Source organism: Cimex lectularius, unplaced genomic scaffold (assembly GCF_000648675.2).
Source record: "Cimex lectularius strain Harlan isolate CLEC.00 unplaced genomic scaffold, Clec_2.1 scaffold13, whole genome shotgun sequence".
NCBI lineage: Eukaryota > Metazoa > Arthropoda > Insecta > Hemiptera > Cimicidae > Cimex > Cimex lectularius.
This window is the reverse complement of record NW_019392649.1, coordinates 1,559,357-1,631,445: the sequence shown is the minus strand read 5'-3', so window position 1 is coordinate 1,631,445 and position 72,089 is coordinate 1,559,357. Positions and strand designations below refer to the sequence as shown.

The window sequence follows — 72,089 nt, the reverse complement described above, 5'->3', positions numbered from 1 at the left end:
AAAAGAAATAATGTATTTACTAAAAAATACTACGCAGAATTTTTTTTTTCAAAAATTTGAAGAAAAGCATAATCACTATCAATTGAGCGCAACGGTTTAACTTATTTGAACTTCTTTTTTATTAATGTGAAATTCACCACTGTGGAATTAACTAAAGCAAGCATATACAATCTTAATAGAGAAATAGGATTGACTTGTTTCGTCTTGAGCGGAGAAGTCACTCGGTATCACTCAAGATAAGATCACGAGGTCATCGGCGTTGTGCACTGTCTGGAAGTGCGTCTGAGGAATGTTGGCTTACTAAGGTATCGCGATGATCAGTGAGTGAGGAGTGGAATTTGGTTTATCATGATTTGATGGCGTAGGATTCAAGAAGGATATGGGGGTCTCGGTGAAGGGTAGATTGGACACATAGAAAAAATATTGGCAATACAACGGAAGGACAGTAATGTCAGGCTGGAGGAAACGAACGTCAAAGACCGGATCATTGTGAGTGGACAGGATCGCAATGACATCTGCAAATGTGAAACGAGAAGTATCGGGGTGATTAGAGTCAGTAGTACACAAGGTGATCTACCACTCCTACGACAAAGGTCCGTCACTTGCAGAACACATTCAATGCAACAAAAAAGTTCCTATATACCATGTTCCGATTCTTAACCCTTTTGAAGGTATTCAACGTTTTATGTTTTAATTATTCAGAAATCGTGAGATGCGGTCTGGTTTCAGAAAAACATTTTCTTTATCGTGCCAACGTTTCGATCTTTATTGAGATCATCTTCAGGGCTCAATAAAGATCGAAACGTTGGCACGATAAAGAAAACGTTTTTCTGAAACCTACATCACACCAGACCGCATCTCACGATTTCTGAATAATTATCGATTAACGGTCACTAATCACCACACACACGTTTTATGGTTTTTTCAAGTAACTACGGTTTACGTCATAAATCTTCTCAACTAAAACGAATTCTGGCTGCAGCATGAAAGCTTCGCCTACATCTGAACTTCCGGTGGCACCGGGAAACCTACAGAAACGGGCAATACTCAGCGTCCGTAACCTTGAAAACAATTTTGAGCATAAATTGGACTGACATTTTTTTTTAAATAAGCAAAATGCCACAATTAAGAGGTTGAATTTTTCAATAAAGTGTTAAGTGAAATAAATTTTGCCCAGGACGAAAAGCTGAATTACTAATATAATCCCACATTCCCTTTTTTCACACCGTCATCACTAAACGAAATTAAATATAAAGCTACATCGCTATAAAGCCTATTAAAGAATAAGTTGTTATAAAATGGACCCATTGGTTAAGCTATTCGACTCGTATTTGCCACGCTAGCGGTTCTGGGTTCGATCCCCTGTCCAGCCCATGAATTTTTAATTGAGAATTGTATGAAAAAGTATCAAAAAAAGTATCAGGGAAAGCCTAGAAACAGACTATTAAACAAACAAAATAGTAAAGAAAAAATAAACCTCCCAAAACAGACATTAAATGAACCATTCACACACAAAGGAAAGGAGCAAAGAAACTAATAGTAACTACTTCACAACTAATAATAACTATTTATCAAAAAATAGGCTGAAAATCATTGAGACAAACACAGAAATGATAAAGTACGACATAAAATAACGCGAGAAAGCAGAGAAACATAAAACAGATATAAAGTAAAATAAAAAGGATAATCCAAAAAACTCGTCTTTTAAGGAGAATTATAGAAAATAAGGTAAGTTTAATATTATTAGTCTGTGCGGCCTGCCAGGTGATGAACCTGTTATTTGATCGATACCAATCATTTTTGGACTGCCTATACTCGCTGTTTTGGCCTGTCAGACATGTTTTGACTTCTCATAATTAATGCTGGGTTTGTATTATTTATTTTTTGGGGAAAATAAATCAACGAATTATAAGAGGTATGCTGTGAGATAACGTTTTTAAACTTTTTGCCGGATCTGTATCAGAGATTCATTCTGTATATATGGCTGTTTATTTATGTTGAGCCAATAAAACCAAAATCCTGCATGACAATGGCACAAAAGTACTGAAAGTGATTAAGGATTGTATTATTAAACAGATAAATGCCGAAAAAAACAATATAAACTAGTAAAAACGTCAAAAGTGCAAGACAATTCAAAATTCGCAATTTTATAAGAATAAAACCTCAAAACCCGAATCTCCTCCGCTTTCAATACTATTTTCAAGCACAGATGTCTATCTCTATGGGCCGAAATAAAAAGGGGCCGTAAATAACTCTTTTATTGCCGGGCAATAGTCAAATGGTACTGTTTACAATGGACGTGTTTACCTAATTGCTCTCCCACGACCACAAACGCTAACAATGCCTCCGAGACACTCCAGGCCATGGGAAACTTTCATGGTTCATTCGGTGTTGAGCTCTTTCTCGGTACCTCCTTCACATAGGCCCATATCTGATTGCTTCAAGTTAACTGGAAAAAAAAAATGCTTTCTCCGCATTTTTTTTTTGCTTTATTGAGAGGTAAAATGTAAGCAAAAACAATGTTTTACCTAAAAGAAATTTAGACATAATTGTCCAGTTTTTAAGAAAGAAAGACGTGAAATAAACAAATTCCTGCCTAGTCTGGAACGAGAGCAATGAAAGATCGGAATATTAGGGGCAGAATATACAGGGTGTCCCATGAACAGTCATAAATACTTCAGAAGATTATCCTACATGTCGATTTGAACTACAAGCTGCTTTTTGTCCGAAGTCTGAGTCTGAAAAGTATTCATGATATTTCACTTTTCTGGATATTTCACCTTCGCCATATCTCATAAAATACTTGAGTAATGCAAGCCAAGGAAGGTGGACATTTTGAACAATTAATTTAACTTTTTTCTGCCTTTCTATTTTTCTTATGTTCAATGTTGTACCAAACTTTGTTTTTTTCCCTTTGTATCAGGTACTTTCATTATTTTCTAATAGAAGTTTCGAAATCTTAATGATTAGGTTTTTATGAACTATTTGTAGAAAATTAGAATAAAATTTTTAGTAAGTAACGTTACTTTTACATTGGTGATAACGAGAGCCAGGAATTGTATATGTTTGTGTAATCCTAAAACACGTCTGTCAGACCAAACTACTAATCTAAAAGTTCATTACCACGCAGTCTGCAAGAGAAACCAATTAAATTTATGGTTTGGTCGTTTCTGGTCATTTTCGTTTACCCATCCTCTGTCCGACGCGTTTCGGCATTTTCCATTAACGGTTGTCAGGGTTATAAACAGGGCGAGGCACCACAAATCCAACCAAATCGACAAAACATTCCAGCATACTTGATTGGATTAGAGACTGAAACCATGCTAAAGTACATCGACCAGCTTGCGAAATTCATCCCCGCCTACTTGTCGCAAAGAAAAAGTTCAAATTTTATATTTGTAATTTGTTCTATCCAGCATAGGAGACGGCGAGAAGTCGAAACAGTCTAACAGGCCAAAACTCTAAGGTTGGCGGACCGAAATGATCATTGTTCATCCCGCAGTCTCCAAGAAGAAATAACAAATTTTAAATTTCTTGTATTTAATATTGTTTTTGTTTTATTCTTTTATACTTTCTATGATTTAATAGTAAATAAATTTTACTTTGATATATTTTTTAAATCTTTCCTTCCTTCCATTGATTTTTTTAAATGGAGTATTGTAACTATCCAAAATTGTGTAACAAACCACATTGAACAAGGTTGGAAAAAATAAAAACAATAAACAAAATAAAAAAGAACTTGAAGAAGAAACTTTTTCCTTATTAAATCTTATATCACAAAATTGATTCTGATGAAGCTGAAAAACAAAAATGTTTTTTGTATAAAAATTCACATAATAAAAACTTTGATCAAAGCTATAGGTTCGTCACCCCCCGAAGACCTTACGAAGAAATTTCACTAAGTCGGTACGTATTTTGGTCGTTTCAGACGCGACTCGGCTTGTCGCCATCGTGGGTTTTTGTCTGTGCCTCTCCCTGCTTATATTCCTGACAGCCAAGAACAATAGGCTGAAATGCGTTTGACAGACGGATAAAATTGGAAATTGGATGGATTGGAAACGACCAAACAACAGGTTGATGACTCGAAAACCATTGAAAGAAATCTCTCAAATTCAGTACGTAATTTGGTCGTTTCAGACGCGACTCGGATTGTCGCCATCAAGGTTTTGTGTCGATGCCTCTCCTCGCTTATATCCCTGAAAATCGCTAATGAGCGTTTTAGGCTGAAAAGCAGACGGTTACGATTTAAAACAACCATGTACGTCACCTTCAAAACCGCAAGGATAAATCTCTCAAAATAAGTATGAAGGAATTAATTAAGGTTTATAGTTGAGATAAAAAAGTCAATGGTACGAGCGGGATTCGAACCCACGATCTTCGGCTTGATACGCCGCTGCTCTACCACTTGAGCTATCGTGTCCTCGATCCACTCGGACACTAACTTCTCATCTCAAACCCACCTTTTGAATTTTCCCTCCTTTTTGCCATTTTTCCATTTGAGATGAGAAGTTAGTGTCCGAGTGGATCAAGGTCGCGATAGCTCAAATGGTAGAGCAGCGGCGTATCTAGCCGAAGATCGTGGGTTCGAACCCCGCTCGTGCCATTGACTTTTTTATCTCAACTATAAACCTTAATTAATTGTAATATATTAATTGGTCATGCGGACCACGAAATTGGTGAATAGAATAAGTATGAAGTTTGGTCTTTACAGACGCAACTAGGTTTGTCGTTATCGTGGGGTTTTGCCTGTACCTTACCCTGTTTATAACCCTGACAACCACTGTATAGCAATAGGCTGAAATGCTTTTACAGAAGGACGAATATGTCTGGTAATGCCCCGCTCATAACAAAATACAAAATTCAGCATGTATTTTGATCGATTTCAAACACGACCGGCTGGTCGCTATTCTGTTCCATGATAGGTTTTGAGCTACAAGGTTAAAATGGCCGAAAATAAAAGTAGTCAAGCAATAAATATTTTTTATCGTATCGAGAGGAATCGAGAGTCTCTGCCGAATCCTCATCAAGAAAAGGCCAGATCGGATCTTGGAATAAAAGATGGTCGGCCGTCATAGCGGGAGAGTAATGGAGGAAAGTGTGTAGCCCTTAGATAAAAGATAAATTATTAGTATTTCCATACCGCCCGAGTCATGCAATCCTCCATTAATAAGAAGCGGAGTCATCAATCAATTTTATTGTCCATGTTCGCTCACGCTGCCGGGTTGGATTTATAATACACTAACAGATCCGTCAGACGGGGTCAGGGTGTCACTTAGCAGATGAATAGGCGGACTGAGTGTACTTTTCACGACGTATCCGAGCAAAAATAAATACAGGCCTAATTGTACGTGTTTCATTAATCATGACGCTTGATATGGAATGGAAGGCAACAACCTGCTATTTGCCTTCGCTTATACGAGGAATAAATTGTGCCTGTTGTGTTTACAAACAGCTTTTTCTCTAAGCATCACATTTCTTCATGTTGTAATTAAATAATCTACCTTTGAAACAAATAAATTGATTTAAATTTAGGAATAATTATTTATTCTTTAGATAGATGGAATGCTGCTACATGAAACTCAAAACATAAATAAAACTATCAATACAGTACTCATTACTGTGCGGTAAATACTTCAAATTAACGAACAAAAAGTTTCGACATCCATAAAATTTAGAAACCCTCAAGTAAAGAACCAAATAAATAATTTAAAAAAACAACTAGAATACATCTTTTTCTAATTTTTTTTAAAATGAACCAAACCTTGGAGGACATCCTTTCCCACTTGAAATGAACGATGAAAAATTGACATCATTAAATTAAAAATATAGAAAGGCATCAACATTAAAATATAGTAACCTACTGGAAAGATCTCTGTAAAATAAAAGATAGAAAATATTAGAAAACTATGATAATAGACCGGTATTATACTGTGAGCTAGGCTTGTGTGTGATGAACCTGTAGCTTGGTGTTTCCAGATAATTCTGGCTAATATGCGCTGGTTTTGTTTATTGGACGTGTTTTGGCAGTTTCAGTAGTTATTAGGGACATAAACAGGTCGAAATGCATACTCTGAAAAATAGTAGAACACACATTTTTCTAGTTCTGCTTAAAATTATCCAAACTTTGGAGGACATTCTTTCACCAGTTGAAATCAACGATGAAAAATTTGGATATCAATAAATTAAAAATATAGAAAGGTATCGACATAAAATATAGTTTTTTATTAGATTTCGTGGTCCGCTTGACCAAATAAATTCTTTTCAATTAATTAAGATTTTGGGTAAGATAAAAAAGTCAGTGTCACAAGCGGGATTCGAACCCACGACCTTCGACTAAATACTCCGCTGCTCTACCACTTGAACTATCGTGACTTCGATCCCTCGGGCACCAACTTCCCATCAGAACCTATTGAATTTTCCCTCCTTTTTGCCATTTTTCAAATGTCGTGTAATCTTTTTGTCGCCGAGAATCAAATAGATTACACGACATTTGAAAAATGGCAAAAATGAGGAAAAATTCAAAAGGTGAGATTGAGATGGGAGATTGGTTTTCGGGCGAGTCGAAGTCACGATAATTTGAAACTACCAAGTTACACGATTATCACTCCGCAAGTGGTAGAGCAGCGGCGTATTTAGCGGAAGTTCGTGGGTTCGAAGCCCGCTGGTAACACTGACTTTTTTATCTCAACCAAAATCTTAATTAATTGAAAATAAAATATAGTAAACTTCCGGAAAGATCTCTGTAAAATAAAATATAGAAACTTCTAGAAAAGTACAATAATAGACCGATATTACATTGGGAGTTTTCTACTTAAGCTCTGCGGAGTGATAATCGTGTAACTTGGTAGTTTCAAATTATTGTGGCAAATACTAGCTGTTTTCGTCTGTTGTAGGCATTTTGGCACTTTGCTATTTTCAATCGTTGTTAGAGTTATAAACAGGTCTAAATGCCTACTCTGAAAAATAGTAGAACACTATTTTTCTAGTTTTGTTTAAATTGATCCAAACTTTGGAGGTCATACATTCACCAGTTGATATGAACGATGAAAAAATATAGAAAGGTATCGACAATAAAGCATAGTAACCCACTGGAGAGATCTCAGTAAAATAAAAGATAGAAAATAATAAAAAACTATGATCGTACACCGGTATGACATTGTGAACTGTCTTCTTAGTTTTGCGTCTGATAATCGTGTAACTTGGTGGTTTCAGATTATTCTGGCAAATACTAGCTGTTTTCGTCTGTTGTAGGCATCTTGGCAGGTTGCTATTTTCAGTAGTGTTAAGGACATAAACAGGCCTAAATACGTTTTCTGAAAAATACTATGACAATATTTTTCTAGCTCTGTTTAACGTGATCCAAACTTTGGCGGACAATCTCCTCCCAGCTGTAATATCTGATGAAGATCTAGAATTTTCATGTCTAGAAACCAAGAGTATCGATATATTACAATATCGAACCCCAATGGAAAGATATCAGTAAATAAAAATAAAAAAATACTAGAAACTATAATAATAGACCGATATTACATTTCGTGCTTTCTTCATAAGTTGTGTGGGGTGATGAACCAAAATTTGCTGTTTTGGTTTCTCGGTAGCATTTTGCAGTTTGCCATTTTCAGTAATTGTCAGGGTTTTAAGCAGGTCGAGGCGACACAAACGCACCATACAGAATGGCGAAATACGTCTGACCATTAACAAAAATGATCTTTTTATTACAGAGTCTTGATATTAGGATGGTCCTGATAATTTGGAGGTACCAATACTCTGAAAAAATTTTAGAACACATATTTTTCTGGGTTTTTTCCAAAAAACACAATCTTCCGCTCTACTTTGGCTTAGTAGCTTTAAATAGTTTGACAATTACTTTCGCAGGTATATCACTGCAGCATACAGGCCCATAAAACTGTAACTATTCCGATATAAAACTACGCTTATTGTAACAAATTGTAAAGTTTCTTCTTGAGGTCAACAGAGTGATGAATTTATTTCTCGCTGGTTCCTGGCAATTTTGGCTTGAATATTTTTGATGTTTTGATCTGTCAAACGCCTTTCGGTATTTCGCCATCTTTAGTCATTGTCAAGGTCATAAGCAGGGTGATGCACATCTGAAGGCTTTTTTCCACCAAGGAGGATTGCCCATTGTACTTGGTTCTAATGGAGTTTTCTTCGTAGGGCTGTGGAGTATTGAATTTGTATTTTTATTTTTGTCTTGAATTCTTCAGTCGTTGGCATGGATGGGGGAGTAAATTTAATTCTCAATAATCTTTTTTCTTTTTAATTTGGATAGTGTTGAATGAACAAATGAAATGATTGATATTGGACAATAAACAAACATTGGTCGTGGTGCGTAATATCCTTTTTAACATTAAACCTTACATACAACCTGATGTTAGAGGAAGACATGGTTTTATTATCTTACACGATCCACTAATGGCAGTTCATACCTTCCTGTTGTAATTCATAATTGCTACTAATTGCTACTGCCAGTTTTTGTTTTTTTACAGTCATAATACGTATTATTATTTTTGTTTTTTAAGGAACAAAGGTTCGAGTCGAGAAGAAAGGCATGGGCGGCACACTTTATAAATATGAAGTTCGTTAAGTGTGTTAAACTAGTCAAAACATGATAATAGGCTGTGCCTATGCTCAAAGGAGTTCCCGTTTTTCTTGTTCACTTAACGAAGTGTATTTTAACGGGCTTATTGTACCCGGAAAATTAGTAATATTTACCGGTACCCCTCGCATTTAGACGTTGTTGCTCAACCGGCCATTATAAAGTGAGCCTAAAGACCCATTTTGACAAATTTAAATTTCAAATAAGACGGATGTTAATGACGGGCGAAAAACAATAGTCAGGAGATACAAGGTACCCATTAATTTATGAATTCGAAACAAAAGGGTGGAGATGGTTATCTGGCCGAGGTGGGAAGAGGCGCCTGCTTCGGTCCACCTGTCAGGTCCGAGGGACAAGTCCAAACATATGTCCGGACCACACGCAACGCCCTTATCTAGAACAATTCGAATGGATAACACCCGAACCTATTAGTCCACGACCTTTTAGGTCGACGAATCAAAGGTCCGACCGCGAAGGGCCATCCTTCAGCCAAGACATGATCTTGACTTTAAAAGGGCCTTTAAAAGATTATTCCAGATCGCTCTTGGGCCGTTTAAGGCGATTTGCTCCCACTCACTTTGAAATCGGCCCTTAGAACCGAATGCTCTTGTCAACGTGGACCTACTTTTTTGTCCTTTGTCTGAACTGTCACATTAACGTTTCCGCTCTTAAATTAGGGAGGTGAAACTCTCTTTCTAAACACTTTCCGTCTAAATCGTGAACGGACAATCGACTCACAACATATCACAAATTGTAGTCAAGATCGCCTATTAACTCAAAAAAACATAATATCACTAATATTTCAGTTGGTGCAGTGAAAACTAAGTTAAGACATGAAATGTGAAAATGAAATTTAAGTACATGGAAAAATAAGAAAATCATTTCAGGAAGCTAAGCTTATGTTAAGATAATAAAAAACGATTATTTGGAGATCGGGAGATGCGTCTGGTGTGACGTAGGTTTTAGAAAAACATTGTCTTTATCAGGCCAATGGTTCGAACTTTATTGAGATCATCTTCAGGGCCTGGGATTTATAAACACTGTTTAAATTTGACAAATACATGTAGGATGTGAATAAATGTGATGTGTGTTCTTCATCCTACATGTATCTCTAAAACAATGGTTATAAATCCCAGGCCCTGAAGATGATCTCAATAAAGTTCGAAACGTTGGCATGATAAAGACAATGTTTTTCTAAAAGCTACGACACACCAGACCGCACTTCATGACCCCCAAATAATCATTGGCTCACGGTCACTAAACACCATACATAATAAAAAATATGGAAAATTTTATCCATGGGATTTTATGAGAAAAATGTAATCCTTTTCTATGAGAACAATCAGAAACGATTATCTTTTAAAGTTCAACGCTCCACAGGCCTTAGGAAATCTCTCGATTTTCCTTTTACAAACTTTTTATCTTTTTCTGAAATTTGGTCATTACCGATCATTTTGTTCAGAGTTTCAGCATTTCGCCATCTTCAGAATTTGGTTAAGATTAGATTTCTTGAGTTATTCCTCAATTTTCAAATGGTGCTTTTGCACCAGAGTTTTTTATAAATGCTACTTTTTATGCTGGCAAATGACATTTGTATTTTGTATGTTTTAAAGATTCCATTTTAATCATCAGAATACACATTTCTTTTAATTTGGGTTGAACACAAGGTGTTTTCTTGTCACTGTCAGTATGAACAACGTTCACAACAACCTTATATCCCTGCAAGAATAATTGGCAAAAATTTCTCTCTTTTATCTTTTTCAGAAATTTGAAAGAAGAAATCAGCGAAAAAATTCTCAAATCAATTTTAAGTAGGGCTTCAAAGGGTCAATAGATAACCATACGTACTAAAGGCGGAACAGGAATGGTTGGAAACCATATTTGCAGAAGTATTACAACGGCCTACCTTTCTGACAACATTGCACAAATACATAGAAATTTAGTGCAGAAATACATAGAAGACATCAAGGACCAGACATTACAGACAGCGAACTAACAGACTGGAACACTTTCTCTGCAAAAACTTAAAAATCCGTAACATTAACGATCACGAAAATTTACACTAAACGGTATGCTAAAATATATAAGAAGGAATATATAAACTATAAACAATTTAAAAAAATATGGTTTTGGACTTCTTTGCTTGTTTAGTCTGCCATACTCAGCCCTGATAATAGGCAGAACGGGTTAGTTACAGAGCATACACACTAAAATATGGATAAGAATAGGGCATACTTATTTTTTCCATATTCGCTGATGTATTGCTACAGAAGTTTGAAAAGTCATATCTTTCCGATATGATGGTAAAACACAATATACACAAAAACACAAAATGTAGATGAATCGCCAAAGAAGACATTAAATGATAAGAAGACTACGGACAGCATATTCAAAAAACATACAGACAGCACTTACGGCAAACAATGGACTATTCAACGAGAGTTGGAGCACGCTACAGGACAGAATAAACAAAAGAATATACAAAGTACAAACAATAAAAATAAAAATATCGTATACAACAACTGCTGCAATGTAGGCGTATTTAACGAGCTGTAATTTGATCTTTACCAATCAATTTGTGTCTGCCTATCCCAGTTGTTTTTCTGCAAACTCAAATTCAGAGGAGACAGAAAAATAAATAAACACCCAAAAGAAGGATTGGCAATGGGCATCCTTCCTACTATATTTGCAGAAGTATTGCAAAAAATGTTTGAAGAGTCATTGATTTCCAAAAGTGTGGAAAAACAAACACTGGAATGTGCCACAGAAGGCATCAACGACAGCGTACTAACAGACAGGATCAGGGTTAACCACAGAAACTGAACAATACAACGGTTTGATCCTCATTGACACAAGGGATTACAAATATTGACAATAAACGGATTTGGTGTTTCCTACATGACAGATAAATATAAGTACCGCTAAAGAAAAGTATATACACAATATAAACAATTAAAAAATAGCACACAAAATCTCCTACGATATGGTCGCAACTAATTTGTAGTTTTTGTCTTTACCAATCATTTTGGTCTGCCATCCTCAGTGTGGGTAACAACCAAATTTCAGTTTCATAATGGAGAAATCTTACAATTAAATGTCTTTTTGGCGTACATTTATGTATTTTTACTGGCCCTCCGCACTTATAACGGACTTTTGCGACCATCTGGCTAACACTTCAAACTCGTAAAGATCAAGAAAAAAAAATTAAAAGAAAGAAAGGACGAAAATTTATTTCCTACATTTAAAAATGTCTAGGTGGAACAACTAGTAATTAACGAAATTTGCATTTTTTGCATTGAGATATATTTATTTATTTTATTTATTAATAAGGGCTAAAATATGGAAATTTATTTATTTTTATTTTTTAATTAATTAATTTATTTATTTTTACAAGGGTTCGCAACAGCATAAATCATATAAACCCACCGGTGTTTTTGACAAAAAGCCCATTTGTAAGTATGTCGGGGGTGCATTCGGGTTCGAATGCAGGGACGCCGGATTCGAACCCGGGACCTTTACCTTACATGAACACCGTGTCAACGTCTAAACCGTTGCGGCCACTGACACCCCCATATATTTATTTATTATTCCTCTTGGAGTGAGAACAAGGAAGACGGAAAGTTTATAGGCATAAACTAAGCTCGTTTGCCGTAAATGCGAATAGGCAAGTCTCCAGAAGGTAATTAGATCCTTGTCTACTGTGTTAAGTAAGGGTAAAACCGGATTTCAAGATTCTTCGAGACTGCAAAGACCATGTACTACCATTTTGGTCTACCATTTTGTTTAAACAATAGCTGTGAACAAAGATGGAACGAGGCATCATTAATGACTCATTATACCTGTCGATTTGGAAAAGAAAACAGTTTTCGATTTGTAGCTTCTTTGTCGATCGTGTTAATAAATGGCATCGTTTTTTCGATCAGACATCACGGAAAACAATCCAACTGCCGAAGTCATTTCGGGATCAAATCGCCCACAGCGAATCTATTAACTTTCTGGATGATTAAGGAGTTTAACGTCGAAGTCCCGTTTGCGGAAATAATTTATTAATGGCTTTATCTCGCCGGGTTGTGATCACCCGGGGATGTTAACTCGTTATTAATGACGCGCCTCCACGAGTTACAATCCATAATTTTTAATAACAAAATCGTGTCAATATCCGAAAGGTCTCGTCGTGCCGAAGTTGAAAGTCCGATCTAGTGCCGGCAATCTAAGCCGGGAAGCTTTTATTAAATAAACGTGTTGTTTCTTAAAGCGAAAGGTCTCTAATTAAGTTATTGAATTAAAAACAAATCGGCCGTAAATCACGGACCGGTTCGATATTGATAAATGTATTTATCAAACGCCCTAAAACATGCCTGCTCAGTTTGGTGTTTTTGTTTTTTAAACTTCACATAACGCGTTAATTTGTTGAATATTTAAGTTCTTAGTGGGCTAAAGTCTCGTAACAGATGTTAGGCGCAGGATTTAGCTGGTAGAATACTAACACATGCCACAAAAACGAAGTATTCACTTTAGCGTAAACGTGACAAAAACTGCTAACCATCTCCAATTCATTATTTAAAACAAGCCATTAAGGTAAAAGAAAAGATGGTAGTACGAACATGAGAAATGGATACACACAAAATTCGAACATAAGAACGACAAAATAACAAAATAAAGGAGCGAGGAACTGGCGTAATATGAAAACCCAGTCTGAATGAATTTATAGGCGTGAATTTGTGGCATAGGAATCCACACGACCAATGAGTCTTTCAGACAGAAGGACAAAAAGAAAATGAAGGAACAATGGAATTCACTCATTGGACAGGCAATCAAAGAATCTCCTAACAAATTTCAGAAGATAAGAAATTACAGTATGTGTGAAAGGAAGCAGGAACAAACTGAGAATTCTTAACAGGACACTGCAAGCTGAAGATTGGAATAAACCAAGACGGCACATATAAATTCTGCAAAGAGGCAGAGGAGACACCAACATACCTACTGACAAACTGCACGCAGGAGGAAGTGCTTTGGGACGTACAATGTGACCATAGAAGAAATTCAACCATTGAAACCGGGCCTACTAATCAAGTTGCTTGATCAAATAAGACTAACAGGTGTGCTCTAGGCACAGAACGAGGTATACAATTGCTCTTAAAGTCTTAAAGGGCGCAGTACATTACACCCCAACTATTACATCTACATCTACATCTAGTAGTACTACATAGAGTACCCACAGACTTGTAGATTCAGTCAGTTCAATTACAGGAGGGGTTGAAGCACTGGGTATTATCAAAACCACGGTGGCACCGAAAATATTGATTTAAGATATGGTAGAAAGTTCCATCCCTTTAAGGCTATATTGATTGGGATGAATGAAGAGAGAAAGTCGAGGTAAGAATAATCTACTGTCCTGCCAATAGTAAATAATTTGGTATATAACTTTTATGTTAGTTTTAGGGGGGGTCCTAAGTGGTATTTCAGGTCATACTCACATTTTGTTATTGTTTGTAATAGGATGAATGTGTCTAATTATGTACGTACTAGCCACGTTAAATTCAGCAAGTATTATTATTATTACACTTCATTCTGTTCAATCTTGTAATAAATTCATCAAAGTTAGTGGTCCGAATAACGTGTTTTAATTAATTAATCTTTCTATAAGGTATTGGTTGAGATAAAATAGACAATGTCACGAGCGGGAATCGAACCCACGACCCTCAGTTAAATACGCCGCTGCTCTACCACTTGAGCTATCGTGAGTACGAACTAACTTCCTATCTCAATCCCACCTTTTGTATTTTCCCTCCTTTTTACCATTTTTTCGTATATAAAAATTAATTAATTGAAAAACGTTATTCGGTCAATCGGACCACCAACTCTGATAATTTAATAAATAAAATGAAGTATATCTTCACGAAACCTCTCCGTGTTGTCGCCGAGAATCGAATAGATCACACATTTGACAAAGTCTGTGTCACAAGCGGGATTCGAACCCACGACCTTCGCCACGAAAACCATGAACCCTTGAAAAATGGCAAAAAGGAGGGAAAATTCAAAAGGTGGGGATGAGATGGGAAGTTGGTGTCCGAGTGGATCGAAATCACGATAGCTCAAGTGGTAGAGCAGCGGCGTATTTAGCCGTGGGTCTTGGGTTCGAATCCCGCTCGTGACAATGACTTTTTTATCTCAACCAACACCTTATATAAAAATAATTACTTGTAATAAATATAATGATTCTTGCTATACCATTAATTTTGTTGATCAATTTGAATATTTGGGTGTGCATTTTGACAGAAATATCAAATTTAAAATTCGTATTGACAAACTCACTGTAAAGATTAGAAAATTGTTTTGTAGATTCAAAGTTCTTAGAGATATTTTGTGATCAACTTTGTTGAAAATAGTTTATTTTGCTCTTTGTCAATCGCTACTACAATATGGAATTATTGCTTGTGTGCCAGTAACATTGTTTTACAAAAACTTCGTACTGATCAAAACATTATCATCAAAATCGTAATGAACAAACATCCGCGGTACAATATAATCATTTTGCATGAGAAATTTAATATTCATAACACAAAACAATATTTATATTATCTTCCTGTATTCATGTGTATAAATTAAATCGTTATAATTGTAATTACCATGAACATAATACGCGTTATTTAAACAAAACTAATGTAAATTTACCAAAAATTAAAACTGAATTATATGCGAGACATTCTTATATTGTTGCTTTAAAATTTCCTATTACGCATCAAATTAACTTTAGTAATTTTTCTAATGTCAATATGGTTAACAAATTTTTATTAAATGTTATAAGTTAATTTGTTAATATCTTACAGTTGCTTTTTGATAAATGATTTAAAATAATGTACAGTAATAATAATAATTCTTTTCAATTAACTAAGGTATTGGTTGAGATAAAAAAGTCAGTGTCACGAGCGGGATTCGAACCCATGTCCTTCGGCTAAATACGCCGCTGCTCTACCACTTGAGCTTTCTTGACTTCGATCCACTCGGACACCAACTTCCCATCTCATCCCCACCTTTTGAATTTTCCCTCATTTTTGCCTTTTTTCAAGGGTTCGTGGTTTTCGTGGCGAAGGTCGTGGGTTCGAATTCCGCTTGTGACACTGACTTTTGATCTCAGCCAAAACTTTAATTAATTGAACCGAATTTATTTGGTTAAGTGGACCACGAAACCTAATAAAAAATAATAATAATATTTCTTCCATATTTATTTGTGATCTTCTTTAGACTATATCTCAAGCTCTGCTTGCTGTAGGCTGGCTTCATAACTATAAGATTTATTTGGGGTTTTTTAAAAAAAGATTAAATATTAGAGAGAGCGAAGAATTCAGCATGTCTCGTTCAGAAGTAAGCGCCAATCAGCGGATACTCATAACGTAAAAAACGCAAGATAAAAAACGTTTAAGAAGTCGGTAAAAACCCTAGCAGTCAATAGGCCAAAAAGAAAGAAAAAACAACTTTTAATAGACAAATATAAAGACAAAAAATTAAGATTGAGCATCCCTTCTACGATATGCAAATACGATATAAACATATTGAAACTCTTGAAATATACAAACTGAGCATATTGACTACCACAATATACATACCACAATGAAATTCATGAATGCACAAATCAACAACATTTGTACAATACAAAACAATTTAAAAAAGAAAAAGAAACCACAATGAAAAGAGATGGAATACCAGCCAGAGGAATTTTGCAGTTCACAAGCTTCAGTGGTTGTCAGGGTTGAAGCAACGATACAAACGCTACTGAAGATGGCGGAGCAGGATGTTCCGACACGACTAAACATGTTTTTTATTGACTAATACCAGTTGTAAATCAACAAAGTGAACTTAAACAAAAAAAAGGACAGGGTCTGATATATTCGAAAAATAAAAGAGGGTTTTATTTCCTCCCCGGTGTTTGCAAACTCAACTAATAAGATGGTTATTGATGGTGGAGTTGGAAAGATGGCCTGGGAGACAATAGAACGCTCTCGCATGTGCTGATAGATTTACAATGGGTTAGATGTTATCACCGACCGTATACATTATGTCATGTAGAATGGCCATGGTTATGGGCCATTAGAGCTGGAATAATCCTGCGCCTTACTCCCACGTCATTTCCACTCACGACTCAGGAGAGACGTTGAAAAAACACGCATTTCCGCGGGTTTCTTGTAAAGTTTATTCAATTTAATTAAAATTAAACGATGTTAAATCTTTCCACGACCACTTAATTGTGAAAGAAGACTAAGAAACTGTATGATAGAAAAAGGTGCGAGGAGTACCTTAGGGGAAAGTTTTCTCGAATCTCGAAATTCCCACAGGCGGCTGGATTCCCATGACAAATTGAAGACTCGTGCAAGGGGAGGCCAAGACGCCAGGGATTTGTTTAGACACAAACAAAAAAAATATCGGTGCCAAAAAGGGTCGAACCGCTGACCGCAAGAAAGTGCATTGTTGTGACTGGTGGGCAATTAAAGGACTGAATTGGGGTGGAATCACTTAGGAGTACCTAGTCGTCACAAGTCAACGTTTCAAAAATGCACATTCTTTAAGATATCAAGGATGCCTCTGGCAATATGATAATGTCTATAGCGTAGATTCTTCAAATTACACATTTATTGCATGTGTTAATTGATTTTATTATTTGTAATCATTGATATTTATTTGGGTTTGTATATTTTTAATGTATGCCCGCTAATTATTTTATTGTTTTAAACGTTGCCTTTTTGTCTTCATTTTTCTTTATTTTTTGGCGTTTATGATTTTCCTTCTTTTATAACCCTTTTCTGCTAAACTGTGGCAGGCTAAGAAAGAAGTCGGTCCCTGGTCCACGGAAAACGGTTCGAAAAGGGAAAAGGCCATATTGACAAGACTACGCATAGGTCATACAAGAATAACGCACGGGCACCTTCTGGCCGAAAAGCGACCGCGTAGGTGTCCGTTATGCAAGGATAGAATAACGGTCGAGCACTTTTTCAATTGTAGAAGGCTTGATGCATATAGACAATATTTTGGCATGTCATCGGACCTATACGTAGTCTTGGGGCACGGCACCTCAGGACTATAGGGATTTTTAAATGTATATAGTTTTTTTATGTGTGTTTGTGTTGGGTCTGTGTTGACTTTATGTTAATTTATTGGAATGAATGTAATTTATTAGCGTGAAAGGAAGGGGTTGCTTATAACCCTGCTCCGAGAAATATCGAGTACTCTTGGGTGAGTGTATGACGTCTGGAGAGTAAAAGTAATTTATTAGGGAGAAAGGAAGGGGTTGCTGATAACCCCGCCCCGAGGAATATCGAGTATTCTTGGGTGAGTGTATGACATCTGGAAAGTAAAAGTATTTATTAGCGTGAAAGGAAGGGTTGCTTATAACCCCGCCCCGAGGAATATCGAGTACACTTGAGTGAGTGTATGACGTCTGGAAAGTAAAAGTATTTATTAGCGAGAAAGGAAGCGGTTGCTTATAACCCCGCCCCGAGGAATATCGAGTACTCTGGAGGAGCGAATCTACATTTGTGGTGATATTATATATATANCATATATATTTACATATATATATATATATGTGCGTGTGTGTGTGTGTGTATGTGTGTGTTGTGTGTGTTGTATGTTTTGTTTCTATTCTGTATTTGACAACCTAAGGTACAAACGAGAGGCTAGCATTCTAGGATATCAATCAGAGAGTCAGTAACCAGATCGAGACACTCAAATAGCTGCAGTTTGAAACAAAATACGCGCGAAAGAAGAGGAAAAAAAGGAAACACGCAAAAGGCAGGCGATGATCTCAGCTGTTTGTCGACCCATAAACTTCCCACTTTATATATTTATAACCTTTTTTTTATAATTACAAACATGATGTAGCTTTAGTTCATCAGTCTGATCTTTTGGTCTTCTATCTTTATTAGTTTGTTCGATCAGATGCGTTTCTCATTTTGCACCATTTTCATTGGTACCAGTGCCGCGGCCTACTTTTAACCCTGATACACATTGATTATAGCGAGAAGCCGAAAAACGTACGACCGACCAAAACATCAAGGATCCAAAATGAACAGGAACCACCAAGATACAAACCTCAAAAAACAATCACAATTGTACGCAACTTGAGCTATATTTGGGACATTTTAAAACAAAATTGGGCCTATCCAGTCAAGATATTAAAGAGTGCCAATAATTTTCAAACCATCCGAAGGTACTAGAGCAAAATACTGTGGAAGATTATCCATACACCTCCGAACATACGCAACTGACTTCAGATGAGTTTATGTCGGTGCCACACCCTGCTTATAACCCTGACATCGCCGGCGAAAAGCCGAAATGCATTTGATAGACTAATAGATCAAAGATTTTCGAAAACAACCATAAACACTTGGGAATCACAAATATAAATTCCTCACATCGCAAACCTCAAGAAAAAACATCACAATTGTACAGCTTAAACTTTATATGAAAATGGTCACAATCAAGCATAGATAAACATATTTCTTAAGTTAAATTTCAGAACTTTTATTCGAAGAAATTTTTTCGTGAAGATAAAGTGAAAGGATAAATAACCATAAGAAATATTGTTTTTCTGTTAGAACAAGACATGCAAGTTAAACGTAAATGTTTGACGGCATGAAAACAGCACAGGTTGAAATAAAATTATTGTAATGAACCCCAGGGTTCCCAGGGTTATCTCGTGTCTAGGAGGTGTTACAATTTAAATACAAACGTGTGTTGTAAACAAGACCAAAGAAGTCAGTATGATTATATTCACGGCTCGATTGTTATCTGAGCAGTGGCAATTAACGAATTCATAAGCTTCCACGGGTCGATATCGCGTGCGGCGGATTTCTGCCGCGAGGGACGGACTGTACAGAGGATATCGCGGGGATTGAGAGATAGAATCCCACGATGACAGCCTAATGAGCAGTCTTCTATCTTTATGCCCTGAGCATTGTTTATTGATTCTTTCTCGGCCCACCTCTTTCTTTATTCAGACTTGGCCGGGTAGAATACGTTTCCTTCTCTTTATTACGGCTTTCCCACGCCCACGTTTACAATCAATGGCAATTGACTTGGATGAACTGTTTCGTTCAAATTTTAAATTCTGAAATACACCCAATGAAAAAAACCAGTGAATTTGACAATATTTTACGATATAAACCGTGATAAACTTTCCATTTATTTGTACATTCTTTTAACAAATTATCATGTTTAACGTGATAACATGCACGCTTTTTCTAGTATCGATTAATTTTATATTGCTAAGAAAAACCCAATTTTATTTTCAAGGTATGGTACTAATTTATGGTCAATTTTATGTTTCCTTTTTACCCAACTCCAAGTAGAATCCACTTTTGCTCAAATGACGCCGGTTTCTGTGTATAGCTTAATTAATATCCTGCCTAGGTGAAGAATCCTTGATTAATGGCCGGTGTAAGAACTCACAGCGAGGGTAATTTATTGTTTACATAAACGGATACGCGGGGGTGGCCATAGCGGCCTGACTGAGCCAAGTCGGAGGGCGGAGTTTATGCCGGGATTTATGCTGGACGGCTGAAGTAGGTGTGGTTCCATAATTCATGCTCCTAAAACAAAGAAGGCACCGTAGCGGCCATTGGCCCGGACGATTTTTTTTCAGGCGGTAACATCGATAAGGTGTAAAAATCCAACGAAATTCAGGTAAAGGAATTGGAAAATTTTGAATTATACCATCATTTACATTCCTCTTCTGTATCTATATACAGCATAAATATGTAATGTAAATATTTCCGTTTATCAAAATACAGAATCATACTTAATTATCATACCTTAATCCTCTGTAATTAATTTAATTACAGAGGATCACCCTTTCGACTTAATTACGTGCAATCTTAGTTCACATGATTATTTCACTATGATCTTACTATTAAGAGATACTCTCTTTAGGAAAAGAAGTATTCCGGGTACATGGCCTTTAATTTAAATTGAGATTCTTATTAGAGGTGATGAACCTGTAGGTCAGACGTTTTGGTCTGACAGAACGTTTCGGCATTTCACCTTCTTGAGTGGTTAGCAGGTTTGTAAGCAGAATGAGGTACCTCCATGACCCCACTGTTAAGGACTGCTTTTATACCAACGATTGTGCAGCAAATTACTCTCATTTGTACACCTCAATTTATACTATACAAGAGAAATAATGAATCATTGGTGGTCCCGTTTATGTGTGTTTTGCTATCCTTGATGTTTTGGTCGGTCAGACTCGATATCGACCCGTGGAATGAATTCGTTAATTGCTACTACTCAGATAACAAAAACTAATCATACTGACTTCTTTGATCTTGTTCACAACACACGTTTGTATTTAAATTGTAACACCTAGTTGTTGTTTTTCACGATGATGATAACACAAAAAATGATGAAAACACTTTTGTATCTTCATGAAAAAATCTCTTTGAGCTAATTTGCAAATTTAATTATATAACTTGCAAATTCAGTAAAATTACACGAATGATGAATATCTTTGTGTATGGTCGTTTTTAAAGATTTGGGTTTATCTGTTCGGGGTTTCGGAATTCCAACGTCTTCAGTGGTTATCAGGTGTAAAAGAATGGTGTTTTGGGGTTTTGGTCAGACAATCCTTGTTATTTTGGTCTAAATAATAATAATAATAATGCTTTATTAAACATTAAAAAAAATGAAAAAAGACAATTTAGATTTTAAAGCATTTAAGGCCATAGATCTTGGATCCGTCTGCCAGAGGTCGTTGATTAAACAATCAGAAACGAAAAAATACACAATCAAATAAAATAAAAGTTATTGCCTAAGCAATAAAAAGAAAAAACGGAGAAACAACAACTGCCAAAATGCGTAAGATTTTTTTTTATAAAGGACCTTTGCAGGCTAAAACCTGAACTAGCTCTCTTTGCTGATGATACGGCTTTTAAGAAGTATAAGAGCTGGAGTCCCCCAAGGGTCTATTCTTGGACCAACCTTATTTAACGTCTTTATAAACGACATTTGCAAGCTAAAAGCTGAACTGGCTCTTTGTTGATGATACGGCTTTTAAGAATATAAGAGATGTAATCCTCCAAGTGTTCGTTCTTGGACCAAACTAATGTCTTTATAAACGACATTTCCAAGCAAAAAGCTGAACTGGCTCTCTTTGCTGATGGTACGGCCTGTAAAAGCGTCAGTGCTGGGATCGCCCAAGGGTGTGTTCTTGGGCCAACCTTACTTAACTATAAATTACCTAATTATCTACCTGCGAAAGAGAACAGAAAAACAGGTTATACAATAGCAATCAAAAATTAAACTCATTAATTAATTCATATTTTATCGTTTTGGTCTAAACGACGCATTTCACCATCTTCACTCAATGTCACGGTTATAAGCGGGGTGAAAACCGACATAGCCCCACACAACTGAGGACGTTGGTTTGCACCTTCGGGAACCTTCCAATGGTTTGAAAATTGTTCTCAAAGGCACTCCTTATTATCTTGATGCTATAGGTTTATTCACCTGTAACCTGTTTCCTTGTAAAGCTTAAAGTGTACAATTGTGAAGTTTTCTTCTTGAGGTGCAGTGTGAAGAATCTATTTCTTGGTGTACCTTTTTGATATGACAATCTTTGATCTGTTCGTATGTCAAACGCGTTTCGGTGCCTCACCCTGCAAAACGCTTGACAGATCAAACGAGCATACATAGGCTGAAAACGACTTAATTAATAAATTAAAATTTTCTAATTTCTCTTGGTGCTGAGGAGTGATGTTCGTTTGATTTTTGGTCCGCCTATCCTCACATTTTTGGTCTATCACTCGCGTTTAGTCTTCTCGCCATCTCCAACGATGGACATACCAAAAAGTAATGTTAGACCAACTACTAACAGAAATTGAAGATTTCTTGTTATTGAACTGGCTGGTCGTTTTAGTCTGATTTTCCTCGCTTGTCTGTCGGCTTTTCCTTATCTTCAATTATGTATTTGTGTATTATGTTCTGTTTCGGTGAAAATAATGATCACAAAATTAAAACATCTCTAGGGCTGTGATGTGTTATGCGTCACAAGTATGGGGCTACCATCAGTATGAAGTGGTAGAAAAACCTCTATGTTTTTTTATGAAGAAGTTGTTTGGCGCTCCCTATTATAAACCAAGTTATTTTCTTTATTTGGAATTAGGCTTTAGACCTTTGTTTGTGTATACGTTAAGGAGTCATTTAAATTATATACAGCGAGTTTTGGGTCTGAAACAAGATCGTTTGCCCTACCTCCTTGCTCAGGAGATAATAAAAAAAAACATTTCTTGGTTTAAAGAATTGGAAGTGTTGTCTTCCGGACTGAACTGTAGTTCTCGTATAAATTTTACAGATGCGAAAGATTTCAAAATTTGGGCAGTACAATTATTGCAGGCAGTAGAAACTCATCATAAAGAAGAATGTTTAAGAAAAATGCGATGTTCTACATACCATTTAATATACAAGAAATTGAACTTCGATCTTGGAGACAACAATTACTTGTATAAGGAATACAACTGGAATTTGATCAAGGTTGTTTTTCCTGCGAGAGGTCAATTATTATATTTAAATTTTAAGCCTTGGCTGGAGGAAAGAGACCAAGCAAGCATATGTAAACTAAAAACGGTGGAAGATTTGTTTCATTTTTTGGCAGTTTGTCCAACTTTGGAGAACGTTAGGTTAATTTGGTTACACAGATGTCGTTTGACATTCCGTGAGTATATAGAACTTTTAAATGGGAAAGATTGGTTTAGTTTGAATAGATGCGCTGAATTGTAGAGATAATTTTATGTTAAGTTTATAATTTGTATGTTAATTTAAGTTTTATTTGAATGTAAATATGTAAGGGTCAACTGGCAGTCGACTATATCATGCCATTACAAGTATTATTTTGTAAAAAAAAATGTAATATTTTGTTTTCTTTTCTAAATATCCTTTTATAAATTAAAAAAAATTAAAACATCAGGTAGGCTGAAATGTCTTTTGGACCTTCTTACCTTCGCCCTGTTTATATCCCTGACAACCTCTTAAGATGGCAAAAGGCTAAACGTGTCTGAAGACATAAATAGCGAGGTTGGGCAAACTGATCGGAAACGACCAAACAACAAATTTTAATAGTGAAAATTTTTCTTAGGGTCCGCGTGGTGATGTATCTAAGGTTCATTTTTTCTACGTAGTCGTCTATATCCTTCCTGGTTTGGTCTGTCTGACGCATTTAAATTTGTCGACATTTCCAATGCTGTATAACACAAACAATTACGATAGATCAAATTACAAATAAATAAATTACAATCCGGAAAAGGAAAAAGCTTAAACCCGATAACAACAGCGCCCTGGTGTTAATTTCTTGTTACCAGACAAAACCCTCTTCATTAAGATCTTGTATGGATAAGCCTAGCAAGATTAAAAAATAAAAAAATGTTTAATCCCACCGCCCTCAAAATTACCTCCGGCTACTGAGAGTTGATAACAACAAAAGCTATAGATCAGTCCAATTAGGCCCAGGCCCTAAGTTTAATTGACTACGATGCTTGATTCAAGCCTTGAACTCCTGTTTTCCTTCCGAAAAAGAGTAACTAATAATGAATGGCTAAGCAGCGTTGCTGGCTTTTAATTTTTGCATCGGCTTGGAAGTTACTTACTTAAGAACTTTCTTTGCCGAGGGCCTTTCTTGGTTTTATGAATTAAAAAAAATATAATTCCGTTGTTATTTATTGGACAACTGTTTATTAGAAATTCACCTAGGGGATGGATTCCGTTTGGGTGTGGAATATCCGTATAACTGGGCGAGGGGCACTGGCCATTAGGCATTATACATTATTACTTCTCGGACACACCCTTGGCTGAGCATTAGCATAGCGCCATTACAGCTATATATTACTATCTCAACTAACATATATCTTTCCTCTCTCCGTGGCAAACACGCAACGTGCCATTAGGGGCGAGGTGTTTTTTTCCGCTTTTCCGAACAAATACATTTTTAATGAAGTCATCCTTGATAAATAGGTCGATTGATACGGGGTCTGGAAACATCATAATTAAAATATTAAAATTGCGAGGGATTTGGAAGTTCAGGTACTTTGGGTGATTTAAAAATATGTGAACTATGAAAACTAAGTTCTGTAAGTGAAGGCTTGTTTAAAATTCAAATTGACCTTTGTAAGCGATGTCGGAGCAGGTGCTAGCCGGTGGAATGTTGTCTGTCTTTCATCTCGGCTAATTAGGGGCACCTTCATTAAGACACCTCTTCATCACGCCCCTGGATAAAGGTCACTTCGGTTTGCCAAGACCGGCAAAGAAATAAACGAGGTATCGTATTCAAACTTTTGATTTTTATCTTTATGTAGATCGTGCATGCATGTATAGCTCGTTAGGGTTTTTTCTCCAATCGAAACAACCCCGGCCGAAGAAAAAGACCTCCGATTCGATTATAATATTAAAAGTTGCGAGTGGGAACCCAATATTAAATACTATGTGAGATTGTAATCATTCCATCGACAGAAATGGCTAAAAATACTCGCATATTCTCCCTTTCTCACATTTTAAGTAAATTTTTTCCTAAATACTGATTATCAGAAGAACCGCATATCAAAAAGTGTAAAGTGATTAACCGGCGTTAAATTTAAAATCATAAATTTTCAGTTTTATAAATTATATTTTAGCTCGGTTCGATATGCTTCTTCACGCGGCTGATTTATGTTGTCCTTTAAGTCTTGCATGTGTGAAAAATCTACTTGTGTTGACAAGCTGAAAGGGTAAATACTTGCCCTCCTCGGCGATTTATAAATCCTGATGCCCTTCTTTAGTTTCATAAATGTTGCTTTGTTCTTGATCTTACTTTTCTTTGCAATGTACATTCTTTTATAAAAATATTGTGACCGTTTTTGATCATTTTTATGTATTTACAACATACCACATAAAGGCTGATAAATAATTATACGCTTAGCAAATTATTGATACTCGTTTCCTATGATTTTGGTCGGACTGTCGCTTCTGTCTTATTGTGTCAGTCATTGACAGTTCGACGTTTTCAGGGGTTGTCAGGGTTATAAGCAAGGAGAGGCGGTGAAACATATCCACCTAGAAATATTGAGTTTAACCTTACCGTTTTGTTCTGTGGACAGATAAATCACATAAAATGACCAATGAAGATGGCGAATGCTATAAAGCACCTGTCAGACCGAAGCAGCGAAGATGGGCAGATTGAAATAATCGAAACGACCAGGCTACGCCCATGGCTTTTTTTGGTTATCATTGGTCTCCCCTTTTTGTTAACAACCGACACAAAGCAACCACTGAAATACATAAATGCACCTGTCGAAAAAGCGTGGATAAAACCGATAAAATTATCGGAAACGACCAAACTACAGATTCACCAATATTCAGGCCTCATCAAGTACCACAATTTACCGTAAAAAAAGTACCTGAGTCATAAGAAATCAATCATGATCGTGAGGAGGTCGGAAATCATCAAAAGCACCATCCAAAGGAGAAGTACTTTTGGAACTTCTAAGAAACAGGTTTTTTTTTAAACCAATCATGTATGAGAACATGTAATTATTGATTATTTTATTATTATTTATTTTATCTGGACCAATGTTTCCACAAACGGAGAAAACCAAGGTGAAATAGAGTGGGTCAAGATACAAAATAAATTTTAATAACAACTTAAATTCACTAGTTTTCATGGTCTGCTTGACCAATGAATAACTTTCAGTTAATTCAAGTTTTAGTTGAGATAAAAACGAGCGGGATTCGAACTCACGACCTTCGGCTAGATACGCCGCTACTCTACCACTTGAGCTATCGTGACTTCGATCCACTCGGCCACTAACCTCCCATCTCAACCCCATCTTTGAAAAATGGCAAAAAGGTGGGGTTGAGTTGGGAGGTTAGTGTCCGAGTGGATCGAAGTCACGATAGCTCAAGTGGTAGGGTAGCGGCGTATCTGGCCGATGTTCGTGGGTTCGAATCCCGCTCGTGACACTGATTTTTTATCTCAACTAAAAACCTTAATTAATTTAATAACAACCTACAGAACAGAATAAGAGTAACAATACGATCAGACAAGATAATATAGCTTTTATGTAATTATTGAATGGTAGCTTAGGGACTGCAAGGTCATAACCAAAAAAATAGCGAGAAGAATTTTTCAATGTTCAATCAATTTTCCACAGCTGTAAAAATATAGTTATAGCTACAAGTCAGGCAAGATCACTCAAAATTGCAAAACAAATTAGGATGATCGGAAATGACCCAGCAGACCTCAATAAGTAATTCCAAAATTTACTGTAAAACATTCCTAAACCTGGGAAGACGTCCTGGAAATACTTTTTTGCTATTCTTACTTTGCGATTGTTGGTTATTAAATATTTTTGTAGGAGATTTATTCTGGAATTAGACGACCATCTATGCAATGTTGTACAAATAGAATTTGGCAGATAGACAAAATTTTTGACATCTTTGATCGGAAACCTATACTCGACCATCTTCCAGGGTCATTTGCTCAACAGTTTTATAGTTTAGTTTTGGAAGAGCACACGTCCAATTTTTTTTTTTTGGTTGGAGGTTTTGACGCTATGTGGTTCCACTACTGGAGAGCTGTTTCCAGTTCACACTACATATCTTCAGGCTGCTCTATTGCAGAGTTACAGGAGTTTTAAATAAATGTTTAGTGATGAAACGGCTTATGTCCGTTCCATGGATACGTGCCCTTTTCCATTAAACTTAATATTGAAAATTGAAGTTTTTTATGACTGCGAAATCATACAGTACTGCAGCACTGAGGAATCTGGAAATCAAGCAGTATACATAGTTTCTTTTCTATAGGGTGATAGGGAGTTTGGTATGATTAAAAGGAAATTGAGAAGATCGATCGTATCTACACTCCGAAGCAGTATACAAATCTCATCAGTGCAAGTTTTGTAAGCATTATTACTTTGAGGTGAAGAAAGATGTTGAAGGCGTACACTACAATAAGATGGCTGGTGATGAGAACTTTCAAACTCACTGGAATGTTCATTGGAGCTTCTCGAATAGAAATGATGAATGATGGAGTGAGTGTTCAATCCTTTTTTAAAAGATAAGACTCACAGTAAGTTGTTTTGCAACGATCCGGATTTCGAGCTTTTAGCTCATCATCAGGTTGAAGGAGTTCTACAACCTCGTATCTCGACATGAATTGCAAAAGTGAACCCGCCGATACCACCGCCAACTCTTCCTACAAAAAGAGCTTTCCCTGCAATGAATGCTATTAATGCCTTAAAAATACAAGACATTAAAGTTCTTCGATATAATCCTGAAGATAAAAAAGGTTTTTACAACCGCTTGATATGATGACCAACAAAGTATGGAAGGATCTTGATGAGGAAGAGACTTGAGTAAAATTATGTTTTAATGTACCTTGCTTTATAAGCTTATTGTTTACTTTATTTTACTTGGTCTTTTAGTGACAATATTTATGAGAAAATACAAAATTTTGGAACACTTTTAGTTGAAGCTTTTTGAATATACATGAGTTTAGAGATCGAGAGGGTTCATGTCCACCTCAGAAAAGTCATCATAATTGCATTTTAATATTATTATTCATTGATAGATAAGACACGGGTTAACATAAAAGGGTTGTAATTGATTTGCAACATTTACCAGGGGAAAAGGAAATAAAAATTCATAACGGCTCGGAGATGGTAGCAGGGGTTAAAAGGACATTTAATCCCGTTTATTAATGCGATTTGTCAGGAGTGAGGAGTTAACGTCCTCGCCTGGAGGGGGATCGCATTCCGCCGGGGCCGTTCCAAACCGCCTTCAAAGGGTTTTAAAAGGAATTTTTAAAGGCAGCAAGTGTTGTGGTTGTTGGTAGCAATCCCCACCAGTCCTAGGGACGACTTGGGTGGTCTTCCAACCTCCAGACGATCACGCAACTTTCAATTAGTCCCGCTGCCCACTCCTAACCCTTTCTTTTTCAACCCCTCCCTCAATAATTTGAAGAAAAAAATATTGGTTTTAAGTTGATGTGATAGCAACATTTTCACCCGATGAAGAAATTGCGCCTAAAAATTCGAATCATTATCAGAAAGAGGAATTTGTTTGGAATGAGAAACGTTCAGGGCTGTTGGACCGAACTGTGCTAAATCACAAGGTCATGTCAGCAAAAAGCATCTGTTTGTCACAAAAACATAATTTAGCGACATTCTTGAAATACGATTTTATGTATTTTTGGCATGCCTTTTCTCTTGGTTGTGTACTTTACTTGGTTCACTTAAATAAAGACAAATGTATGGTGATTAGTGACCGTTAGTCGATGATTATTCGGAAATCGTGAGATGCGGTCTGGTGTGACGTAGGTTTCAGAAAAACATTTTCTTTATCGTGCTAACGTTTCAATCTTTAAATTCACTATTTTCGTGGTCCGCTTGACCAATTAATATATTGCAATTAATTAAGGTTTCTAGTTGAGATAAAAAAGTCAATGGCACGAGCGGGATTCGAACCCACGATCTTCGGCTAAAATGAAGTATACTTCACTAAAGCTCTCCGTGGCCATTTCATTTGTCGTCGAGAATCCAACCCGATTACACGACATTTGAAAAATGGCAAAAAGGAGGGAAAATTCAAAAGGTGCGGTTGAGATGGGAAGTTGGTGTCCGAGTGGATCGAGGTCACGATAGTTTAAGTGGTAGAGCAGCGGCGTATCAATCCGAAGATCGTGGGTTCGAATCCCACTCGCGCCATTAATTTTTAATCTCAACTAAAAACCTTAATTAATTATTTCAATCTTTATTGAAATCATCACACGCAAGAATGGCACAGTTACGCAGAAAACATACACTTCGAGCCCTGAAGATGATCTCAATAAATATCGAAACGTTGGCTCGATAAAGAAAATGTTTTTCTGAAACGATTTTACCCGTGCCATAAAATTATTATCATTATGATTTATTACACGTGACAGTTAAATCATCGTGAGTACAAAATAATTTCTTCTTTTTTATCGCCTTTTCCTCATTATCCATCATGGACAATCTATGTCGTAGCATTTTTACTGGCAAAACTGAATAAAATATTTGACACACCTTCCAGGTAAATATCCATAAAAATAGAAATAAGAAAAGGACAACAAAAAAAGGAAAAATAAAAAATGAAAGTGTGAAAAACAACATAAATAACATTTAACAGCAACAGATAATTTAGTAATGATTTGTTGTTTCGGCGACCGCTTTTTCCATCCATTTTAGAATAGATTTATGAGTCATGTAGAAGTTACACTAATGATTCTGTTTTAATCATGATTTAATTTATGCCTTCATTATCTAGATTCAATAAATGCAAATAAACAGTGATTCGATTTTGTCTATCCTCTTCTATTTTATCAGGGCAGATCGGACCCTCTGAAGAAATCTTACAACGTGAAATTTTAAAAGTTCAGAAATACCATAAAAAGCTGAGTAGGTGGCAGTCGAAGGTGAATTTTTTTTCATTTTTACATAATTGATTCCCTCGTCTTTGTATGTTGTGCATATTCCAGTAGTTAAATGTCAGACAAGAACACTCATGTTGACAAAACAAACATGCGACGGGTCAGGTAAGCGGTGTGACAGGGAGGTCGTTCTTACTCCGGAACGGATGGGATTATTCCGACTGAGCGAATAGCACGAGCCTGTTTGGTCCAAAGTGTAAACCTGTCAATCTGCTAGTGGGACAATTACAACTGGAACGGACACCCTTCGAACTCCACGGCAGTCAACAGGTACTGCTCGTTCCTGGATAAATTCTCCCCTTTTTTAGATCTTTTTAAAGGTCTTTTTTTCAGGAACGAGATAACATTCCGGCGTATTTATTGGCATGGATTTCCAAGACATCCTCCTTCTGATTGTTATACCATTTTGTAAATTTAAATAAAAATTGGGTAAACTTATAAAACTGGAAACTCTGGAAAAAAAGTTTAAAAACCCCATTAACAGAGAAAAAAGAAGGCTTACAATCAGACATTCAATTTCATGGGTTTGCTTCCTTTCTTTCTCTAAAATTAAAATCATAATTCTCTTATGTACCTAACAACTTTTCTAAAACACAAAAAAATCAATCGATATTTTAAAATATAAACAATGTAAATTGAAATATGTCCAATCGATATTTTAAAATATAAACAATGTAAATTGAAATATGTCCAATACATCCATTGGTGTCGAAGCGATGTAGCAAAGTAGATAAAAAAATAGGGAAAAATAAAGTTGATTTTTGCTTATGGAACCCCGAAAATCAGCTGAATATAAATTTTTGGTTATTCGGAGATCGTAAGATGCGGTGTGGTGTGGCGTAGGTTTTACAAAAATATATTCTTTTTCGTGCCAACGTTTCGATCTTTATTGAGATCATCTTCAGGGCTCAAAGTTTTTGTTTTCCATGTAGATATGTCATTCTTGGGCACTCTTAATACGACACACAAGAATGAAGATGATCTCAATGAAGATCGAAACATTATTAAGGTTTTCAGTTAAGATAAAAATGTCAGTGTCACGAACGGGATTCGAACCCACGACCTTCGGCTTGATACGCCGCTACTCTACCACTTGAGCTATCGTGACTTCGATCCCCTGGGGCACTAACTTCCCATTTCAATCCCACCTTTTTGAATTTTCCCTCCTTTTTGCCATTTTTCAAACATTAACAAAGATTATACGACTTTTGAAAAATGGCAAAAAGGAGGAAAAATTCAAAAAGGTGGGGTTGAGATGGGAAGTTAGTGCCCGAGGGGATCGAAATCACGATAGCTCAAGTGGTGAGTAGCGGCGTATCAAGCCGAAGGTCGTGTGTTCGAATCCCGTTCGTGACACTGACTTTTCTATCTCAACTTAAAACCTTCATTAATTGAATGTTATTAATTGGTCAAGCGGACCACGAAAAATAGTGAATTTAAAAGATCGAAACGTTGGCACGATAAAGAAAATGTTTTTCTAAAACCTACGTCACACGAGACCGCATCTCACGATCTCCGAATAATCATGGACTAACTGGACGGTCACTAAACACCACACATAAATTTTTGGGATAATAAAAAAAAGTTCAAATAAATTTTTTCGCGTTCCTATAATCTGTTAAATTTTTGCTTTCTTATAAAAATTGTTATAACTTTGAATCGACTTCACCGATCTACATGAAACTTTACAACAGGCTTAGAAGTTTATATGCCACACGTTATGCCACAAATTTGGCCTTGTTAAAAACATTAGAATCTGAGATAGCAATGAAATATTTTAAACACAACCATGATGTGACATAATGTTGAAACGTGTCTGATGAACCAAATCGTCGGTTTTCGACCATGTATGCTGTGGGATATCTTTGGTTGGACTTGGGTTCTTTTTGAGTATTTTTTCGAGTTTGTGTCGGTGCATACAGCCCTGATGTCGTACCAGTGAAGATGTCCAAACAATGAACAGCGTCTGATGAACCAAAAGGTTGGTTAGCTTTCAAGTACGCGTGTGATAACTTTTTGAAGTTTTGTTTGAGGGGAGGGTTGTCGGTGCCTAGCCTTACTTATAACCCTGATTACCCCTGAATATGACAAAATGTCAAACCACGTCCAATGAGCCAAATCGTTGATTAGATTTCAAGTACGCGTGTGATAACTTTTTGAAGTTTTGTTTGAGGGGAGGGTTGTCGGTGCCTAGCCTTACTTATAACCCTGATTACCCCTGAATATGACAAATTGTCAAACCCCGCCCAATGTACCAAATCGTTGGTAGATTTTAAGATTGTTCATGAGAGACTCTCACGCCGCGGTCGTGGGTTCGATTCCCACCGTCGCCTCTGGCCATTTTTTCACGATAACCCCCCCCCCATTTGAACACACATATAAGAATTGTCACATGGCTAATGTGCAAAGATCATAACGCCAAAATTTAAAAAAAAAATTGTTCAGCGATAACTTTATGAGATTTGTTTTGGGGGGTTGTGACTGTGCGTCGCCCTGCTTTTACTTCACGTATGTTTTTTTCGTTTTGTCGAGTTTGTGTAGGTGCCTTGCCTAGCATAAATCACACGGGCTATAGCAAAATGGAAATTCCTTTAATCCTAAATTATGTTTACTTTAATAAAATGAAAAGTGATATTAACCCTGTAGCGTATAAAATATACCCTAAAGTGAAATTTTATGCCTTTTCATTCTTGTCTGTAAGTTCATTCAGTATTTTTGCTAATAGCAAAACAAAAAGAAAAAAGTTAAGGCTGAAAGTGCAACTTTTGAAAAACCTGTCTGTCAAGCTATAGATGTACAATTTTGAATAGTTAAATTCAACTAAAACATCGTGAAAGTACAAAGCAAATAAACAATGTGTTGAAAATGAAAAGGAAGGTAGTGTATAAATCAGTAAGTACAAAATGATGAAAGACATTGAATTTTGATTTAAACTTTCATTCGTCATATTAAATGACTTTTCTATTCTCTTTATTAAATAACGTAAGTTAAATGGTATGTCTTTATGTAAAAAGATGGGCTGACCCTGATAATCCATTACGGCAAGAACTTTCCTGGGAAATCAGAAAGCAGGTGGGAAAATCGTGATGAGACCCTCCAGTCGGATTTTCCACCATATTTGAAACGGGCCACACACGATCGCGGGCAATTTATCACGATTGTCTTTGTGGAAAACGACCACCTTGTCGTCATAGTCTGTGCTCCTTTATAAAAATCACGTACTAAGCCTACCGCATGTTCCCATTGTTCGGCAAATCTGAGCGGACCACACATTTGGAATCTCACGACTTGACATTTGACAGAATTGGACAATTGGTTTGGTATAAAAAAAATTATAATGCACAAAGAGCGTTTGAAATGCCAATTTCATTAATCTTGTTAACTTTGTGGTGCCTGCTCGCATAAAAGCCAATAATCACATGAAATTTGCCAAATGGTTTATTCAATTTCTCATAGAATCCCTTGGCTCAGACAATCGATGATCACAGACTAAATAACCACAAGTTTGTTGTGAAATATCTTTTTCAGTTTTTTCGGGGATGTGTCAGTGCGTCGCCCTGCTTCTAAGCCTGATTACCACAAGTTATAGCAAAATGTTGAAACTCGTTATTCAAACCATGTAGTTGCTTTACAGCTTCAAGTATGTTATGTGATGTTTTTGATTTTTTGAGATTTTTTCACGTATGTGTGAGTGGCCCACCCTGCTTATACCCCTGATTACCTCAAGATATGGCAAAATGTTGAAACTCTTTTGATAATCTAAAACGTTAGTTAGATTTCAACTATGGTGGGATTTTTTAAAAGTTCTTTTCGGGTTTGTGTGCGTGGCTCACCCTGCTTATAACCCTGATTACCACAAGATATGGCAAAATGTTGAAACTCTTTTGATAATCGAAAACGTTAGTTAGATTTCAACTATGTTGTGGGATTTTTTAAAAAGTTTTTTTTTCGGTTTTGTGTGCGTGGCTCACCCTGCTTATAACCCTGATTACCTCAAGATATGGCAAAATGTTGAAACTCTTTTGATAATCTAAAACGTTAGTTAGATTTCAACTATGTTGTGGGATATTTTTTTGAAGTTTTTTTCGGGTTTTTATGAGTCGCTCACACTGCTTATAAGCCGGATTACCACATGGCAAAATGTGTGGTGTTTAGTGACCGTTAGTCAATGACTATTCGGAGATCATGAGATGGGGTCTGGTGTGACGTAGGTTTTAGAAAAACATTTTCTTTATCGTGCCAACGTTTCGATCTTTATTGAAGTCATCTTCAGGGCTCAAAGTGTTTTTGTCCGTATAGAACGTCATTCTTGTGAGTCGTGTTGAGAGTGCCACATCTACACGGAAAACAAACACTTTGAGCCCTGAAGATGATCTCAATAAAGATCGAAACGTTGGCACGATAAAGAAAATATTTTTCTAAAACCTATATGGCAAAATGTTGAAACTCTTTTGATAAACGAAATCATTAGTTAGATTTCAAGCATGTTTTGTATTAACACTAGAGATGGGAAAATACTCAAATTCGTCTGATGAACCATATATTAGCTTTCGACCTAGTATGCTGTTTAGCTGGATTTCCCGTATTTTTGAGATTTTTCAGTTTTTCTGGTTTAGATCTGTGCCTCGATCTGCTTATACCCTGATTACCACAAGATATGGTAAAATGTCGTCTTAACATTAAACATTTAAAATTATTGATTGGAATTCAAGTATGCTGTGAGATTTCGTTTCGAGGAGTTTTTCTGGTTTCAACGGTGACTAGCCAAGCTTATAACCCTGATTAGAAGTCAGGATGGCAAAACGTCGACACTCGTCTGATGAACCGTTGTTTTACGACTAAGAATGCTGAGGGATATCTTCCTTTAGATTTCATGTATATCCTTTTGATTTTTTTCAGGTTTGTGTTACTGCCTCCCCCTGCTTATAACCCTGATATCCAACGAAAATGACAGAATGCCGAACGCGTCCTATGAACCAAATCGTCAGTTAGAGTTCACTTGAGTTTTGGGATACATTTTTGAATTTTTGTATGCCTGTGTCCGTGCCATGCCCTGCTTATAACCCAGCATAATCAATGGAGATGGCCAATGCGTCTGACTGACCAAAAAAGCCTAAATAGGCGGAGGATGATTGAGAACGACCAAACCCCACGTTCAACACCAGAAATTCTTCAGAAATAAATCCGTCAACATAAGTAAAGTTGAAGCTTTATTATTAACTACATTTTTGGAAATGCGAAATTTAAAATGCTCTGTGTTCTCGTAGGCAGATATACGTGTACTTTGTCGCAGAGAATCCAATCCGATCACACGACATTTGAAAAATTGCAAAAAGGAGGGAAAATCAAAAGGTGGGGTTGAGATGGGAAGTTGGTGTCCGAGTGGATCGAGGTCACGATAGCTCAAGTGGTAGAGCAGCGGCGTATCTAGCCGAAGATCGTGGGTTCGAATCCCGCTCGTGCCATTGACTTGTTTATCTCAGCAAAAACCTTAATTAATTGTAATATATTAATTGGTCAAGCGGACCACGAAATTAGTGATGCTAAGTACAACTTTCTCCCAACGAATCGCCAATGATCTTATAATTTATGAAACCCCGCTGGAACCGGAAATTTGCCACAAGGTTTCTTGGCTGAAGATGTTTTCAAAACACCGCTATTAATCGGCCGTGGCGGCTTGTTCTGACATTCAGACTCGTGTCTTTCTGGTCCGTGTATTCTCGCTCTGTTGAGTTACCAGACTTGCTTTTTGGCATGTGCCGTATTTAAATTCTCTTAAACTATCCCACTGGAAGAAAATCAACAGTAAAAGTGGGTGTCAACCTTATTTATTACAAAGAAAAACATCATAAAAAAATTAAAAAACGTGTCCTTATCAATCTGGATATCAAGAAGAAATAAACTTCATTACGAAAAATAACTTTCTTTGTCTAGAAATACTAGTTGCTAGGACTAATTGAAGGTTTTTCATATCCATTATAAAAAAAATTTATATTTTCAATCATTGTTATTATCTATCATGTAGGATGAAAAGAGGTTTTGGGATAAATCCCGTCCTGGAACGTGTGTACTTACTCTTCGTGGCAGGTGGTTTACTTTATAAAACGTTATCCAATTTCGGCAGTCGGCCGGGTGAAAAGCCTTCGGCTTTCCTTGACAAGCTTTTCTAATAAATTATACTCGCGAGACGTTAAGGTGTCCCATCAAAACGCCGCCTTCAGAGAGTTCAATTAGTGGAACTAATCTCCCCGGGGGTGGCGTGCTTGAACCGAGGGGCAATTAACAAGAGGCAGTAAGACATGTCAAGACGTGTCTTTGGCCAAGTTAAATGAGCTAAGTTCCCCCGGGCTTCGTGCCGCCTCCATCGACCCTCACGGAGATTAATGGGCTCTAATGAGCCCGACGTCTCATCCTACCAACTTTGACCCGCGATAAATCGGTGACGTATTTGCAAATCTTTTCCCACACCAGCATCAAGAAAAAGTCTGTATTTATTAAATCGCAGAGTGATCGAAATTGCCGTTATCATGCTATCAATTGTTGTTTTATTATTTTTATTCTCTCTGAAGATAGCAAGTTAATCATCTATACTGGGAGTATTTAAATTTATCGGTTAGACATAAACAAAAACAAGTGAACAGAATCGAATTTATTTATTTTTTTAAATATTAATGAACTACATTGTTGTTGAATAATAGACAAATTGATAAATGCAACTATGGCCAGACAACAGCCGAAAAAAGCATGTACAAAATTTTAAATCAATTGTAATTAATACTATAAACTCAATTTTATACATATGTAAATTGAATTAAATTAACTTAAGTAGTAAAGTAGTAAGTAGTAAAGTTTATGCCAGTCCAACCCTAGGCCTATTACGTTAGGGAAATGGCTGGAAAAAAATGTTTTTGGCTTTCTACATTTCATAAAAATAATTCCAGAATAAATTAATGAGTGGCTAAAAAAATTTCTAACAAAAACGTATCACACAAATAATTTTACATAGTGTTTTCTACGTCAAATTAACATGTTTTTAAAACAACTTTTTCAATATGAAATTTACTTCTTCAACTTCAAAATAATTTTTTTTAATTTCAAAATCTCCTTAACTTTATATTAATCTTGTTCAACTTCAAATTTACATTTTTTTACTTTATATTTAACCTTTTTAACTTCATGTAACCTTTTGAAATGTCAAATTTACCCTTTTTAACTTTATATCAACTATTTTTAATATTAAATTTATCGTTTTAACTATACATTTACTCTTTTTAATTTAAATTTATTTTTTTAACTTTATATTAACCCTTTCTAACTTCAAATTTATCTTTTTTAACTGTTTATTAACCCCTTTTAACTTCAAATTTACCTTTTTTACTTTATATTTAACCTTTTTAACTTCATGTAACCTTTTTTAATGTGAAAATAACCCTTTTTAACTTTATATCAACTCTTTTTAATTTTTTTTTTAAACATTATATTAACCCTTTCTAACTTCAAATTTACCTTTTGTAACTTTATATTGACCCTTTTTAACTTCAAATTTTCATTTTTTTACTTTATATTTAACCTTTTTAACTTCATGTAACATTTTGAATGTCAACTTTACCCTTTTTATTTATATCAACTCTTTTTCATGTGTGGTGATTAGTGACCGTTAATCGATAATTATTCAGAAATCGTGAGATGCGGTCTGGTGTGATGTAGGTTTCAGAAAAACATTTTCTTTATCGTGCCAACGTTTCGATCTTTATTGAGATCATCTTCAGGGCTCAAAGTGTTTGTTTTCTGCGTAATTGTGCCATTCTTGCGTGTCGTGTTGAGAGTTTCAATAAAGATCGAAACGTTGGCACGATAAAGAAAATGTTTTTCTGAAACCTACATCACACCAGACCGCATCTCACGATTTCTGAATAACTCTTTTTAATATTTAATTAATTTTTTTAACTTTATATTAACCCTTTCTAACTTCAAATTTACCTTTTTTAACTTTGTATTAACCCTTTTAACTTCAAATTTTCATTTTTTTACTTTATAGTTAACCTTTTTAACTTCATGTAACCTTTTGAAATGTCAAATTTACCCTTTTTAACTTTATATCAACTCTTTTTAATTTTTTTTTAAACTTTATATTAACCCATTTTAACTTCAAATTTACATTTTTTACTTTATATTTTATCATTTTAACCTCATGTTACCTTTTGTAATGTCAAATTTACCCTTTTTAACTTTATATCAACTATTTTTAATATTAAATTTATCTCTTTTACTATACATTAACCCTTTTTAATCTCAAATTCACCTTTTTTAACTTTATATTAACCCTTTTTAATTTAAAATTTACTTTTTAAAACGTTATATTAACTCTTTTGTAACTTCCATTTAATCTTCCTTCATTTCAAATATATTTTATTTTAACATTATATAACCCTAAAGCATTGAAAAAAAATTGAAGAACTAGGAAAGATGGGATGAACTGTAACCATGTAACTTAACCATGTAAATTTTCAATGTTGTTTTAATACAAAATAAATGGGCGCTTAGAAATATTTTATGAATATTAATTACAATTAAAATGGAAAAATATGTAAAATTAAAACTAGAAATTATGTAAAAACACAAATAGAGGATAGGATATTCTTTTAATTTGGTTTTTTTAGACAGAAAATTGGATGTTAAGTAATATACCACATGAATATTAATTATAACTAATACTAAAAATGAAATATAAAAACTTTTAAAATATAAAATCATCAAACATAATAGATAGACCAAAATAGCGAGGATAGACGGACCAGAATAAACGGAAAAGATCAAATATTACATATTTTATTTGTATAATCTCTCTTCTTATTATTGAAGGAATAATCTCTGATGATAAAAACTATTGTAGACGGCAAAATTACTAAAATTATCTCTGAAGACCTGGGTGAGGAGAAAACCCAAGCTGCAGGTTCATCACCCGCAGATCTCAACATATAATTTCACGTTTCTACTGGTCCCTGCACATAACCAAGGCGCAATTGCAAAAGATGAACGTACGAATACAGCCGCTCGGATATTTCATGTTAATGTTCGGAATGTCTCAGAGAGGAAATGGCCAATTGGCTTCCTCGTTTGATCCGGTGCGGTCGGGTGTCCGTCCGCCTGAGGCCGAAGACACATGTCAGACAGGGTTCTTTCATATCACGCCCTCTTCTCGGAAACGGCCGGCTTCTTTTCTCCGGTGCCCCGGGCCCCAGATGACATGGGACACCGGTGTCCGTGTTTTCACCGTCGATAATCGACACAGTTACAAAAAGCAACAAAGGAAACAGTGGAAATCAATTCACCGGACGGACAAACGCGATGCGACCGTCCCCATATGGCGTGTTCGGATGTGGCCACGGTTATAAACGGCCACGGTCGAAAATTTATGGCGAGGAAGCGGTTATTTAATACAATCAAAATGGTCTATCATCTAAATCAATAAGAATTGATGCTACTTTGCCGAGAGCTTATACAGTACCATCATTACTACGCACCTCCAACTGGCAACATACTACTTTCGACTACACCATCAATTACAATCGTTGCTTTTAAATAGTCTTAGTTTATACTTCTTCTCTCTCAATTCTAACTGTTATTTGAATATACGATTTTTTTAATTTGAAAAATATCAGCTTGCTATCCACTGAGATAGCCCGTTTAAAATAATCGCCCATTTCATGCATGAAACTGCTAAACAAATGTTGGACGGCTTCATCAGATAATCATCTTGACCAAACCAACAGATATCAAAAATAATGGATCGGGCTAAATAATCACCCCCTTTTTCAGGTGATCCCCTGTACCGAAATAAAAAATTACAAGGACTGGCGGCCCCGCTAATGGCCTCCTTTGTCGGTATAAAAATAAAAAAACTGAATTATTTATTCACAGCCCCTGACTTCAATAAATTTTACTTCTCACAGCGATTGCAGGCGGTTAATTAAAATCGTTAAAGAATTTTTGTCAGTATTACTTTTACCTTCACCTCCAATTTGTTATTCCCTAAAAGCTTTTAATTTAAATAAACCAAATTGCCCAAAGCAATAAGTTATTTTTAATTCAAATCACATACACTATGCAATTGTAAACATTCAACAAAGTTATGTGGGCTTAATTTATCGAGCAATAACATCAACTGAAGTTTCTAACATCATCCAATCCCTAAAAAACAGCACCTGGGTTCTATTAGATCTTGACTCCATGCTTAAGAATTTTCCTCCAAGAAAAACTTTGGCTTCTTACCTATCTCATCAACGTCTTGCTTCTCCTAAACTATTTTCCTGAATGCTGGAAAGTTTTGAAATTTATTTATATTAGAAAAAACCGTAAGCCTCACAAAATTCTTAAAGTAATTAGTTTACTCAGCTCTCTGAGTAAGATATTTGAAAAAATAGTATTAAAAAGACTTGAATCCTACAAATCTATGCTACATCTGATAGTATAATTTGGTTTCCGCCCCGGGCACAGTATTGTAACTCATTTGGCTCGCATGGTACATAAGGTCACAGAATGTTTCCACCGCAAAGAACAACAGGTTTTGTCCTCCTAGTCCTGGAAAAGGCCTTCGTCACTTTGCAGCAAAACGGAATTAAGTTAAAGTTCCCAGTACATCTAGTCAATATTAAATAGTCAAAATTGAAAACTTATACCTCCAAAAAAGGTCTTCCTGATGCGCTGAAAACTCATTTTCGTCTCCCTTCATTACAGAAGTAGGTGTTCCTCAGGGCTCAACACTGGGCCCGACTTTGTTTTCAATTTTCAAAACGCTTTGCTGAAACCAAAGTTTTATTAACTGGCAAGCAAATTAAATTACTCAATATCCTCAAAACTAGCTTCACCCTCTTTACCATACAGAAACGGCAACGATAAAATGCTATTAAACGCTAAAGATAAAATAAATAATATTACGTATAAATTTTTGAGAAAGAAAATTCAGCAGCAGAATAAAGGAATATCAAACAGAAGTCAGAACTTACACAAAATAGACTTATAGATCTTTTGACATCCAAAGACTGTGAAATTGCCCTTTTTACATTTTAGCTCTGTTATTTAATAATTATATCTTGCATCATGATTTGAAGTGTTTTAGCTTCGGATTGGGATCATTTTGGGCGGCCTGTAATCGCTGTTTTAGACTGCCAAACGTTTTCTGGTTCAGCTTTCTTGAATGGTCCACAATCGTCTGATATCCTGTTATATCACTAAAAACCAAAGAAGATTCAGTACTTCCAGAACGAATACAATGGTCAAATTAGGGTAGGTAAATAGAAAATGATCGGAAACGACCAAAATATAAGTAAATCCTTAGAAACACTCTGACAAGGCTCAATCATTTAATTAATTTTTATTTAAATTTAACCCCCTGCAATAATTGCTTTCGTCTAAAGTTTTTCATTATTTTATTTTTCTGTTATTTTTATTTGTTCAAAATCCCCTGAGGGGTTAGTCTCAAAGAAAAATTATTATTTATTTACTTATTATTTTTAAGTGTGTGGTGATTAGTGACCGTTAATCGATAATTATTCAGAAATCGTGGGATGCGGGCTAGTGTGATGTAGATTTCAGAAAAACATTTTTTTTATCGTGCCAACGTTTCGATCTTTATTGAGATCATCTTCAGGGCCTGGGATTTACATTCAGCAAATACATTTAGGATGTGGAAAAGTGAATTTATACAATGCAAAATATATTTTTTAATAATAAAAAAATAAATATATTTTTTTCAACACGACACGCAAGAATGGCACAATTACACAGAAGACAAACACTTTGAGTGAGTAGAAATACTTCGATTGAATATAAAAAATATATTTTGCATTGTATAAATTCACTTTTCCACATCCTAAAATGTATTTGTTAAATGTAAACAATGTTTGTAAATCCCGGGCCCTGAAGATGATCTCAATAAAGATCGAAACGTTGTCACGATAAAGAAAATGTTTTTCTGAAACCTACATCACACCAGACCGCATCTCACGATTTCTGAATAATTATTTTTAAGAAGGTTATCTATTTATCTTTTATAGATGGAAGAATATAATTAATGTTTATAAATAAATAATTTCATTTCAACCAAGACCTTACATAAAAATATGAATTAATTGAAAGAAGTAATTTTGTCCATCAGACCACTAATTATAATGGATTTAATTTAAAAATAAAATTGTACCACAAAGTTTTATTTTTAACAAATATTTATAATACCTTCCAGTCCTTCTGTGAATACAATGCCTATATACTTTTTGTTTTCATTATTATTACACTTATTATTGTAAAATTTTCTTTTTATCTGTTTTTATTAAATTTAAAATTAATTTTTCAGGATAATTGTTATTTTTGAGTAATTCAACCATTTTTGTTAATTTTCTTTCAGATACATGATCACTTATTTTACGTATTTTTTTGGATCATATTTGTCATAATATTTAATTTTTGATGTATTGGATTTGATGAAAAAAAGTTTGATATTCTATCAGAACATTCAGGTTTTTTTATGAATATTAAATGTGTTATTATTTCTACAAACTATATCTAAAAAGGGTAAGATTCCATTTTCTAATTAAATAAAGACATAACGTTTACTGTGGAAAAAGAACCACTGTAAACCTTACATCTTTGTGTAATTTTATCAACTGAGTACCATCATCTTTAAGTATTGCAAGAATTGTATCATCAACTTATGTTTTCTTGAAGTCTATCCTCATTCCTGAACTTTTTATAATTTATTGAAAATTTCATTAATAAAAATGTTTGCCATAACAACAAAAATATTATCAATATATGATAAACTTCAATTGCACAGGATTAGAAAATCAAAAGACCGATAAAATCTATTTTGTGTGCGTTCTGACCTCTGTTATGTATTTCTATTCTTGTCCTGAATTTTCTTTGCCTCGTAAAATCCATGTGCATAAATTTTTTTATTTTATCTTTAGCGTTTGATTGAATTTTTCCCGTTGTCTTTATGTTTTCGCTTATATGCACATTTTCTAGTTTTTCTAGTTAAATGCAAATTATCGTCACTAAATGCCGCAACTTGTCAAAAATAACACACATATTTTGACTGCTAATTTTTTTGTCAAAACGTCTTAAAGTATATATGTATGATATATTTCATTCGAATTTTGGAGACTTTTTTCTTTTTTTAGGGATGAGAAGATACGAAAATGTTTGATTCTCTTATTATCATTTGGAATGGGATGACGCATAAAATGAGGTGGTCGGTGGCAAAATGAAAATTCGCGTCCAGCGTGAAAAAAAATACAAGAAGAGAAAAATTGAGATATTCGAAAGAGGAGGAAAAGGGGTTGTATTAGTGAAGAAATAATTAATAGGTAAGGAGGTAGGTCGGCATAAGTGTGTAATGATTCCATCAAGAGTTAATAAACATATAGAACCTTCAATCCTGTTACCAATATATGTAATCGAGTAGATTAAGTCCCCAGGGGGAATGGGCGTGCCCAATCTTCCCGGTAATAACTTGATCTCGGTTTTTCTCCGCCCGTGGGGGAGAAGAAAGAAGACTAGTTTCCATTATTATGTTTCCCTCTCTGTCAGTCGCACGGGGGTCCGTGTAGCTTCGTCTCTTTCACAATGCCGCCGGTGGGGCTGGGATCCAAGTCAGGATTGGACGAGGATGAGCGCTTGCGCCGAAAGGCGTTCCCTAAGTCCGTGGAGGGGACTTGGCCCGTGGGCGTGTTCTCGCCGGGACAGATTTCGAGTTTGAAATCTTAGTTTAAAGCTGTCACCCGGTGACAGAAGCTCTCAATCCGCCCGCCGGTCGACTTGACATGGTGTTGTGATGGCCCTGGAAAACGCCGTCGAAAAGCGGACCTCCGCCTTCCACAGGATCGACCTCCTGACGAGGCCGGAGAAGTTCCCGGGGGTCTTGCCCCGGCTCCCGGCATACTCGCCAGGCAAGGAGTCCATCTATCCGAGCAGCAAGGAATCGCCGCCCCCGGCACAGCCCGAGCCGGCTCCCACGCTCTCCTTCTCAGTGGACAACATCCTCAGCCCGGAATTCGGCAAAGTCGCAAGGAGGGTAGCAGCCTCTCTACCTCAGTCGGCCTGCCCCAGGAAAGGAGTAGAAGAAGTCCCGTCGCCTACGAAAATCGACCCCGTCATCCCGGACGATCCGAATGGACCCGTTTGGCCCGCCTGGGTCTATTGTACCAGATATTCTGACCGACCTTCTTCAGGTGAGAGGCATATAAATTAAAAACATTATATGATTTTACATTAAGACAACATCAACCTACAAAACACACGTGTGAACACAGTAAACAATGAGCCCCAAGCCAGTGCGCCAATAGTCCAAATCCTTGGAAATACCTGATCTCCAACAAATATCTTTCATAAACACTCAACCTTTCTGTTCTAACTACAAATCTCCACCTGGAATCTCGATCTCCAAAGACTCCCTCTATGTTTGTTAATTTATTTAATCGTCGCGTTTGTGATAACACTCAACTGCCATTTACAAGCTACTATCATATAAGAAACCTTTGATTTATAACAAATATTATTTAATTTTTCTTTGAAATTTGGTGCTCAAAACCTGACATGCTTATCTACATATATACCAAAAACAAATCTTACCTATCAAAATTTCTCATTTTATGAAGACCAGATTGATTATTAGGTTAATTAATTTTGACACTTAAAGAAAGAAACCAGCTTAATTTTCCTCTCAGAATTGCGGAAATCAATCAAAATTTTAATTGACCCGAAGATGCTAACAAACAAACCAACTTTTTTGATCATGATTTACAAATAAAAAACATTTGTAGGCCCAGGATTCGAACATAGAACCGCCAACGTGGAAAATATATCTTTGATAATTGGTCATGTCCAATCTTCTTGGTCAGTATAACCTTGCTGTTTTGGTCTGTCAGAGGCACTTTGACTATTTCACTATTTTTTTTAAATTGACACAGATTTTTTCTCCTAAGATTTATTTACAAGCATCTCCCCCCCAGGATTAAAATTTTGCATATCGATTACGATTTATATTTGTATTGAATTGTTCATATTTTTATTGTATTCCGTTAGTTATATAAAATATAAAAATATGTAGAACTTAATATTTAAAGTTGTATCTGAAGTGATTCTTTTCATTAAAAAGAGCTTAACATCCAAGTACACGTTAGATGTCGCGGACTAAGTCTAACCACTTTACAATTTTGTTCACGTTATTTGCAAATAGAAAGCATTGGGCTATGCCAGGATTCGAACCTAGAACCGCCAGCGTGGAAGTACGAGTCGAACGCTCACACGCACAAATAAACAACTTTGATAATTGGTGTCCAATCATCTTGGTCAGTGTAACCTTGCTGAATTGCCCTGTCAGAGGCACTTTGAGTGTCTGACATCTTTAGCTGTCGTCAGGGTTATAAGCAGGGAGATGCACCGGTACAAACCCGGCACTTAATGGCGAAATGGTCTGAGTCATTCGAAAATAGCGAGAAAAGGTAAAAAAAAAGACCGAAATGCAATTTTTACGTGTGGCCATAAAGAAAGATAGGTAATTAATGAAAAAACTGTCAATTTGCTCATAGAAAATATAAGGCTTAGTTAATTCTGATCATTTGGTTTACTGTTTAAGAAATCTTATTGGAATTATTTAATTTTTCTCTGAAAATGTCTCTAAAGCAAATTTTTAAATGGGATTCTTATATACAATATGCTAACAAACACACCTGACTTTTCAAAATTTTGCATTTGTGAAGTCAGATAATTTATTATATTACTTACTAATCAGCACCAATTGATTAAAAAAAACTTGTTTATTTGTTCCTTTCAAGTTTGCGGAAATCAATCAAAACTTTTAATTGACAACCACGCCTCCGAAGATGCTAAGAAAAAACCCAACTAGTTAAAAAAGAATCGCTTGAAACAACTGTCGACTATCGTTTACAAATTATTACCGTTTAAGAAACCTGATTGATTTATTATAATTATTATTTATTGTTTGTGTTGACATATAGATCTTTTTCAAAAGAAATTGTAAATTGACATTTCATACAAACAAACAAGACATGAAATAAACATGAAAGAAATCAAACCTGACCAAATGGTGACTGTCATTTTACAAATTATTATCACACCCTGATTGATTTTTGATTAAACATTGTTTAATATTCTCTATAGATCAAATATTAGATTATTTTCTTTTCAAATCGACCTGTATAGAGATATATCCGTCCGTTTCTAGCGTTTTTGAACCGTTTCTTTCAACTTTGAAAAGATACTCGTACTTTCGAAGATATTAACAAATAAAACCCAATTTCAATTTTTAAATTCTCTTATAAAAACAGTCAACAATCGTGTACCATACATGGAAAAACATTCTTGATTCATGGTGATAATTATTAACTGATTGGACTGTGGTATTTGAAAACATTTTTTTATTTACCAATATTTCCGAAATTTTTGTCCCTCATTATCAACGCGGCCCGAATGAATTTTTTAAATAATTTAATTATTTACATTACGTGGTATGTAAACTAGCAACAGCTCATCTAAACACCTGATAGTGCAACTTTAAATTAATAAAAATATAAATAAGTTTATGTGCCAAATTATACACACACACACACTCACTCACTCACTCACTCACACACTCACACACACACACACACACACACACACACACACACACACACACACACACACACACTACACAGCACAACACAACACACACACAAAATCTGTTAATTAATACAGTCACATAATTGACATTGAATAATTATTTAATTTAACGGACATTTAAAACTACGAATCTCTTGATTGTTGAAGTCCAGACATATTGAAATTTCAGACCTTTCATACTTGTCAAAATAGCTGTTTAAAAATTGTTACTATTTGAATTTATATTAATAATTATATAATTTTTTACTATAGTTATCAATTAATTGTCTATATAAAATGTATTTGTTCAACAATCCTGAAATTGGGGCTGCCCAAAGAAAAATCTATCTCCAAATATACTGAAAAAACACAACTGAAATTTAAACCATATAAAATATGGGCATTGTATGCGGTTTTCCATACACACCCGGATACAATGTACGTATGATCTGCTTTGTTATGCTGACTCCTTCCGGTGATGTTACCTCGGGTTTGTTGATGACTTCATACAGAATCGGGTTATTTTTCTGTTTTAATTTGACCTCAAATAACTCCCCTCATCTTGGTGTTGTCAAAAGGAAAACTATTTTCGGACGTTTTGTAATAAACAATTGCAATTGTTACGGAAAAAACAAATTGGAGTTAGTTTCATGTGATACGGCACTTGGCCATCTTCCTGTCCCTACAACCGAGGATAGGTGGACCGTGATCAGTAACGGCCCAGTCAGAAGAACATAAAATTCTAGATCATAATGTTTGGTTGTCGGATGCTTCAACTTGCACTCAATAAAATCTTATAATTCGTTGCCAAAATGCATATATACATACCGAGTAAAAGATGATATAAGTTATTTCTGAGAATTCATCTCGAGGTCAGCAGGGTGACTTGTAGCATGGTTGATTCTAATGATTTAATTTCTCTTTTAGCCATCTTCAATATCAGGTTTGTCTCTCTGCTTATACCTTGACGAACGCTAAAGATGTAAACTGTTAAAACGTGCCTGGCAGTCCAAAATACCACTATGATGGGAAACATCTAAGGTTTATAATGTCAGTGAGCTGTTTGTACTAATTACCTTTCTAACTGAATGGTCACCCGTTAAAATTGTATTTCGGGAATTTTTTATCATCGTTATTTTTGTTCTTTTTATTCCCGACCATTCGTCACAAGAGGTGGGTTTGTGCCAGTGCCTCTCCCTACTTATAGTTCTGACAACCACTAAAGATGTCTGATTCTCAAAGTGCCTCTGACGAGGTTAGAGTGGCCAAGATGCTTGGAAACGAACTATTATGAAAGTTATTTATTTGCGCGTTTAGGCGTCCGACTATTTACGTATTTACCACGCTGGCCGTTTAAAACGTTGTCCGCCTCCAAATCTCTCCAAAACCAATTCAACAAAGTAAATTTTGCGTATGCAATAGTTAAACCAAAACAAACAATAAAATTAATGAAAAGGGGAGATGACACCCAAAATATGGATCTTCAGATCACACAGAAAGATCAAAAGATTTATTTTAAAAAAAACCTGCTTGATCTCGATCCACGAGGGTCCTTCCTTTTCAAAGTTTCGTGCAGAAGAGAGTGCCGAGTCCTTCCAATTCTAGGGTCGAATCCTGGCATAGACATATGATTTTTATTTATAAATAACGGGGAAAGTGGTTTGACCACCTTGTCCGCGACACCTAAAGCTTTAAATATCAATCTCTATAAATTTTTATATTTTATATATCAGAATAAAATCAAAATATTAACATTTTAATACAATAAATTTTTTTAAACCCACTAGTCATATAGAAAAAAAAAACGATATTATTACTATAAATCTTAGACTTGGAGGTGATAAGGTGGTTATAAATAAGTCTTAGATGGGAGAAATTTGCATCAATTTATTAAAGTTTCTGTCATTTTCGGTCATTTCGATCTGCCTGTACTTTTGGCCTGTCAATGGCCACCAGAGCGAGGTACTAACAAACTAAAATCACGCCTCAGACCTCAATAAGAAATTTCACAATTGAAAAAACTCCTTTACATTGTCTTTGAAATCAAATAACGCATATTAATTTCAAGTAATAATCAAACTTCTCCATTAAATTATGTATTTGAAGAAAAAGTTCTAACCGTAATACTATGATTCTTGTTTAATACGCAATCCACACTCTGCTTATACATGATAGCAATCTATAACAATGATGACGACGGGTACTTAAAGCGAAATCAGGAAAAGATCGCATTCCGATAAGGATTTACGTGGGGGACATTTAATGACAATCTGTCGGCACGCTAACCAGAAAGTGATACCAGTAATTCCGAACAATATGGACTATAATAAGACTTGATAACTATTAATTAATATTATTATTAATTCATTTTTTCCGGTAAGGCCTTCTTTTATTCAAGCCTGCAAGGAAGGATTAAGTTAATGTTCTTACAAAGAACACTAAAACATTAATTGTTTTCTATTCAATTTTGACGGTGGTTCAAAACATTTTACATAATAAAATTTTCAAATATTCAAACAAGCCAAACCTTTTGATTTTAAACTAGGTACCAGAAAGAGTCTCGTCCCCCGGTGAACCGACGAAAGGCACTCTTCATAACATAAATAATGTAGTTGGAGGAGAGGGCAATATATCCAACGTCAGAGCGTGCATGTCCCGAAGAAGTTTCCGGAGACAAGCGATAGGAAAAAGAGGCAAATGAATTATACATATGTCCCGGTCGGGTCAATTTCTGTCTCTCAGATAGCCGGCGGGGGCCTGAGTGCCAAGCATTAATACAAAGATAGTCCCAGGTAGTCCCCAGGAGCATAGGACACATGAGGCTTTGAGACCGAACAAAAACAACCCTTTAAAATCCTACAAACTACTTAAGAAGAAAGGAAATTTCCTTGAAAAAAAAACTCATTCGTAGAGATAAACTCCTTTATCTTATATTCATATTATCTCATAAGATTTATTTTTGATTGTGATGAAAGGTCTGGGTTCGAATCATTTTAGAATTTCCTTTATACATTTCAATTTAAGTACATATTTACTATAAATCCTGGTTTGCCTAACGATGCATTATTGGTTTGGCAGTTTGTTTGGCTGTCAGTTTCAGCCATGATCGGGGTTATAAGCAGGGAGAGGCACCGATACAAACCCAGCATCTAATAGCGTCGCCCAGTTGAATACAGCGAGAATAAAAATATAAGGATAATCAAAGATGACCGAACTATAATTTTATTTATTTATGAAGGGATTATGAAATGTTAACCTTATTTAATCGCAACATAGTAAGCTATATAAATAACAATTATAGAGTTTAGTCTTATTCCATGATTTTGCTCTGCATATTTTTGCTGTTTTGATCTGTCAGACGTGCGTTAACAATTCGACATCTTCATCCGTTGTTAAGGAAATAAGCAGGGAGTGGCACGGACACAGACCATGAAAAAACAACAAAAAGTTGAAAACAGCGGGAAATAAATAGCGAATGAAAATGACTAAATTATAAATTTATTTATTTGGGGGTTATGATATGTTAATCACAATATAAAATCACTCATCATCAATCAATAGGAAGATAGATAACTATAAGCTATAGAAAAAACACTGATAATAAAGAGCTAGGTGGTTTTCAATTATTTTCGGCTGCCTAATCATGCACTTTGGTCTGTCAGACGAGTTTTGGCAGTTCGGTAAATTCAGTGCTTGTCAGGGATATAAGCAGGGAATGGCCCCGTCACATACCCACCACAGAATTTTGTTCGCAACCAATCAGTTTGATCTGGATCTTCGATTTTTTGACCTACTTGTTCGGGCAGTTTGTCAATTTCAGCCTTCGTCAGGGTTATAAGCAGGGAATGCCACCAGCACAAACCCACCACAGAATTATGTTCGCAACCAATCAGTTTGATCTGTATCTTCGATTTTTTGACCTACGTCTTCTAGCAGTTTGTCAATTTCAGCCTTTGTCAGGGTTATAAGCAGGGAGGCACTATCACAAATTCACAAAAGAAGGTGGGTGGCATTATTATTACTATTAAAGATAGAAATAAGTTTTACGTGAAATAAGTTTTAAAAAATAGTTGGAGGGTTGACGTTACCTTCTAAACAAGTGGTAAAATATTAATATGTGTGTCATAAAAATTCCACGATAAAACTTCAAAAACCGACCGTATTGGTTTTAAAATAACCACTTTAATTTGACCAGTTATTATTGTAGCTTTATATAATAGACTTATTTTTTTTTTAATGTTCAATGCCTGTCAAAGTTATAAGTAGGGCGACACAGACTCACTGGAGAGGTTAAATATCTAAATCAGAAACACTGAACTACAACTGTATAATATTAGAGTAAAATAAACGTATGTTTATTCACCATTTCTTCCATTAACATTTTAGGTCTAATATTTGAAAATAGTGCAATGACTATGGCAATGAATGTACCACCCACCTTTAAATTCGTTTTTATTCTAATACTTTCTATCTGTATACTTGTAAACAGGTAGTTATATATTACTTTTAGCTCCTCACCAAAGCAGGCATTTGAATGCTTTTGATATGTGGCAACATCGGCGATTCACAGGTAATCGTATCAGTTTAAAGACAATTTTTGAAGAATCGATAAAGCCGGCACACATGTCAGGTTAATTGGGCTAGCCGTGTCAGACGAAAAACGAAACGACAGAAAACAAATCACTCCGTACTGTTTTATATCATTATATACAATTCGCATGTGGAAAAAGTTAGTCACGTCAGTGTTTCCGACGAGGATTTTATGCTTTGTCGGAACGGGTTCCATAATTTGACGAAAAAAGACATTATTTAAAAAAAAAACGAAGAGGTATCCTATTCACGCGATCGTTTGTGCTAATTGGGCTACAAGGCTCGCGACAAGAATGAACATGAAATTTATGAGAAAACAAATTGTTCTCCAAAAAAAAAAAATAAATAATTAAATGAAAAAATATGATAATATGGAAATATTCAACAGCTCTCTTCTACTTGGTATAAAAGTACTTAATAATCAACTATTTTATTCCGAAAAAAAGTCACATAATTTGTAAATATTTCTGACATTTCCTATATGTTAAAATCCTGTTCATAACGTAGAATTTTATTAATGAAAATGGAATTTTGTGATATCTTCTTGACTGTCTGAGCGCAGGTGCCTCACCTTGCTTACATCCCTGACAACCAATGAACATGTCAAACTGCCAAAACACGACTTACAGGCCAAAATGAAACGAGGAACTACAAACATCTTAATGAGTGTGATAAGTTTATGGAGTTTTCAACTTATCACTATTGTCTTGGCATATTTGTAATAAATGGCTCAAAATAAGATTTGATATAGTCAATTAAAAAATTATACTTTATACCTTTTGTGTAAGGTATTGGTTGAATTGAAAAAATAGTGTCACGAGCGAGATTCGAACCCACGACCTTCGGCTAAATACGCCGCTGCTCGAACCACTTGAGCTGTCGGACTTCGAATTACTTTAATAATAGATACCTTTCCAATTTGCCCTTCTTTTTGCCATTTTTCAATCCCGGGTTCGAAACCCGCTCGTGACACAAATTTTTTCATTTCAACCAATACCTTACATAAAAATTAATTAATTAAAATAAGTTATTTGGTCCATCGGATCACGAAATATAATGGACCATCGACCATCAAATAGAAGGTATAGATAATATTATTAAGGATTGTAATCAGGCTTGGTTCATTCTCGAGGTAAGAGGGTAGAAAGTGTCCAAGAGGAAAATCGGAATAATTTTTATCAAATTTTTAGGCAGTAATTTTAATTTAATACCCTTGAAATTGAATGTGTAATTTATCTGTGATTTCACGTAATTTAACTTTTAGTGTCGATTGTAGCAATCATGGTCGAAATAGCACGTTTTATAAAACGTGCATTCCAATAATTGCGGTGCCTTACAACAGAGTCGAGATTAAAGCTTGAACTGATATTTTGTCTTCTCAATTTCTAATGTCAAATATAAATTATATTATTATATAGTTAATGAATAAACAGTTTTATTTGCATAAGAAAAATAAGACAAAAATCCGTAACAATGTATAAAAGCAATGGCTTTACAGGTTGTTGTCCAATTTATTATTTACATTTTTCCAATTGAAAATTTTTAATAAATTAATCTTTTTATGCAAGGTTTTTGGTTGAAATGAAAAAGCTAGTGTAACGAGCGGGATTCGAACCCACGACCTGCTCTAACCACTTGAGCTATCGTGACTTCAATCCACTCGGTTACCAACTCCTCAAATCAACCTACAACCTTTCGAATTTTCGCTCCTGTTTGCCAACTTTTAATCAAATTAATTCCACATTTTTTAAATTAAATTGTTACGACTTGCTTAGAAGGTATCAACATTCGCACGACTGTGAGATTTTTATTCTGGTTGGAAGTGACATGATTGTGTAGTTTTGGTCTTTCTTGCCTCTCTGTTTTCTCCGCAGGCAGATAAATTACTAAAAACTTCAAGTGAAGACGGCTAAAAAGCCAAAGCAGACCAAAATAATCGGAAACAACTAACAATAAACTTCAGGATCATAACCAGACCTCAAGAACAGATTAACGTTATTTATGTTCGTGATTTCTTTTTAGTCAGATGGTTCCAGTTTGTGCAGTGACTCACCCTGCTTTTTTCCTTTACCGACGACTGATATGGTACAAATTCTAATTGTAGAATTTCACTGTTGAATAAATATTGTGGGATTTCTTCTTGGGATCCGTCAGTTGATGAACCTGTAGCTTGGTCATTTTCCATCATTTTAGTGATCTTTTCTTCACCGTTTTGGTCTGTAGGCAGAAAAATCACACAAAACTACTGCTGTAGACGGTGAAAAGAAAAAAAAAACATGTATGGTATCTTTTGTTTTTGTGAAAATAACACATCATCTGGCCGACTATTGAACGGCCGGTTTGAGTCATTGACTCACCCTGCTTATATCCTACTCCGACGAATATCAAATTTAGTCCAAAATCGAAAAGAAGAACATCACTATTTCACCAACTTGGTAGTTTCTGTATCATTTTGGACTGTCTTAACTTAATATCCCACTCCGTGGTTTGGTCTATAAGCAGATAAATCACTAAAGAAAGACCCAGCTGAAGATGTCGAAAACCAATAATACACTTGTTCATATCGACTTCAAGAAAATATATAACTATTTGTGTTCTAAGTGGCTTCGTTTTATTTTTCTTCTTCTTTTTATTCCCAATGTATCTATTATTGTAGGCTTCTATCCAGATTTTGTGACGCCAGGTGATTTTTGGCGTATTTATTTTTTCATTTAGTATATTTTAGTTATTTACAGTATCCTTAGGTGATTAGATTCATTGTGGATCATCCGTGGTGGATTGTTTTCTATATATTTTATTGTGATATATTTTGTTCGGCTTTTTTAGTATAACTATTTTAGTTGTATAGTTATGTCAGACACGTTCCGGATTTTCTCTATCTTTCATTGTTGGATATAAGCAGGGTGAGGCACTAACACGAATCAACCGTTGAAATACCGAAACGTGTCTTTTGGATTCAGAACAGCGCGGGTAAGCTAGCCAAAATCATCGAAAAATTTAGAAAGATTTATAAATCATAACTGTGCGTACCCAACAAGAATTTACTGTAATAGAAATACCTTGGCCATAGGAAATCGTTCGTGATTGTGTGGAGGTCCGAAACCTTCGAAAGAACCATTCAAGCCACACGTGCCTTTAGAAATGTGAAAAATAAACGGGTTTTCTTTCAATAAATCAAGTATGATTACATGTAATTTTGAATATCAGCTCAGAATTTTACGATATTTAATAATGTTTCTACGGCTGTAAAAATATATTTGTTGTTATATGTTTGACAGGAACAATCAAATTGGTAAAACAAACCAGTATGATAAAAAACGACCGAACCACAAGTTCTGTACACTCCAGATTCCAACAAGATATCTTACAATTTATTGAAAATGATTCCTGAACCTGGGTGGAAGTCCTGGAAATACATTTTCTGTTATTCTTACTTTGGGGTTGTTAGGTATTAGAGTTTTATTTATTAAGAGGTTTATCCTGGAACAATACAACCATCCGAGTTATGTTGCAGAAATACATTGCATATATGGCGGAATGTCATTCGAAGTTTTTGATATATGCTCTTTCGATTGAAAGCTATGGTCGACCATCTTCCAGGATCATTTCCTGTACATTTTCTAAGATCTATATTTAGCTGTTGTTAGTATTTAATCTTTTTTTGATGGATTTATTTTAGATTAAGACAAACATCCTTGTTATTCTGTTGTACAAACTCATATAGGCAAATAGTCATTCAAACTTTTTACTTTTAAATACTCGTTGGATTGTACAGCTACAGTCTACCATTTCCCCATATAATTAAACAAGACAAAATGTACAGTTTCTGACATCTTCGGACTTTTCAAGGATGTAAGCAAGTTGAAACGCCAACACAAAACTGAAGCAGTTTCGAACTTTTTCATAATTTACTGTCTTATATAAATGCATGGCGTGTGACTCCCCATTCGACCCACATACGTACTACTCCATCCCGATAAAACGAAAATATCATTACAATTATTACTAACTTCACATTTTTCGATTAATTAATATTTATGAAAGGTATTGGTCGAGATAAAAAAAGTCAGTGTAACGAGCGGGATTCGAACCCACGACCTTCGGCTAAATATGCCGCTACTGTACCACTCGAGCTATCGTGACTTCGATCCGCTCCGACACTAACTTCCCATCTCAAATTCCAGAGGTGAGGTTGAGATGGGAAGTTAGTGTCCGAGCGGATCGGAGTCACGATAGCTCGAGTGGTAGAGCAGGGCGTATTTAGCCGAAGATCGTGGGTTCGAATCTCGCTCGTGACTCTGACTTTTTTATCTTGACCAATACCTTTCATACATATTAATTAATTGAAAATTGTGACTAATTATTTAATTATTTTTATCAACTTATTCTTAATTATATAATTACTCAATTAATTATACACAATTTTTTCGATATGAAAAATCTTTGTCACAGGGGGGATTAGAACCCACGACTTTCGGCTAAATACGCCGCTTTGAGCTATATGAAGCCGCGATTTGCTTACAAATTGGAATAAAATGGAGAGTCGAAATGGGAATTTTGTGGCATGGGCGATTGAAGTCACCGTAGCTCAAGTGGTCGAGCAGCGGCGTATTTAGCCGAAAGTCGTGGGTTCGAGTCCCGCCAGTCACACAGATTTTTCACTTCGAAAAAAAAATTTTAATTAATAGCGTCATTATAATTATTATTACACAAAACTGGGGGATTAAACTAGTTGGCTGAAAATTGAAAAATAATAAGGCTTAAGTTTGATTTGTAAAGTTGGTTGACTCAGCGGATTTCCCGATAAATTTCGCATTAGTCGATATATAATTTATTGAATTGTGTTATATATCTAAAAATTAATTTAATATTCGTTTAGGGTTAGTAGAAAAATATTAGCTAATAAAATAAAAATATAGCTCCAATTTTCAGAATTATTCCTCTCTCAGAAATTATGATTTTTATAATTATCCTTTATTGATTGCTCGATCCTTTTTAAAACATATTTATACTATTAATGTACTATTTTTGTGATTAGTCTACATACTATTAGTGAGTCTTGAGTTACCCCTTATTAAAATTATTTAATTAATTGTATTCGATACCGTCAAAACTTAAAGTGTGAAGAGATTGTAACGATTTATAAACGCTGGAACATTTGCATTTTCATTCCGTCCATAATAAATTTGTCGGTGACAAATCGTAGGGGCCGAACAATGGCCACGTCGATATTGTGTCCTTTCCGCGCGGGTTTTGAATGGTTCGGGGCCTATCTGTGAGAAATAGGAACGGCAGCAACCTAATCGACCGGCTGGTACAACAGTGTTTGTTCCCGGCTGATTTATCGCCGGCGGATGAGAAAGCGCTGTGGAGGTCGACGGTTTTCACGAAGGACCGAAAAACTGACATAATGTGAAATAAGGGAATCTACCGGCGACGGGGTGCCACGGACGGATCAGGCTTGCATGACGCCAGGAAAACAATTTGGCCCCCCTCGGCATAACATATTCACTTAACATGTTTTTGTATACTTAGTTGTCATATCGGACAAATATGAGAAGGCTTTTTACATTTTTCCAATAATCTCGGCCAAATTTACACTGATTTGATTTTAATAAGATTATAAAATTCGGGAGGTGTAATTACTACTCATTTTTATCTCCAGGACGATTTCTTTCCCCTCTTTTTCAGAAACTCTTCTAAATGACTTTCTATTTCCTGCTGGATAGGAGATGTATTGTTTCCAGACTACTTGTCTTACCTGAATCTTTCCCTTTAAATGACTGACATTTGTCAGACGTCCCTGAAAGTGAATCAGAGACGCCCGGACCGTTACCAGAAAGGCAGAGGTGGCTCAAAACTTACCATTTCTCTTTTGAAATCGTAATTTTCGCTTTTCAACTCAATTTCAAGCTTTAAACGCCAAGAGATGTAGAATGAAGTATAACACAAACAAATGATAATTATGTAAGTTTTGATCATTGTCAAGTCGCCTTGGATACATCTCTGCCAAAGAACTTATTGACTTGTAAAGTAAGACGTAAATCATTGGGTCCCGGGGCCGTATGTAAAACGTAAGATTGACACATCCTTTCAACATAAAACATCCACCATTAACTCCGACGAAATTGTCCTCTATATAAACAAAGCCCCCCCGTTTTTCCGTGTGATTTCAGAAGTCACCGAGGCCGGCACGACACCAGTAATTGCGTGTTGTGACAAAGGGAAGAATCCACGCCGCAAGCCGCACAAAATATTCAACCCCAGGCACGACAACGGTTAACAACCGACGACTGCGACCGTTCGATTGTTTCCCTTAATCAAAGCAACAACAAACAGTCACTTAAGCATCCCGGCGATTGTCACATTATCGTGTCTTTGCCTTGCCCTTCTGCGGGAGGCCTTTTGATATCATTATGCTCCGATTACGGTAGACGGGACTTCACTTCATGCACGGCTATATTCCGTGACTTTTCAATAATTCCGTTTTGTCGATCCTAATAGTTAAACGGTCTTTTACAATCTTTTGACAATATCCTGTTATCGTGAACAAAACATGAAAATAACAATGAACCCGTAAACAACATCGCTTATTTCATACTATTTCATCACCCAATTTAATTTTAGAGCCAACCATTCCTGCGTTCAACAACTATATCGGATAGTCGACACCATCATGGACACGTATGAGGAATGCTCAGTATATCACGGATTGTTCCTAGATGTTGAAAAGGTTTTCGACAGAGTTTAGCATCATGGCTTTTTTTTCAAAGATAAAAAACTAAATCCCAGATATGTACTATCGATTGATCCTCTCGTAAAACAATTTAAAAAAAAATTATGCTGGAGTACCACAAAGAAGTGGATGGGTTCCATTACTCAACATTCGGTATACTTACTAAATCTATTATATTTCGTGGTCCGATAGACCAAATAACTTTATCAATTAATTAATTTTTATGTAAGGTATTGGTTAAAATGAAAAAAGCTAATGTCACGAGCGGGATTCGAACCCACGACCTTCGGCTCGACACGCCGTTGCTCTACCACTTGAGCTTTCGTGACTTCGATCCACTCAGACACCAACCTCCCATCTCAACACACCCTTTCGAATTTTCTCTCTGTTTTGCCATTTTTGAAATATCGTGTAACCAGGATTCGATTCTCAGTTACATGAAGTGGCCACGGAGAGCATTAGTGAAGATATACTTCATTGTACTTATTAAATCCATTATATTTCGTGGTCCGAATGACCAAATAACTTCTTTCAATTAATTAATTTTTTTGTAAGGTATTGGTTAAAATGGAAAAGCTAGAGTCACGAGCAGGATTTGAACCCACGACCTTCGGCTCAACACGCCGCTGCTCTACCACTTGAGCTATCGTGACTTCGATCCACTCAGACACCAACCTCCCTTCTCAACACACCTTTTCAACTTTTCTCTCCGTTTTGCCATTTTTGAAATATTGTGTAACCAGGATTCGATTCTCAGTGACATGAAGTGGCCACGGAGAGCTTTAGTAAAAATATACTTCATTGTACTTATTAAATCCATTATATCATGGTCCGATTTCAATGTATGTAATTCTGTATACTGCAGATTACCCCCAATCTCCTGTGTTAAAGTTGGCGCATTTTTCTGATGATATTGCGGCTTTGGCGGCCGGTGACTCAGATTTAGCTTTCCAGAGACTACACTCCTCCGTTCAACAAATAAGTGACTGGTGTGAAAAGTTGAATGTGAAGCTTAACTAAAATATTGCAACTAGTATTTTTCAAGTACAAAAGAAGAGTAGAAACGTCATTAATCTCCAAGGGGAAGCCATCCAACTGTAAACCTCAGTTAAATACCTCGGGTTACACTTTGACTAAAAACTTATATTTGACAATATTGTCCAGATCGTACAACTCAGAAATGAGGCAGTTGTACTTTCTTCTCAACAAAAAGTCTAAACACCTCTCGACTTGAAACGTTGTGTATACTTTTTGGTGATAAGATCAATATCTATGACTGTGAGATCATCAGCGAGCAAGTGCCAAGTGAAACGGGTTCAGACAGTTCAAAATCGAGTTCTGAGGTAAATAACAGGTGCCCCATGTGAGGAACACTTCATACTGACCTAAAAATAACGATCGTAGCGACATTGCCACCAACGCCTACATAAGACTGAAAAGATGACCCTCATGCACCACCACCTCGAAACAACTGACGTCTGAAAAGGAAAAGTTTGGTGACTAGTGACTTTTGAAAAATCGAATAACTGTAAATAATGTAAATGCACCCCTTTTGTTAAACTATAAACATTCATTTCTCCATTGTACTTAATACTTCTAAATTAATATGTGCATGCCCATATACTGTGTAAAAAAGGTGGGTCACATAATCCCCCATCATGTCACACGTGAATTAGGGCCTTAAAAACTAGGATGTAATTTTGTTTAATAAAGTATAACAAAAAAATCTTTTTTTTTTATCATTCTTATTTGCGAATCTCGTATCACGAGAAACCAGCTGAATAACGATAACTAATTCGCCAATGATTTATATTTTGACAACAGACAAACCTAATTTTTTCTTGCTGGAATGGGGTGTCAAACGAGTCCAGGACGGTACAATACAATATTTATACTCATGTATGCAGAGAGGAAGAAAATATAACCATCAGAGCAGTAAACTCGATCACTCAGAGCAATCTCGACACCAAAAGTAGGAATAAGGAAATACCCCATGATCAGGAGGGTATAATCTGTTGGTATACCAAATCTACGCAAGGTCAGGAGTCTCAAAATCATGCAAATCTGGGACCTTGGTCGATATATTTCAAGCCTTCCAGACAATCGACAAATGTACTCAATTCAATAAAATAATCAACCGACAAATATCATGCACTAATAGAACTTCATCAGCTGAATGGCAAGACCATTGAATAGGATACTTCAGTAGTATAGATGGTATACTATAGTAGTGTTGCAGTATACTAGTGTAATATAGTGACCTAGTGGGTATATACTATGGGTTCATGTCAAAGAACTTTTTAGAAGAGAACATAAGTGATAGTAATGATGAGTATAGATAGGACAGCAACAAGTGATGAAAACGAAGAAACCCATACTACAAACTTGCCAGACGCTACAGAAGTTTCCCTGCTGACAAGAACTGAATCTTTCTGCAAACTGAAGATCATAAAATATCTGATATCTGTCTGAGTGTGAAAGAAATTATAACGTATCAGTGGACGAAGAAAGACAAAATACTAACAGGTTGATGTTGAGAAAAACAGGGGTTTACCAAGGTGCTGCACTTCTGCAGGAGAAAGTGTTTTGGGCGTTACAACTCTTTCAACCGGTTCATGTAATCAAATTCCTCGACAAAGTGTGCCTCCACACCACTGGTACAAATCAGGGGATGTAGTAACTCATAAAAGAAAAAAAGTATGAAATAGCATCTGAAATCTTCATCGACAATGAATCATCAATCAATTCACCTTCATATCCCAGGTTATATCACATCAAATACGGGTTTTCGCGCGACAACCAAAAGCGTCTTTAAAAAAAAGGATACAATGTCTCCTCTTAAACAGCATTATTCCATCAGTATAAATCGTCGGAATGTAAGTTCAAAAGTTATATCCTCTGCGGCCGACTTTGCAATCTTGATGACGCCGCGGTGATTACCCGACTTAACAGCCAACCGTGAAATATTTTCTTTTTTTCACAAATGAAAAATTTTGTTATCTGTGATACTCGAGTTTGTCAGAATACAATAATTTTTACGTCATTAGACGATATTATGGGCTAGAGTACAACTAGTCAGGTGAAATATTTTCGGTAAGGTGTCTGAACCCAATGCAAAAAGGCCAGTCTGATCCTGCAAAATATTTTATTAAAAGCTTTCGTCTATTTTCTTACACAAGGTAACGCAGGAAAAATGCTAATACGTTTATTTATAGTGTACCAGGTTATTTCCAATCAAGTACTAAGAAAAAGTTTATCAACTAAGTCACTGGAACAAATTGGTGGCCTCCCCCTATAATTTGTTTGATTATAATCACACCGAAAAATACGTTAGGGTCGAAATATGTTATTAGAGCTTTATTCATTCATAAAAGGCATTAATTACGGTGCAAATTCATTTTGGAAAAAGTTCGTTTCGATCGGGGAGCTAAGGAGCAAACAACAGGAGCTTCTCATTTCCAGTAATTGCCGTCTACCGGATCACATTGTCTATTCAGGTCTATTTATTTATTCATTCACGCCTCAAATGACGAGTTGCCTTTTTTAATTGTCGGCCGATTCACGACGAGATGTCTATTTTAACAACGAATTATTCAATGGAGACAAATCGAACGAAATTCTATTTTATTACTATTTTTTCAAGAACTTTTCATTTTGTACTGGTTTGATTAAAAATTATCTCTCGTATCATTCTTTAATTGAGTAATAACAGTTCAACAACACATTTTTTTCAGTCTAAAGAGAATTGCTTGAATATTTAATTGATTTATTTTGTATTTATTTATCTATGAGATTTTTCCTTGAGGAATGAGAGTTGACGAAAACGTAATTGTCTGCCTATCGCTGATTTAGCTTCTGATTTTTAATTGTTGTCAGGGTTTTAAGCTGGGAGAGGCACCGATACACACACGTCTATTATGTCGATAGGCGAACCATGTCATATAGTCAAAAACATCTAGATTAAAATACTATGATGATCAAAAATAAATTATTTATTTATTTTAATGTTATGGATTTATTAACAACATAATATCCCAGAGTGTGCAGATATATAGTTAGGTATAAGCTACAAAGTAGCGATAACAGTGATAATTAAAACTTGGTGCTTTTTTAATAATTTGGTCAGCCTATCATTGATGTTTTGATCTATCTTCAACTGTTGTCAGGGATATAAGCAGGGACTGGAACCAATACAAACGCAGCACCTAACGTAATGAAATGACAAACCCGGCGAACAGTTGGAAACATAAAAGTAAAAATATTAGGATGATCAAAAGTGATACCTTATATACCTTATAATATAGATCATGGTAGTTTTCAATTATTTAATTTGCCTATCCTTACTGATCCGCTTGTCAGGCAAGTTTTGGCAGTTAGAATCTTCAGTCGTGGTCAGGTCCATAAGCAGGTCAAGGCATCGATACGAACCCACCATGAAATTTGACGAAATGATGAACTACGTCGCACAATCTAAAAGTTTGAGGATAAAAACACTAGGATGATTAAACACCGCACTATAAATTTATTGATTTATTTGTGAGTTGTGAACTGTAAATTTTAAGCATTCACAATCAATCACGTAGTATTTATCAAGTAGGTAATTATATAGTTATAAACTATATAAAACGCTGATAATCTTGATCTGGTTTTTTTTCCATAATTTTAGACTCCCTATTGTTTAAAATAATGTAATGTTCCAACCGTCAGACGAGTTTTTGCAGTCAGAATCTTCAGCGCTTGCCAGGGTTATAAACAGGGCGAGGTACCGACACCCAAGCAAAATGGCTATTTGGTTGTTTTCAACGATGTTTGTCTGTCTATTCTTACGGCTTTAGTCTGTTAGACGCACTTTGACGGTTGTCAGGGTTATAAACAGGGAGAGGCACCGACACAAACCTCACTACCGCACAGCATATTTTTTAATTTTAAAAAGTTCACCTCCAGAAAGTAAGAAATGTTTTAAATAGAAACAACAAAAAATTAACGCACTGACAATATAAACCTTAGTTTTCCTATCGTTTGTTTATCTGGCGCTTTTTTGGCAGTTTACCATCTATCATGGATGTCAGGATTATAAGCAGGGAAACAAACCCGATTTAAAGATGGGTAAAAGTTAAAAGATTAAATTATTAGAAATGACCACATAATGAAATCTCAAAATCCATTGCTAATAATTATCATCATTTTCTTGACTATTCAATTTTTTGTCTGAAACCAGACATTTTTTGTGATTTATTATTAAACAAATTACGTGCAAAATTAAGCAAATGGACTTTAACTATCACAAAATATCAGAAGTTGCAACGTGAGTGATCCAAATTTTTCTGATGCTACTTTTCCTCCAAGCTATTATAGCGTTATTTTATTGCTGTATTTTTAATCTAGATGTTTCAACATATAGGATTTTTTTTAAATATCTTAACAAACTTTTAAAAAACACATCTCATAAGGGTGGTTTATTGATAAAAACCCGTTTTACTGATCCGAAGGGGCCGATAATCAGAAAAGTCCATCTTGGATTAAATCGGTCGGAAAAACAGTGTCAATGGATCATACCAGGAGTTAGTTTTCCGGTTGAGTCATTTAGAAATGCCTAAGGAGGATTAGCCCGGAAAGGGGACGGCAGCTGGGGGACGACAATGACTTCGATTCGAGACAGGACGCATCCTTTTGTCCTTTAACGGATCCGACGATCCCACCTCGATCCCAACCCTTCACTGAGATAGCTTTTGATTAACAATTTTCGTCAAACGGTTCAATGGTAATTCTTTTTTAAAGTAAACAAATGGAGGAAAGGGCAAAAATTACCAATCAGAATGTATGAAATGCCAATCCTTCTGGAATTATTCAATGTGCTATAGAACTTGACATGACTATAGTTTTTAGGTTTAAACTCTTAAAACTAATTAGAAAACAGGTTGCTTTGTTTTTTATCGTTTGGTTCATCGAAAAGTCTAAGTATACCCGTCTTTTCTAGGCCCGAGGTCGCGGAGGATTAAAAGAAAAGACAAGGCAAAAGAAGATAAGAGGCCGAGGACTGCATTCTCCGGCGAGCAGCTGGCAAGACTTAAGTCCGAATTCAGCATCAACAGGTAAATTTTGCCAAGTCTATCTCGTCCTACTTCCATATCCTATATACAGCTTGCACACATACACATACAAAAAAGCGACTATTTTTATTTCTTTAATTTACAATACAATTACCATTCCAAGTTTAGCCTGTTGTGATCGCATGTCGTTAGGCTTACAGCACAAGGTGGGGGTTTGGATGTTCAAAAAACTCTTACACAGGGAATTCTGGATGTGCCGCCATCTGAAGTTTTGTTACAGCGAATATCAAACTTTTCCTTCACACTAAAGGACGTGTACTTAACTTCTATCAGTTAACCAAAGCTAGGAAATGCACGATTTCTGAATTATTTCCATCCATCTGGAATATAATCATCTGGAGTCATATAAAATACATCAGGAATAGTGAAAAATATCACCTTCGTAGTACCAAAAGATTGAACTTTGGTTGAGGTTGAAGTAACTCGAAAAGCCGGTCTATTGTTCAGGATGATGATGTCTTTTTTAAAAAATCTTCCAATTCTATTTTATCAACAGATTGCTCAGGTTCATGTAGAACCAGCCTAGTAACCATCGATGGATTAACGGTGTTTCCCATTACTCCAGACTCCCAGGAAAGGAATTAATAGATAACCCTGAACCTTTCTTCATTTCCAACACCAAATCGCCTTGGCTAACTTGTCATCAGAAAAAAAACTCTTAATGAAACATAATGGATTTCATTCACACAGCTTTCCTACACTGGAAAACTACTTTTTATTATCTAGCCATTTTCCACAGTTACTAGGATTTCTCCAACCAACCCAGTTTTCGTACAACTTGACAATTTTAAAAGCTCATAGCACATTCTTCTTGAAAAATCTACCCTTCTAGATGTTGGGAGTTCATGTCATTAGTCTTTTTCACCTCAACTGTGCCTAAGGGTATCTTTTGGTCCGCCAGACTTACTGGCAAATACACGAATACGTCTACAGCCTCATCTAGTTCCATTGATGGTAAATCTAAACCATCCTTTCCAAAGACAGAACTCTATTGTTTTCATCAGTAACGAAATGCATTTTGTTTACTCAACCTTTTTACAGTAACTGGAATGGCCATTTTTTATGATCTAACCAGTATCCCCGGTTATTAGTATTTCACCAGTAAACCCAGTCTTCGTTAAAATTGACGATTTTGATGATATATCACATGGGGTTATTAAAATATTGCAAGTTTCTCCCTTTCTAGAAGCTGGGGGAGTTTATGTTACCAGTTTACTTTCTTATATTCCAATTACACATATCCTATATTAAATTTCTTATCGGAAAGATCCTTTGATGATACAGGATGGATTTTGTTCACACAGTTTCGATATCACAGGTAGCAAGCCATTTTCAAAGTCATCCAGTATACCCAAATTTCATCAAATTTGTCGAAAGCTCAAATAACAAGGGGTTTATAAAGGGTTAAAAGGTTGTATTAGCTGCTGAGGGAGTTCTTTTCATTAGTCTATAGTTATTTTTATCTAAACTATAACTCTCTATCACTGGCTCGAGAACGCGTTGCTTCACTTGGTTCTTCAGCTATATCCGTTGATGGTGACCCTGAACCCTTACTTTTTTTTTTAATTCTGTTGTTTTCTTAAGGAACGAATACTTGATAAAACAGCTTGATCTTACTACAATTGAAAAGGCTATTTTTGATAATCTCACCATATCCACAGTCATCCAGTTAACTTTAACTTTTAAAATGATAAAGTTTTCTACCCTTCTAGAAGCTGGGGCGTGTTCATGTTTTTTCACCTTGATCATGCCTGTCGGTGTCATCCGATGCTCCACACTCCCTGCCAAATACTGGTAGAATTCAACAGCTTGCAGTTGATTAATTTAATAAAACTTCCTTTCCAAGGACATCGCTGTTTAAATCCTCAAACCAATGGCGAAAAGTGTTTCCACATCTTCAAAAATGTTATATAGTGAAAATTTCGTAAACCGTCTTTTTAGTCGACAAAACTAATCGAAGTAGTTCGGTAGTTTTCGGCCTGCCTATCCTCAATGTTTTGGTCTGTCGGACGCGTTCTGCCGGTGCCTAATCCTACAGGAATTCCAATCCTACAGTACATATGTCGCTATATTGTGGCAATCCACTGTCCTCCATGTTTGGGTCCGTCAGTCGAGTTTAAACGTCAGGCCTTCTTCTGGTTGAGTCGGTGATATACTTATTTCCTTAACTCAAGCGATGGAACTGTATCTCCTCGCAGATTACAAAAGGAAAATCTTTTCTAGAACGAGCCAAATTTTTGTAAAAAAAAGGTTAGACACCTCTTTAATAGCTTAATAAACAATAAATAAATATTACCACTTTTCTGTTCTTATCAGAGGATTAATCGGACTTTTTTTTAAACGAAACCCTATTACATCCAACGACAGATACACGCAACCTAATTAAGAAATCGATCACGTGGTGAATATAATAATCTCATCTTCTTCGATATCCCAATTGAGTTTTAAATTCATCCGGAAGGCTTAAGCAATTCAATTTGTTAATTTATATAGAAAAAAAGATAAACACAAACAAAGAAGTAAATGATTATTTAAAGTTTCGTACGTTAAATTTTAGGTCAGTATATTAATTGTATGGAAAATAGTTGAAATGTGTATTTAATATATTAAACTATGCAAAAACTAATAAGTGATTTAAGGGATTCGTTCGAATCTAGAAATGGTAACCTGGCACCTAGTCTATATACGTTATCCTGCTCATTTTTGCCTTGTTTTTTGAGCAGATTTGTTGGCAATTTTACGTGCACAATGTGTAGTATTGTTGATTGTAACAAGACGGCTGAGTTTTAATGAAATAGGCTCTCGGTCCACCAAGCACAATATCCGGTAGTTAGGGACCACCGGGGGAACAAAGCCAAACCGCAAATAGAAGAAAGATTCCGGATCCACGCCGATGCCCCGACCAGAAAGCCAGAGGAAGGAAAAAACCCTGGCAATAACGCATGACAGATTGACGTTTCGCGTCTCACGAGTCTATCGGGTATGTCAAAATCGGTAAATAAATACATTTACCCAAGGGACTGGGGCTGTTATTATAATCATTTTAACTCGCGCCGAATAGATTTGAATAAATTATTCCCCTTGGACCTCTAGCTATCACGCGAGGCTTGCTTCTTTTCACAAGTAGCCGAGGAAAACCTTTTTTTTTAAAGGGTCGGAGGGGGTCTCTAATCGGGTGATTTTGTAACATCGTCACGAAATCAGTGTTGGTTTAATTAAATCTTTGTCAAATACAAACAGCCTTTGCCCACAAAACGTCGACTATGTTAATTAAACAGGAATCATTCAGGCAATTTTACCCGACTTTTAAAACTTGATTTGCATTCAAACTGTAACATATGAAACACTTGACAAATGTATCTTATTTTATTTACGTTAAACCAGAACAGTATTGTAACAAGGAAAAACAACAAATGTTTTTAGAATCGGTGTCAATATTGGACTTATCAAGGATATTTCAAAGTAAAGTTGATGTTGTTGGGTAACTCCGATTTCCGGTTCAACATATTTCAAGAGCCTATTGTCCAAATTCTTTCAATTATTAATTAACTTTTTATGTAAGGTTCTGGTTAAAATGAAAAAGCGAGTGTCACGAGCGGGATTTGAACCCACGACCTTCAGCTCAATACGCCTCTGATCTAACCACTTGAACTAATGTTACTTCGATCCACTCGGAGCGTATTAAGCCGAAGGTCGTGGGTTCAAATCCCGCTCGTGACACTCGCTTTTTCATTTTAACCAGAACCTTACATTAAAAAAATTCAAGTTTGATTGTTTCTGATTATTTGTTTTTTTTTAGAGATTTTATGCTTACCTCATTTCTCTTTTAGTAGAGGATTTAACAGCTTACCCAGCCCCAATATTTTAATTCCACATTAAAAGGGTATACAGACCCTGCACTGAAGATGGCAAAAAGCCGAAACACGGCCAAAAGAACGAAGATGGGTGGGCCACGAGGATTTCACAATAAATGATAGATTATTCCTTCCTTGTGGTCCTATTAAAAAAACACTTTATTCGCACTTTTCATCATGCGTCTACTTCCAGTACTAATAACAAAATTTCCTTCTTAAAATTAATCAGCTAATTATTTAATATAAAGGATATAAGCCAGAGGAAGCGTCGACAGGACCCCAAGTTGAAATTTTGAAACGTGTCTAACAGATCAAACCGTCAGTCTAGTAAGATTGGGATCATCTGAATCGATTAGCACGTTTTAGACCAGGCAGATTGTATTTTTCAGTGGTTTCCAGGAATTTAAGCAGGGAGTGGCGCCGACACAAACCCACATTGAAACGTAGAAACGTGTCTGACACACCAAAACCACAAGACCAGAAAGATCATCTGAAACGATCAAACTAGCAAAACGATTAGTACACATTAGATCAAGGAGTTAGTGCTTTTCAGTATTTATCTAGGTTATAAACAGGGAGAGGCACCGACACAAACCCACCTTGTAATGTAAAAACATGTCTGACATACGTTACCGCGATCCTAGGAAACCTTGATCATCTAAAACGACCAAAATAACAAAACTTTAGACCTTGCAGTTTGTTATTTTCAGTGATTGTCAGGGTTATAACTAGGGAGAGGCACTTACATACAAACCGACCTTGAAATGTCAAAATGCGACTTACAAACCGGAATGCCAAGCCAAGAAGACCTGGATCCACTGAAACGGCGAAAATAACAACATTTTTAGTAAACTTTAGACCTTGCAGTTTGTTAGTTTCAGTGGTTGTCAGGGTTATAAGCAGGGAGAGGCACCGACACAAACCCACCTTGTAATGTAAAAACAACATACCGTTACCGCGATCCTAGGAAACCTTGATCATCTAAAACGACCAAAATAACAAAACATTAATCAACTTTAGACCTTGCAGTTTGTTATTTTCAGTGATTGTCAGGGTTATAACCAGGGAGAGGCACTTACATACAAACCGACCTTAAAATGTCAAAACGCGACTTTCAAACCGAAATGGCTAGCCAAGAAGACCTGGATCGACTGAAACGGTGCAAATAACAAAATTATTAGTAAACTTTAGACCTTGCAGTTTGTTAGTTCCAGTGGTTGTCGGGGTTATAAGCAGGGAGAGGCATCGACACAAACCCAACCGTGTTTCTCTAATTCCTAAATAGTTCCTAGTATTTCCTAAATAACTAATAAAAGTAAAATTAGTAGAATCAAAGAGATGACCATGATAGCGAGGATATGTAGACCAAATTACAGTTTATATTAGTTAAGATCATTGGTGGAAATGGAGTTTTATCTTTTGATCTTTCCTTCCTCAAACTGTTTCTTCCTTTCTAATTATTTTCTGGACAGTTACATTTTTTACAGTTACAACGAACAGTAGTAAATCACGGCGCAACATTAAAAGAGTTTACAAACTATAAACCAGTTATCATAACTATTCACGTTAACACACTTAACACTATATTACACATTATTATAATGTTACAGCCGATCTTTTGAATATTTTATAAAGTTATAATTTTTCGCAGGTACCTGACGGAGAGAAGAAGACAGGCGCTGGCCGGTGAGCTGGGCCTGAACGAGGCCCAGATCAAGATCTGGTTCCAGAACAAGAGGGCCAAGATCAAAAAAGCCTCCGGGTCCCGGAATCCCCTGGCGCTTCAACTCATGGCCCAGGGTCTTTACAACCATTCGACAGTACCTATGTCGGACGAAGAAGACGACGAGAATTCAATGCAGAACGGTTTGTCCCATTAGACCGGACCTCGATCTCACACTTGTGCTGCACCTCCTCCACTTGTCCTTACCTCATGACTTCTTGCGGCCAAGGAAGAAACGACCTGCAGCCACGTTGGCCAACTGTAGTATTGTGTATTTATTGTATTTATTTTATTTGTAAAGTTTGTAATTTAGTTTCTGTTTTCTGATTCCGTCGCTTTAGGTTTTTTCTGGCAATAGTTCAACTAGAAAGATTTTAGATATTTTTGGAAATATAAGCTTGCATATGCAATCGGAATGCACTATTGTATTATCTACTTTGTATTTTACGAAAAATACATAAAAACTCAATTTAAATTCTGATTGCATGTATAAGTTATAAAGCACTGAATGCAATTTGACTTTTTGCAAATAGGATTCATATGAAGATATTTGAAATACAAACTTTACTCATGGGTAAATTTAAAAAAAATCTTCTCAACAATTTTTTAATAAAGAAAGAATTTTATGAGAAAAGATGTGCAAATATTTCACTTGTAGCGAAATAATCACAATGAAATCTTCCCGTGAAATTTCAAGTAGGATGAAAGCTAAATGTAAATAATTGTAAAAGCGTTAAAATGATGACGATGTACAAAATAATCACTGTTGGACTTGGCTTTTCTGAGTTTAAACGCTGATGAACTGTGTGTATATAAAATTGTATCAACTTTTTGTTTTGATACACGAAAAAAATGCTAGTCAATGTAAATAGAAAAAAAGTGACAATGTTTGTAAATAAGTTAAGGTAAAATTTATTTTATTGTTGATTTTTTTTTATCATGACTGACGCCGTCGATGCCATAAAATATATTACATATTAAGCAAAAAAATTTATATATTATATTTAAAAGAAAAGAAAAGAAAGGTAAAAAATTGTATCGCTTCAGTTAATTTTTTACGTATATAAATATATTAAAAATTCATATACAAAATATATGTATGGTTAAATACCTATTTTTTAAATTTATTATCAGTATCTCCTCAATTTATCACCCGTCCTTTTTAACAAGACGAAGAATCCGGCTACATGCTGACCTTTTTTAAAATCAGATTAAATTTTTAATATCTTCGCCAAATTATAAATAATTGAAATATATAAATAAATATTCACACTGCCATATCACATATTATAAATTTAATAAGTCTTTCAAAAATATCACCATATCCTGATGCCAGTAATGTATCCGTGCTGAGAGACAAGAAAAAAGTGGCTACCCTTAATATTTTTAGTTATCTCTTAGTCAATCATCCATTGATTTTTTAAAAATATTTTGTCCGTTTTAAAGGATTGGAAATAAAATATCCCACTTGGGTGTACAATTGGATTTAATAAATAAATCTTTGAATAATCAACTCTTTTTTGTAGCTTTCAATTAATTAAGGATTTTAGTTGAGATAAAAAAGTCAGTGTTGCGAGCGGGATTCGAACCCACGACGTTTGGCTCTATACGCTGCTGCTCTACCAGTTGAGCTATCGTGACTTCGATCCACTCGGACACCAACATCCCATCTCAACCCCACCTTTTGAATTTGCCCTCCTTTTTGCCATTTTTCAATGGTGGGGTTCAGACGGTGTTTCGTATCTAACCCAAGGTCGTGGGTTCAAATCCCGCTCGTGACACTGAATTTTTTATCTCAATTAAAAACCTTAATTAATTGAAAGCTGACTGGTCAAGCGGACCACGAAAACTAGTGAATTTTTTTTTTGTTGGTTTTTTCTTTAAAGCTTCTTTCTAATGTTCCGGTGGTTTGATATTTTTTAAGTTGTATATTTTAAGTTTCAAATTTGTTTAGGTGATAGTTTTAAGTGATACAGGTTCGCCTAGAATCATACCATTGTTGGAAGATGGAAGAAGTCAAGCGTAGGTGCTTACTACTTCCATCGCTTCCAAGATACTGGAGGTTATTCAAGAAGGTATGGATGAGGTCGCCATCTGGTCACATCTCAGAAAGATGATCGTTTTAATCGACATTCTACCTCTTTTGAGATCGGGTAACGACTTCAACGAGTTGAAATGTCAGTTTACTCACTGTAAAGGCGAGGAATTACAGAAGATGCGAGAAGGCCAGCCACTCGTCCACAATTTCTGACCAGATACAGTACAGCTCGGTTAAGTTTCCCAAGTAATCACATCAATTGATCTGAGCAAGATTGAATTAAAATTTTGTTTGTGGAT

The 72,089-nt window shown here is 35.7% G+C and overlaps 1 protein-coding gene and 2 non-coding genes across 3 annotated transcripts; 1 reads left to right on the top strand and 2 right to left on the bottom strand.

Moving 5' to 3' along the window:
• The first annotated feature begins 43,798 nt into the window (after nt 1–43,798).
• LOC106664436 (homeobox protein engrailed-1a-like) lies at nt 43,799–70,631 on the top strand. The gene is made up of 3 exons (XM_014390138.2): nt 43,799–44,308; nt 64,043–64,157; nt 69,681–70,631. The coding sequence occupies exons 1-3, from the start codon at nt 43,912–43,914 to the stop codon at nt 69,907–69,909; spliced, it is 741 nt and encodes a 246-aa protein (XP_014245624.1). The 5' UTR covers nt 43,799–43,911; the 3' UTR covers nt 69,910–70,631.
• Trnad-guc lies at nt 58,322–58,394 on the bottom strand. Its single transcript has one exon. It is a non-coding gene; the product is annotated as a tRNA-Asp (tRNA).
• Trnan-guu lies at nt 58,646–58,718 on the bottom strand. The gene has a single exon. It is a non-coding gene; the product is annotated as a tRNA-Asn (tRNA).
• Nucleotides 70,632–72,089: the final 1,458 nt, after the last annotated feature.

What these genes read in the sequence shown, in the direction of transcription:
- LOC106664436 (XM_014390138.2), top strand. Translation starts at nt 43,912, where the DNA reads ATGGCCCTGGAAAACGCCGTCGAAAAGCGGACCTCCGCCTTCCACAGG. An exon ending in TTCTGACCGACCTTCTTCAG is followed by an intron (nt 44,309 to 64,042) that starts GTGAGAGGCATA and finishes CGTCTTTTCTAG; the next exon opens with GCCCGAGGTCGCGGAGGATT. An exon ending in TCCGAATTCAGCATCAACAG is followed by an intron (nt 64,158 to 69,680) that starts GTAAATTTTGCC and finishes AATTTTTCGCAG; the next exon opens with GTACCTGACGGAGAGAAGAA.